Source organism: Malania oleifera, chromosome 13 (assembly GCF_029873635.1).
Source record: "Malania oleifera isolate guangnan ecotype guangnan chromosome 13, ASM2987363v1, whole genome shotgun sequence".
Classification (NCBI taxonomy): Eukaryota; Viridiplantae; Streptophyta; class Magnoliopsida; order Santalales; family Ximeniaceae; genus Malania; species Malania oleifera.
In genome coordinates, this window is record NC_080429.1 from 27,295,977 (window position 1) to 27,368,065 (window position 72,089).

Consider the following 72,089-nt stretch of genomic DNA (forward strand, 5'->3'; position numbering starts at 1 on the left):
GATTAGTAAGGTAACGGTGAAGAACAAGTATCAATTACCCCGAATTGACGACCTATTTGATCAGCTTCAAGGTACGTAGATTTTCTCTAAAATCGATTTGCGATCTGGATATCATCAGGTGAAGGGTAGATCAAATGATGTATCGAAGACTACTTTTCGGACTCGATATGACCATTATGAGTTCTTGGTTATGTTATTCGGGTTGACGAATGCTCCAATAGTATTCATGGATCTGATAAATGAGGTATTCAACGAGTACTTAAACCAGTTTGTTGTTGTGTTCATAGATGATATTTTGGTCTATTCGAGGAGCCCTGAGGAGTATGAAGCTCATCTGAGACTAGTACTTCAGGTGTTTAGGGAAAAGAAGTTATTTGCTAAACTTAAGAAATGTGAATTATGGCTGGAGCAGGTTACATTTCTGGGTCATGTGGCATCCAAGGAAGGGATTTTAGTGGATCCGAGCAAAGTAGAGGTTGCAGTTGACTAGACAAGGTCAAAGAACGTGCAGGAAGTTAGAAGTTTTCTAGGTCTTGTCGGATACTATCGCCGATTTGTCGAGGGATTCTCTAGATTATCAGGGTCTTTGACACGACTCACGAGGAAGAATGTGAAGTTTGACTGGACTGACGAATGTGAGCAGAGCTTTTAGGAATTGAAGCAGCGTTTAGTCACTATCCCAATGTTGGTCCTTCCATCATGTGAGGGTGAATTTGTAATTTACAATGATGCATCGTAGAAGGGATTTGGTTGTGTTCTAATGCAGCAGGGGAAAGTCATTGCGTATGCATCTTGCTAGCTGAAAGAGTATGAAAAAACTATCCTACACATGACTTGGAGCTGGCAGCAGTTGTGTTTGCATTGAAGATCTGGCGATACTACCTTTATGTGTAAGGTGCGAGATCTTTACTGACCATAGGAGTGTCAAGTACTTCTTCACCCAGAAGGATTTGAATATCAGGCAGCGCAGATGGCTCGAGTTGATAAAGGATTATGACTGCACCATTAGCTATCATCTAGGAAAGGCGAATGTGGTAGCCAATGCATTGAGCCGAAAATCTAGGGGTACGTCAACCTCAGCAGTTATGAATTCTTACCATATCGTGATGGAGCTAGAGAGGTTGGGTATAGAATTTGTAGAAGGGAATCATCAAGCGTTCATTTCTAGTCTGGTGGTTCAACCAATTTTACGGGAGAGAATCAAAACAGCTTAGTTAAAAGATGCAGAGTTGATGGAGATTGTAAAGAAGTTACAGGATGAGCAACACAGAGACTTTAATGTTGCTGAGGATGGAATTCTTAGATTTCACACTCGATTGTGTGTGCCATATGACGTAGAGATAAAGAGGATGATTCTAGGGGAAGCTTACCATTCTCTCTATACTGTTCACCTAGGTAGTACGAAGATGTATAGAGACTTGGAAGAAACATTCTGGTGGAGTAACATGAAGAGGGAAATTGCTAAATTTGTGGGTTAGTGCTTGACATGTTAGCAGGTGAAGGCAGAACACCAGAGGCCAGTGGGACCACTTCAACCACTGGACAACCCTATGTGAAAGTGGGAGCATATCTCGATGGACTTTGTATCGGGATTGCCTTCAGCGTTGCATGGGCAGAATGCCATATGGGTAATGGTTGACAGATTGACAAAGATTGACCATTTTATTCTGGTTAGAACCAGTTATTCGCTGGATAAGCTGGCAGAACTCTATGTTTAGGAGATAGTCAGAATACATGGCATGCTCATGTCCATCGTTTCATATCGGGATCCATGATTCACTTCCCGTTTTTAGAAGAGTTTGCAGGAAACATTGGGTTCTCAACTCACTTTTAGTACTACATTTCACCCTCAGACAGATGGACAGTCTGAACGAACCATTCAGATTCTTGAGGATATGCTATGGGCATGTGTGTTAGATTTTGGGGGTAGTTGGATCCGATATCTGTCGTTGGTTGAGTTTGCATATAATAACAGTTATCAGGCCAGCATTGGAATGGCACCAATGAGACTTTGTATGGTCATCGGTGCCGATCTCCGTTATACTGGGATAAAGTAGGCGAGCTATAGATTTTGGGACCAAAACTTGTTCAGCAGGCCTCTGCAAAGGTCAAACTTATCAAGGAAAAGATCAAGGCAGCCCAGAGTTGACAGAAGAGTTATGCGGATACTTGTCGATGGGAGTTAGAATTCGAAGTAGGTGATATGATATTCCTGAAGATTGCTCCGATGAAGGGGGTGATGAGGTATAGAAAGAAGGGCAAACTGAGCCCTAGATACATTGGGCCGTTCGAGATCCTAGAGAAGATTGGTTTGGTGGCGTACAGGATAGCACTACCCCCAGCACTGTCTAGGATATACAACGTGTTCCACATGTCCATGTTGAGGAGGTACATTCTAGACCCCTCACATGTGATTAGTTATGAATCATTGGAGATTGGGGATACTCTGGCATACGAGGAGGTCCTAGTTCAAATTTTGGATCGAAAAATACAGGAACTGCGTACTAAGGATATACCATTAGTGAAGGTGTTATGACGAAATCATGCTATTGAGAAGGTTTCTTGGGAGTTAGAAATGGAAATACGCCAGAATTACCCGCAACTGTTCAGCGAGGGCTAGTGCCAAATAGGTAAGGGTATGGTTGTATAAAGAGGGATTAGAGTAGGTTGTGTGGTTAGTTGTGTATAGTTTTAATTATGGATAGTCTTTGGGAAATTTTGTTATGATTATTGTATTTTTCCAAAGGCAGTATTGTAACCACAATATTCCTCCAGCATAAGTGAGGGTAGTTAATAAACGTGGGACGGGACCGCTATGTAGGTGGCTACCGACTTTTCTGTAGACAGGGATCGCGAATTAAGGAGATAATTGGTAATCGTTAACAAATTTCGAAGGCGAAATTTTTTTAAGGAGAGGAGAATGTAGTAATCCTAAAAAAAAAATTATTATTATTATTATTAAAAAAATAAATTAAATTAAATTTAAAATTTTTTAAAAAAAATTTAATTAATTAATTAATGATTATTAATTCAATAATATAATATAATAATAATAATATAATATAATAATGATATATATATATAAATAGGATATACATCCTGAAGGATTTAAGAATCCTTCAGGTGGAAGTAACTGCAGAGAGCCCCCCTCTTCTCCTCGTCTCCTCTTTCCCACTCTCCTCCATTTCGTCTCCGTTATTCGATCGATTAAAAATATGAAAATATCGTTGGGCTCTGCTCGCCACCACCGACATTTCTACTGGAGCGAATTTGTCATTGGAGCAACATAGGCATATATCCTGGGGTAAGGTCAAATCTCAAACTTACCTCAGTAGACTCGTGGGGAGATTCTCTACAATCTAACCGAAACGGGTTTTCGAATTGGAACTCCAGGGTACCAATCCTAAATCAGCGGTAAGTTTAATAATTTAAACTTTTATTGGGCTATTTAAGGTATTCAGAACTTAGGAAAATTTTAGGGAAAGTTACTCTAAGAATTGTGATGAATAATGTTGTGAAGTTTGAATTTCAGGGCTCAGGGGTTTTGAATGCCGTGGGGTTTTTTCAGGAATCAGGTAAGGGGATTAAGTTAAGTCTTTAATTTTATGAAATTTGAATCAATTTAATTGTTATGTTTATATGAATATATTTATTTATTTATTCATTTGGGAATTTAAAGGCTATTTTGAAAACCAACCGTTCGAAATGAATTTTACAAGCTTAGGATATATGGTATGATATTTTTTAATAAAATGAACAGTGGAAAGCTTGGTTGTTTATATAGATATATTAAAATGTGGAAAATCGTGTGGTGCAGATGATTTAATTTGTATGAATTATTGTATATCTGGATTTGGGATTTTGGAATAGTGGACTGTTTTTGGAATACTGAATTGTTTGAGAAATATTGGAAATGCTTGTGAAAATATTGGAACTATTTATGAAATGCACGAGTTTGAACTAATGGCCAGTGGCCAGGTATTGTTTGATTGGCCAAGGGTCAGGATTATTCTTTGACAGCTGAGGGCTGAGTTTTAATTGATGGCTATATGTCGGATTGTATTTTGTGGCCGGGGGCCAGGCTTTTGGAATAATAGGAAATATATGTGAATTAATGTTTTAAATGGTGATTTCTATTATCTAAATTGCATGATATGCTTTAGAAACCCTAGGGACCAGTGTATTGTGAGCACGATACCGTTTCTAGTTAGACCATGTGCACCCACACTGTCTAGATAGAAGTGTAGGGAGTCCAGCCGTCTACCTGCGTGAGGTTGAAGTAAGGGCGTCGGACCTGCAGCTTTATTGTGGATGCCTGCAGATGTGTTTGCAGAGGATGTTGTTTTTGACTTTGTTTGGGCCGATCACCCAAGCTTAGTCTAGCCTTCGAGCTGCACAACCCGTGTCATGGGGAAGTAAATAGCGTGTTTGTCACAGGGAGTGTCTTATATGCATATATGTTAATTTATGTGAATACGGTTAATTAATAAGATAACTTTGAGGGCTTACTGAGAAAGGTGAGTGCCCTGGTAGCAGTAATGGTACTAGAGCAGAGGGGAGGTACTTGTATGAGCGAGTAATCTTCCCTATCCTCGGCTAATTGTGTGTGTGAGTGTAAAATAAAAAGGTTTTCATAAATGTGTTTATCTGCTTAGGGAATTGGTTATTTTCTGTACACTAAATGCATGCTGGCCACACACTGAAATTAACTTAGTCTTTTCTTTACTGAGCTGTGTCTCACCCCTACTTTACAAACTATTTTCTCAGGAAATCCTAGAGATCGGGTCTAGCGGGCTAGAGAAGTCGAGCTAGAGGTGTAAATTCATGTAGGTAGGGTGTAGATAGAGATTTTATTTTTATTTAGTTTTTTGGGATGTAGTTATGTGGAAATGGATATATTTGTGTATAAAGATAGTTAGAACTCTTGTAATGTAATTTAAGGATTTAATATTTTATTTTCGCTGCGTATGTGTGTTTTATATTTGATGAATAAGGTATCAGGTACACTGACGTCACTAAAGTAGCACTCCAAGCCCACGTGGTGGGTCGGGGTCGTTACAAATTCAATTACATAACTTAATCTTGGTTCTCACTGAACAGCTATGGGTATCTCTGACATATCTGTGCCTCTAATTCCTGAGAAGCTTCCTCTATTGCGTGGTTGTGCTACAAAACTTTTACCAGTGGTATACTTTTTGTATATATTTCTTGCTCTTTCCAATCTAAAATCTGCCCTGGTGCTTCTTCATAAGAAAACGCATCACTAAGCTCTAGTGCCTCATATCTGATTACATGGGAGGGATTTGAGACGTATTTCCTCAACATAGAAACCTAAAATACGTCATGAATTCTAGTTAAAACTGGCAGTAACACCAACCTGTAGGCAATTAGACCCACTCTTTCAAGAATCTGGAATGGTCTAATATACTTAGGGCTCAATTTACCCTTCCTCCCAAATCTCATACCTCCTTTTAACAGTGCCACCCTAAAAATTACGTGATCTCCAACATCAAACTCTAACTCTCATAAACGAGTATTTGCATAACTCTTATGCCGACTCTGTGCTGTTCTGATCCTATCCCTGATGAGTCTGACTTTATCTTGAGTTTGCTGTATCAGCTCTAACCCTAATATCTATCTCTCCCCAAACTCATCCCAATATAATGAGGATCAGCATCTCCTACCATGCAATGCCTCAAATGGTGCCATCCCAATGTTGACCTGATAGTTGTTATTATACACAAACTCTACTACTGGTATAAACCGTAACCAACTGCCTCCAAAGTCCAACATGCAACCACGTAGCATATCCTCCAATATCTGTATCATCCTCTCCATCTGTCCGTCTGTCTGAAGATGGAATGTTGTGCTGAACGACAACTAAGAACCTATAGCCTCCTGCAAACTCCTCTAGAAATAGGATGTGAACCATGTGTTTTGGTCTGAAACTATGGACACAGGCACACCATGCATCCTCACTATCTCCTGAATGTACAATTATGCCAATCTGTTTAAGAAGTAGTTAACTCTGATAGGTAGGAAGTGGGCAGTCTTCGTAAGTCGATCTACTACTACCAAAATGGCATCCTATCCATGTAGTGCCACCGGTAACCTAGTGACAAAATCCATCGCTATATGCTCCCACTTCCACTCAGGAATATACAATGGCTGCAATGACCCTGTCCGTCTCTGATGCTCAGCCTCTACCTGTTGACATGTCAAACACTGTGCTACAAACTTAGCAATCTCTCTTTTCATTCCACTCTACCAAAAAGATTCCCAAAGATCCCTATACATTTTAGTGCTATCAGGATGTACCGTATACAAGGATCAGTGCGTTTCTTCCAGAATCACTTTTTTAATCTTAGGATCGGCAGGTACACATAACTTGGTATAAAACACCAAGGACCCATCATCTAAGATACTAAAATACTCCTCCAGACCATTCTGTACTTTCTCTATAAGCTCTACCAGCTCTACATCACTCCTATGAGCCATTTTAATTTTTTCTTGTAAAGTTGGTTGCAACACTAGATTGGCAATAAATGTCTGATGATCACCCTCCATGAGTTCTATCCTCAGTCTCTCCAGATCCATTTGAACCGGATGCTGTGTCGGCACTGCAGATACCGATGCACCCACTAACTTTCGGCTTAAGGCATCAGCCCCCACATTAGCCTTTCCCGGTGGTAACTGATGGTGCATTCGTAATCTTTAATCAACTCCAACCATCTTCTCTGCCTCATATTCAATTATTTCTACGTGAAAAAGTATTTCAGGCTCTTATGATCAGTAAAGATTTCACACCTACCCCCAAAAAGATAATCTCTCCAAATCTTTAGTGCATATACCACTGCTGCTAACTCCAAATCATGGGTAGGGTAATTCTTCTCATATTCTTTCAACTGTCGATAGGCATATGCTATAACTTTCCCCTACTGCATCAGAACACAGCTAAGCCCTTTATGCGATGCATCACTGTAAATCACGAAACCTTCTTCCCCTGAAGGAACCGTCAACACCGGTGCAGTGAAGGTAACCTGCTCTAGCTAGAATTCACACTTCTTGAATTTTGAAAACAGTTTCCTTTGCCTCAGTATCTGAAGTACTATCCTTAGATGTTCCTCGTGCTCCTCTGGGCTCTTTGAATACACCAGTATGTCACCGATAAACACTACCACAAATTGATCTAAATATTGGTGGAATACCTAATTCATCAAATCCCTAAACACTGTAGGAGCATTTGTCAATCCAAACGGCATAACCAAAAATTCGCAATGGTCATACCGAGTCCTAAATGTCGTCTTTGAAACATCCTCTACTCTAACCATTACCTGATGATACCTAGACCATAAATCTATCTTCGAGAAAACCTGTGTCCCCTATAACTGATAAAAAAAATCATCAATATGGGGAAACATGTATTTATTCTTGATAGTCACTTTGATAATATCTTGGTAGTCGATGCACATTCTTATCGACCCATCTTTCCTTTTAACAAATAACACTGGTGCTCCCTAGGGTGACACACTGAGCCGAATAAATCCACTGTCTAATAATTCCTACAACTGGTCTATTAATTCCTTTAATTACGTCGTTGCCATTCTGTACGACGCTTTCGAAATCGGCTCTATCCCCAGTACTAGATCAAGAGAAAACTCTAACTTACAATTAGAAGGTAGTCATGAAAAATCCTTAGGGAAAACATTAGGAAAATCCCACACTATCAGGATATCATCTAATCTTAACTCTTCTTTTGATACCACCTTCACACAAGTCATATAACCTTGACAACCCTCTAAAAGCAATTGCCTCGCCTGAATGGCGAATAATAATTGTGGAGGGGGTACACACACGAGACCCCACAAACTTGTACTCCTGCTCCCCTCGAGGTATGAACACTACCTCTCTCTTATGACAATCTATACTGGCATAGTGAGCAACTAGCCAGTCCATCCCCAATATCACCTCAAACCTATGCATATTCAAAACCATCAGATCAACGAATAAAATCTTCCCCTAAATGCATACCGGACAGTTACTAAGTACCCTATCATATATCTCCACATCCCTTGTCGGCGTAGTCATTGACAAAATGACACCCAACTGCTGTGTTTCTAACCCATAAAATTTAACAAACTCTCAAGAGATTAAAGAATGAGTTGCCCTTAAATCAAATAAAGCAGTAGCTGTAAATGACAGAATTGAAACTGTACCTATCACAACATCTCCTACTACCTTTGCATCCTCTAGTGTCAGTGAGTAGACTCGAGTTGGGGCAATATTCCTTTGCTGTCCACCTCGAGGTGCCCAATGACCTCCTTGGTATGGTCTATAAATAGGCAAAGAAACTGGCGATGCACGACAATCCCTTGCCATATGCCCAGGCTGATAGCACCGATAACACACAATCTCCCTAACTCGGCACTCTCTTGAGTGTCTCCTGTAGCATATGGGACAAGAAGGAAGCATCTAAGTGCCCTGTATAGCCCGATCTTTCTCTATCTGTTTCTGTATTCCCCTGCTATCCTGCCTCCTCCAAGGCCCTCGGCTGGACCCTGCCTAAACATCTAAAGGCGTGGGCCTCTTCCCTGACTCTATGTTGTAGTGCCTCTTTGAAGACCACCTTCAATCACTGCAGCTCTGTTTACTACCTCCACAAATGTTTGAGCCCGAAAGCATATAACCTGCTCAAATAGAATCTGCCTCAGACCCTCCTTAAATTTCCTCGTCTTCCTCTCCTCATCAAGTACTAAATACGGAGCAAACTGAGACAGATCAATAAATCTCTCTGTATACTACTGTACTGTCAACGGTCCCTGCATCAGATGTAGAAACTCAGCCACCTTTGCACTCCTGAAAGTAGTAGGAAAGTACCTTTCGAAAAAGATAGGGTCCACTCTCTACTCCTCCAACAATCTCGCTGATCTCCACCAGCGCTTTGCCTCCCCTGTTAGTTTAAATGTCACAAATAAAACTTTCTGCTCATCTATACATGAAAGAACTGCCAGCATGTCCTCCATATCTTGAACCCAATTCTTAGCCACAAGTGGGTCAGTTCCTCTAGAAAACGATGAAGGTCTCATTCGCGTGAACTACTCAATCATGCAGCTTCGCCCTCCCGAACTCCGAGCCATCTCTGACATCACTTGCTGGGTGACACTACATAATACAGCATCAGGGTCTCCTCCACCCATATCAGAAGGACCTGCCTCATCACCCCCAACATGAGCACTACTACTCCTTGGATCCATCTTATAAAGGATATAAAACCATTTTAGAACTCTGATATATATATGCGCTACACATCACCCAGCATACTCCAAACTCACAAAAGATTCTGACTACAAACATTTCTTCTTAACATTCTCAATCCCCATGAAGATTCAATCCCGACTACCACTCAAAAACAACGATCCAACGATAGGAGTATCTATGAGCTTTTATAGAAGTTGTCACCCCCAGGAAAAAACACAGAAAGAAAAACCACAGAACCTGCTTCCACACCAGGTGGCTCCAACAAGATAGAACCCTAACTCTAATCTCATCCTTCAATACAAAACATCATTGAGTCATATCTCTTCAATATCCATTCCGATACTCTGGTATTGTATTCCACTGTTTACTTAAGTTTGCAGAACCTAGCAAACTTGGCTCTGATACCAAATTGTGACGCCTCAATTTTCATACCATTTAAAAAAAAAAAAAACACATATAACCATATATCGGCCATGTCAACCACTGATACCATAACACATAACCCGACTCGAAAGTGGGTACCTAGTATAAAATCATACTCATACATAACCCTAACAATGGAAGTCATTCATATATATATATATATACACATACATACCACAACAAATAGACATACTAGAGTATTAACCATTCATAATTAGAAGTCCAACACAAAAACTCTAGGGGAATCAAACCTCCCTAGCTCAAAATACTCACTGAACTATAGGGTACTCTATTCTCGGATGCCTAGCTATATCACGTAGTCTATCTTGATTTTAGAAACATTTAAATGATTGGGTGAGTACATCTCAGTAAGACAAAAAATATCATATGGCTGTGGTAAATGAGATCCTGATATACTAACATATATTCGTTAGGTAATAACATCTTTTGAGAAAAATATACCAATTTCAACAATCATTAATCATACAAACGTATATATACAAGCGTTAATAAGCTTTTACTTCCACTTTTCCAAAACATTCGTTTGTAATCCAAGTTTATCGGCGAAGCATCCTGAGAATAGGAAGCGTACCCGCTATACAAGTATAGTTATCTCCCTCTTCCCTAATATCATTTGCCAGCCTAGCTCCTGACTTAACTCGGGTTTTCACTACAACTGATATATCAAAGAACTTACCTTACATAGTAAGCCCTAGGCGGTTGTATTTTACTTTTGCTTTAATTATTATTAACTCACTCTATATCATTCTCATTTTACGTGCTAAGTGCCATTCTTATTCATTTCATGTCCATTCATTTCCAGTTCCGGTTCAGTTTCCATTTCCATATCGAGCTCATAAGTGTTCATTAGTTATAATACATCTGTGTCCTTACATGGCTATGGGCTAACAACTAGTTAGGTCACAATTCATCATATATCTCGCTGGCTGTGTACGATAGTCCAACCAAAAGCCCTGATCTAGATATAGGGAGCCACAACAACTCTACTAGACAGATTAGTCTACTGTCAGCCACCTCAAACTCAACGAGCCTTGTGTGGCTGTTGCAGAAACTACTACTACAACGGTACCATGATAAACCATAACACCCTTCATTAGGGTTACCATGTCCATCCATAGGGTTAGCACTACCAAATACCAGTAATCACTATGTGGAACTAGGCAGTTACCATTATATCACAGTCTTGTATTCCGATTTTGGAATTTGCCTCATTTGCAAGGATCTCACAATGTAATAATCATATGCAGAATTATCGGTTGCATATGCACAGTTAATAGTCATATGTTCAATTTGTAATGGTAGTAGTCAAAATTTCAATACATACATTCACATATTTTCAAGTTCATATTTCATATTACGTGTTCAAAATCTCATTATGGTGATTTGCAGTATTATCATTGCAATGTTACATTTTTCAATATACTCATATCACATTCGGATGGCCGCATTTATGTTGCCAATATTTTATTTTCTTTTTCACATTTCAAAAGTCTGCATTGCAATATTAGCATTGGAAATATTCATCATGAATCAGTATTCTCAAAGTCAGTTCTGTCAAGTGTCAGTATGTCACCAACGATTTCACTCATATAAGATCTCACTTTCATACATTCTTAGAAAAAGATACATCTTTCAGTTGCATTTCACTTTCATCATTTTTCCCACATTTTCAAATTCTATATCTCATTTCACATTCAGAGCAAATCAATCAAAACCCAATTACAACATTTCCTAAAATATAAATCATATGCCAACACAATGTCATCTCTAATATATTTCATAATAAATTTCAGGTAAAATAACATAATTCCATTTATCATATTTCTCAACTCATAATTTTTAAATATAGACTGCTATAATTTATTCCCCTTACCTGGCAACTGAGAAGTCCACTAACACCCTAAATCTGACGCTTCTCGGCGTTCACAGTTCAAATGCCTAAAAATCACATTTTTACCAAATTAAACAACCTAACTCCCATAACATTTATTGTTCATAAATCTCCAAACATAATTATACTCCAAGTTAACTTTAAAACCCTTCAAGTATCTCACTTACCTTGGTTTTGGGATGGTGCCCTAAAACCCCAAGATCATCCTTTTTGAACTTTTCTAACAAAAGTTATGCCCAAAATACCAAAGGGTGTTCAGGAAATTTGATAGGTTCATAACTGAGGTTTTAAACCCAACCAAAACCAAGTTTGTAAAAGATTATAACACTAATATAATTTAAAACTTTTCCTTATGAAATTTATTTTGAATATAAGATATCTTATTTATGAAAAGACATTTGAAAGCACATTTTGATCTTATATGCTAGTATGTAATATATATATATAGAAATATACTTGTTTTTCTTTAGTCTTTAGGACATAACTTGTTTTTTCTAAACCAAGACTAAGTATGTAAATGTTTATAATACTAGGATGTTAAAAAATTGTCCCTTATGCAAACATATTTTGAGTTTAGGATTCTTTTGACAAACTTTTTGTGTTATCTTGAAAACTATGAAAGTTGAGTTTGTGACTTAGTGAAATCATATAAACTCATGTGTCCTAGTATGCATGTGCAAATTGCTCAAATCTTGATCATAAATCATGCATAAATCAAAACCACAAGAGTTACAACATATATTACGTCAAACACTCCCCATTACAAATAATTCTACATTTAAGCATCCTTGGATGTGCTTGAGTCCTTTCCGAGTGAGTGCTCTTTTTATCTTTCCTACGTGACGTCTACTCGATTCGATCTTTGCCTTTGATCCAAAACCATGAGTATATGTCACTTGTGCATGTTGTAGAGACCCAAAAAATAAAATAATAATAGAAATTGGTAAAAGGGGGATTTTTGGCCAAGGAAGAAGAAAATCGGTGACAGTTTTCTGAAGAAGACAAAAAACCGATGACGGTTTATTGTTGGCTGGGAGAAGGGAGAAAAATCGGCGAAAGTTTTATGAAGGGCATAGAAAACCGTCAATTGTTATGGGTTTTACTATGGGTCAATAAAGGGTAAACGGTAATTACTGGGCCGGTTAAAAAGAAAACCGGCGACGATTTTCTAAGAGTTGGAGAAAATTGGCGACTGTTTTTTCTACAGTGAGTGTAATAAGGAGATCTCGTGAGACAAAATTCTTAAACATAAAATTCATTCTCTTTCTCTATTAAGCAAACCCTATGAAGCTCCCTCCTTCCCTTCTCAATTCCGACTTCATTTTAGCCCAGATTGACGATCAGGAACCACCATAGGGTTTCTGGGAAGATTCTCTGCAACGTATGTGGAGCAGATTTTCAAGTTGGAGTTCCGGGAACCATCCTAAAACCAGGGTAAGTGGTGTATTTTGGGGTTTTAAAGTTAATTTGGAGTATATGAAATGTAGGAAGTGTTAAATGGAAGTATTTAGGAGTGTGTTGATAATTTAGGAAAAATGTGAATTGCTAGTTTTTGAGCTGGTGAACGCCGACACGGGAAGGAAATTGGATGTGTTAGTGGATCTCGTAAGTTACGGTAAGGGGATACATTTAGCCCAGTCTTTTTATGGGAAATTATGGGTTGAGAAATATGTGAAAATGGTTGTATATATTTTACATGAATTTTTATGATATAAATATCAGATGAAATTTGTGTGGATATGATTTTATATTGAAAATGTGTATACATGGAAATTGTGATTATTGAATGATAAATGAATTGTGGAACTTTGCAATAAGATTATTGAAATTATTGAGATTGCGATCTGAGATTGAAATGGGGGAAAATGTTGAAAATGAAATGTATTGAAATTGAATATTTCTGAGACACGAAAGATGAATATGTGATATAGAAAAGTTTTATTGAGAAATGTGAATTTCATAAAATAAAATATGTATATGTATTTATGAGATGAGATGAGTTGTGAATACTGAAAATGTGAACATTGTAATGTTAATACTACAATAAGATTTGAAATGTGAATATGAGAAATGTGAATATTGTAATGTAAAATTCTGCAATACTAAAAATGAGAAATGTGAATATGTGAAATGAAAACATTGCAATGTTAATTATGCAATATGAAAATGTGAAGTATGATTATGAGAAATGTGAATATGTGAAATTTGAATACTGCACTGTTAATTATGCAATATGAATATTAAATTGTGAGAAATGAAATGTGAAATTCCAAAAGGGGAATACAGACATGTGATTGATGAAATGCCAATACCACATAATGATTGCTAGTATGTGACAGTGTTAACCCTGATGAATGGATATGGAAACCCTAATGAGGGGTTATGATATTGAGAGTACGATACCGTTGCTAGTGGAGTTAGTGCAACCATACGGACTCGTAAAACGTGTGGCGTGACAGTCGACTGAGCTATATAGTAGAGTTGTTGTGCCCCCTAAGTCTGGATCAGGGCTTTTGGCCGACCAATCATACTACAGATATGAGATATGTGATGATATTTGACTTAACCGGGTCGCCTAACAGCGGTTAGGTTCCGCCTTCGAGCTGCACAACCTTGACCATGGGGGGAAGCATGGCATAGCGAATATCCTCAGGGTAGCCATGAGTACAAACACGGATGTATCGGTTATGGTGACACTCATAAGTTTGATATGAAAAGGAAATGGAAATTGAAATGGTAAGGAAATGAAAATGGAAATGGAAATGAAATGAGAATGGAAACAAGAAAGAAAATGAGAAATGTATTTGTGTGAGTTAATGAATAATTAAAGCGAAGTAAAATATATAACTTAGTAAGGTGAGTGCTCTGATAAGTATCAATTGTAGCCGAACTCAAGTTAATCGAGTTAGGCTGCAAATGATATCGGGGCAAAGGGAAGCAGCTTGTATGTGCGGGCAAGCTTCCCTATTCTTAGGAACTTCTCCAGTAACTTGGGATACGAATGAATGATTTTGGAAATGGAAGTAAAAGCTTATGAAAGCTTGTGTTTTATATCTATATGATTATGATTATGGGAATGGTATATTTTCTCAAAAGATATTATTATTGAAATGAATATGTGTTATTATATAATGAATCTCATATTGCCACATATTGTAGATAATTTATTCGGTCTTACTGAGATGTGTCTGACCTAATCATTTAAATATTTCAGGAAATTGAGTTAGACCTGTTGATAGAGCTCCTAGGTAGAGGGGAGCAGATACCGTGAATGGTCAGGGTGAGTATTTTTTACTAGGGAGGTTTGATTCCCCTAGAGTTATGTGGTTGACTTGTATTTATGAATGGAAGTACTCTGGTATGTGTATTCGTTGTGGTATGTATATGTTTTTGAAATGACTTCCGCTGTTAAGATTATGTATATGAGTATGAATGTATGCTCGATACCCACTTTCAGGTTGGGTTATGTATCAAGGCATTAGTAGATGACGTGGCCGATATGTGGTGTATGTATTATTTGTATAGAAAAAAAATGGTATGAAAAATCGGGATGTCACACATGTACTAAACATGATCTGTAAAGATAGGATACACTAGGAACAACATATAGGTTAATATCATCAAAACAATCATGATTATGTAGCCACCAACTCTAACAGTATGTATTTTTGTGTTTTAGTATTTTCATTTGCAAGTTTTGGAGTATACAAAATTTTTCAAAAAGTACTATAGCATGGTTTTTTTTAAAAAAATTGTAGTCTAATTTGATTCAAACTCAAACTTGTATGCTTTAATTTTTTTTAATGCATTTGTATTAAAATTTGTGTGTGGTTTCTACTAGTTGTAGGTGTGATTTAGAAAATTTCTATGTGAAAAATAAAAAATCACAAACGTGTACTTGACATGTGTAACACAAATTTTTTGTACGCACAGTCAGTCTTAAGCTCGAATAAAGGAGTAGGGTTGTGTTAAGTAGCTGTCAGTTAACATAAAACTTTGTTAGATCATATATTATGAATTCTTACCAAATTCAATTAGGCCAAGGGAATAAACTAGTTAGTATAAAAGGGAGAGGATAAATGAGCTAGCACAAGAAATTAAGATTAGATTAGTAACTTAGAATATAAGAACTCTTATGGGAAAAAGTATGGAAATAGTGGAAATAATGTTTAGGTGGAAAATTAACTTAATCTGACTTCAAGAGATGAAATGAGTAGGAGAGAAAGATAGAGAACTTGAAAAATTAGGATTTAAACTTTAGTACACTGGTATAGAGAAACATAAAAATGGGGTGACTATTATTGTAGATAAAGACTTAAAAAGATAATGTAGTAGATGTTAAAAGAATGGGCATAAGATCATTAAAATTGGGATAGCTTTAGGCTTGGAGATAGTGAACATTATTAGTGTGTATAGAGCCAAATAGGATTAGCAGAAAATCTTAAAATATATATAATTTTGGGAAGATACGGATGATATTCTATTAGGGATACCTATGTCTGAAAAGACATTCGTAGGAGCTAATTTAAATGGTCACAATGGAAAGGTTAATACATAATTTGAAAGAATACATGGATGTCATGAATATGGAAATAAAAATGAGGCCAGTGGTACAGTATTAGACTTTGTCATGTCTTGCGATTTGGTTATATTGAATACTTGCTCTATAAAAAGAGAAGAACACTTAATAAACTTCAAGAGTATAGTAAAAGCCAAATAGATTTTTTTCTTAGCTAAGAATGAGGGTTGTATATCTTGTAAGGATTGTAAAGTTCTTTTAAGTGAAAGTTTGACTAAGTTTTAGTATTAGATATAGATATTAAAAAATGGATGAGAAAAGTAGCATAAATAAACACAAGAGAACTAGATGGTGGAACTTGAAAGGAGATATATAGTAAAATTTAAAGATAAAATGAATAAAGAATCTGATTGGATAGTAGGAGATAAGGTTGATGCAAATACTATTTGGAATAGAATGACAAATTATATCTTAAGGACAGCAAAAGAGATTTTAAATGAGTCCAAAGGAAGATACGCAGGTAGTAAATAAAGTTAGTAGTAGGATCAAGAAGTCCAAAAAGTCGTTAAAACAAAAAGAAATTGGTATAAAATATGAAAAAATTGTAGAAATATAGAAAACCTTGAAAAAAATAAAGAAGCAAGAAAAAAAATGCAAAAACAACTATTAGTGAAGCTAAACATAGAGCTTATGATATTTCATATACTAAACTAGATACAAACAAAGGAGAAAAAGATACTTACAAACTTGTTAAAATTGGAGAAAGAAAATGTAAAGATTTAGGAGACGTAAAACGTATAAAGGACGAAAATGATAATGTATTAATTAGAAAAAGACGTAAAAGAGAGTTGGTAGATATATTTTGATAAGTTGTTGATGAAAAATAAAATGAAAGATTGAACTCAAAAGTGACAAATGAGGAGAAAACTAAAAGTAGAAGATTTATTCGCAAAATTAGAATCCTTAAAGTTGAGATGACATTAAAAAAGATGAAAAGTAAAAAATCTATGGGATCAAATAAAATACCAATTGAAGTTTGGAAATGTTTAGAAAATAAAGAAATTGTTTAGTTAACTAATCTATTCAATGTCATTATAAAAACAAAATAAAATGTCATAAGAATAGAGGAAAAGTATATTAGTACCTGTGTACAAAAATAAAATGGCAATATTAATAACTATTGTGGAATTAAGATTATGAGTCATACGATGAAATTATGGGAAAGGATAATCAAACATAAAATAAGATTAGAAATAAAGATTTCAGAAAATCAATTTGGTTTTATGTTTGAGTGACCAACAACAAAAGTTATTTATTTTTTAAGAGTTTAATGGAAAAGTTTAGGAAAAAGAAAAGGTATTTGCATATGATTTTTATTGATTTAGAGAAAGCTTATGATAGAGTATCTAGGGAACTTCTTTAGTGGGTCTTAGAAAAGAAGGGAGTTTGTAGCAAGTATATAAAGGTCATTAAGGATATGTATGATAGAATAGTGGCTAGTGTTAGGATTGTAGAAAGGTGAATTTAGAGATTTTCCATTCACAATAAGTGTATATCAAGGTTCTACTTTGAATCCTTATTTTTTTACTTTAATAATTGATGAACTAACTAAGAATATTCAGAATGAGATCCCTTGGTTCATATTGTTTGCGGATGATATCTTATTGATTGATGATAGTAGGAGCGGAGTCAAATCTAAGTTAAAACTTTGGAAAGCCACATTAAAGTTTAAAAGGTTCAGTAAAAGTAGAAATAAGACAGAATATATGAATTATAATTTTAACAATGTAAGGAGTAACAATAGAGAGAAAATTAAACGTAATAATCAAGATATTAACAACACTGATAGATTTAGATATTTTCGATCTATTATGCAACCTGAAGGGGAAACTGAAGAAGATGTAGTATATAGAACTAAAATAGGTTAGGTAAAATAGAGGAGTGTGCTAGGTGTGTTGTGTGATTGAAGAATATCCTTAAAATTAAAATAACAGTTTTATAAAACGACTTTAAGGCCAGCTATGCTTTATGGTTCAAAACGTTGGCCAACTAAGAAGCAAAATATACTAAAAATAAAAGCTACTAAGATGCGAATCTTAAGGTGGATGAGCAATTTAACATTAAAGTATAAAGAAAGAATATATACGTAATAATTTATACATAATATTGGCTGAAAACAAAATAAGGGAGGGGCGATTAGATGGTTTAGGCATTTGAAACGTAGTCCTAGTAGAGCACCTATAAGGAGGAGTGAGTTAGTTATTGTGTCTGGCATGAAAAAGAGCCGGGGGAGACCCAAAATAACTTCGAATGAGGTAGTGAGAAAAGATTTAACAGCCCTTAATCTAATAGAGGAAAATACTCTTGATCATGTGAATTAGCAAAAGAGGATTAATGTGTCAACCCCACTTAGTGAGACTAAAGGCTTGTTGTTGTTGTTGTTTTTATAAATTTTAATTTAAATCTTAAAATTATATGGTTAAACACAACCTAAATTTAGGGTGAAAACTTGTTTAGTACTTTACCAATTTTTGCTCTTAAAGAAGGAATTCCTTTTTTCTTGATCTAATTTTTAAGATCCGAAATTATCCTTCTCACTACCCACTAACTATTCCAAAAATAATCCATTGCCAGTTTACTACCCATAAAATACTATTTTTTGACAAACAATTGATTTATTAATTTTTTTTGTTACATCATATTTATAAGTATTAAATAATTATTATTTAAAAGTTGTGTAGTGTGCTTGCTTAGAAAGAATGACCAATTATCTTCGACTTCATAAATGTGTTAAAAGGTGTATTCGGATTTAGTCCTTCTGCCATTTGAGAAAAAAAAAAATTTAAATTAAATTTGACACTGTGTTTGTGAGCATGAAATTAGACTATAAATTTAAATTTGTGTATGAATTTTGATAAAATATAATGCAAAATAATATATTGACTTCTTTAAATTCACATAAATTTTAATTTTAATTTTAAAAGTCATACTCCAAAACATTAATGAAGACTTTTTAGCTTTTAAATACTTTCACAATGGCCAAATTACCATACTTCTTTTGAAAGGACATGCGATGATTTTGAGTTTATGAATTTGCTAAAAATTTGTGAAATGGAAGATTAATTTTTTCACATTTAATTTAGAATAAATGTGGAGTATAAACAAAATGCGATGAAATTTTGAATTAAGTTTTTACAATAAAATAAGTAGCAGAGTTAATTTTTATGAATCCATAATAAATGATGTACAAGTAATAATTATTTTTAAATTTTACCATAAAAATGTATATTCCTGTTTTATTTTACATATTGAATGAAATAATAATATACAACATTACGTTGGTATCTTTTGTTTCTATGTTTTTTTTTTTTTCTTTTAGATATTTGAGATACGGTATCAATACTAAGGAAATCTTGGTTTGCATAAGTGTATTTTCTTTGACTCTTGTTCTTTCTTTATCGAGAAATGCTGCCAAATAAAAAAGGCATGGAAATTATAATTGAAAATCACGACCGAATTTATGGAAGCATTGGATTATATATTTCTTTTAGTCTTGACTTTAGATAAGCTTTTCTCACTATCTTTCTTCAAGAGCCGCCTAAAGTTCCAACTATAAAAAATAAAATAATTTTTCATTATCAAAATATATACAAAAAATAATTATTAATTCTATTTTCAAATATCTCTATTATAATTATCATATTTCAAAGAATAACTATTTCATAACTTAAATAATAAATTGAATTTTATTCAATTTGAGTTTATTTTGTTTCTTACAAAGTATAGTTAAAGTATTTATCAATAATTAAAAAAAAAATCCTTAGAAAGCACACATCTTATGCTCAAGTCCAATCAATAATTATTGCTTTTAGGTTAACATGATATAGTTTCTTCTTCTTATTATTATTATTATTATTATTATTATTATACAACAATTATTAGATCAAATTTAAGGCTCCATTTAGTTGTGAAAAATGGACATTTATTCAATTAGGTCTAATTTTACAAATATTAATTAAATAGGTAGCCAGTTTTCGATTTTCAATTTTCGTTTATAATTTTTTTTTTTTTTGTTTTCATTATTTTTTTTTATGGTAATACCAAACGAACCCCTCAATTAATAGAGTTTAGTCTCCAATGGATTGAAATAAGCAAATTAAATTAGAAAGAGTTTTTCTAAAAAACCTAAGGATATGAATACTATATGAATACCATATCACAATTAAGTATAGGGTGAAACCTTGAACTCTATCACATCATTGAATGCATTGGTGTGGAAGAGATTTCAAAACGACCAAAGCAACTAAGGGGTGGTTCATTGTTAACAATTAGACAAAAGAAAATCAGAAACCAAAACCAAAAATCAAAAACAAAAAACTTTAGTTAACATTTATAAAATTAATACAAATTAAACAAAGTTCATTTCATCTTTAAATCAAAATATTATAAAAATATGATTAAAATAATAAATATTAAAAATTATTAAAATAAAAAAATTATTATAATTTTTTTACTTAATTGGTCTATTTTTCAAAATTCACTTTATAATAAAAATTTTATTAAACATGACAATTAAAAATTAGTAAAAGCATTTTGTAATTAACTTTATTATTATTTTAAAAAATTTATGTATATTTTTCTTGTAATTATTTAAATTAATATGATCATTTAATTTTGATTTTAATTTAAAAGTGTATAAATGAATAATTTAATCTAAAGATACTATTTCAGTATATTAAATTTCTAACAATAGGTTGTCAAAACAATTAAAAATTATAAAATTTAATTTTTAATTTTTTAACAAATAGCTTAAAACTAACAACAGAAACAGACGTATTTTTATAATTTATTTTTCCATTATAAAGAAAAAGAAACAGAAATATACCAAACAAACCCTAACCCTAACGGAATAGTTATGCTTAATGACTTGAACAGGTTGCGGATGGAAGTAAGAGAGCAAGTCAGGGAGGGGAAGATTTGGGATTCAGGTCGAACAGTTGGTAAGTCGTGGAAGCCAGGGGAGGAAGGACTTAGTTTATGGCTTCAAGGAGACATTGCAAAAGGGAATTATGTGCTTTGAGCGGAGACTTAGCAAAGTATGGTGATGGTGATGGTGATGGTGAAGCTGTGGTTCAGGGCGAGCTGCTTGGCTAAAGTGAGAGGAAAGAGGTGGCCCATGCTTGAAAAAGGGAGAGCAACGACGTGGAGTCTTTGCTCCATTGATGGGTAGCTGTACCCAAAGTTGAACTAATTTTGTTTTTTCTTTTGAAGGAGGTGAAGGTAAAGCAGGGCATAAAACAGGGGATTGCTTTTAGTTTATATAAACGTTTTAATTGGCTTTGTGGAGTTCCTGTTTGATTAATTTATGGGAGTTTATAAACCCAATCAAGAAAACAAACATGTATAGAAGAAGAACATAACAGAACAAACATGTCATCACGTGTGCTTTTTGGTGCTGGTGCAAGGAATGTTCTACCATTATATCTCAAACTGTTTATCACTGAACTTCACACGGAACAACAGCACATTTGCTTTGTAAAATGAAGTATCTTACAAATGAAGTAATTATTTCATTTCTTATTGGATTCCATCTTCCTGGGTTTATGAGAACTAAATGTGACGCCATGTTTGGTTCATGGAATACTTATTCTTAGAAATAGAATAGTTATAATGAAATAAATTTTTAATATACACACAAAAAAAAAAAAAAAAAGTGTTAATCACCATCTACAATGAAAATAGTCCGGTGCACAAAGCTCCACAAACCAAATGTAACCAAAGTCTTTGAAACTAAACCCAAAAGAAAAAATGATAGCAATTGTCATCAAGTTGAACAGTTACCTCTACACAATGGAGGTAACACATCTATTTTGTGTTGTGTATCTAATTCTAAATGATTCTCTGTTATGTCATCAGACAGTGAAAAAAACAGATGAACCGAAAGGATGAGATTTCTCATTTTCATTTTCGTTTTCTTTCAATTTACTTGACAATTTGTTACAAGCTTTCTCCAATAACCCCATCAAGAGGATCTATGATCTTCTGCATATACCATGGGCCTGGAATAATAAGCTCATAGCTACAAGATAGAACTCATGACTGGACTCACAGACAAGGAATCCACTAGGCCTCAAATAATAAGATCATAGCTACAATCCTACAAGGAAGAAGTCATGGATGGACTCACGGAGAAGGAACTCCATCAGTGTAAAGTAGGCGGACGCTCTTCTGCTATTTTCCCTTTAATTTCATAGGTAGTATCCCTGTAATAAAAAACCATAAAACATGACCTCATGATTAGAAACAGTGCAGAAGCAGCAAATCACTTTTATAATTTATCAACATCACTATTAGAAAGGCCTTTCGCAATATGCAATCAATCTCCACCACTCTTTCTAAAAAATATAACAATGCCACTGTTCACTTGTGGAAAATATAACACCGAACCTCTTCTCAATGTAAACATGAGGTGGGAGTACCATTACATCTGGGTCAGGGAGAAGCAAATTGTGAAACAAAACAGAACAATCAAACCCCTCATTATCTGGTCCTAGTAAGAAGGGAAAACAGTTGGGGAGCATTTAATTCGCATGTCTTTGACGATTCCTGAGAATGTTATGCTCATGGCATTTCATTTCCACGTTTATTTGAGCATGAAAATCTAACATGTCAGGAATATTCACATTCCTAGTTATGTAAAGATTCCACAAAACATGGAAACCCATTCCCAGCCACAGGTAAGTTTCTGTGGGAGAATCCTACTTTTCTTGGATCAAATTGCCCTCACTTATCAGACAATGCCCCTAAAATATAGTATTATCACACTACTATTATATTTAAAATAATAAATTATTAATAAAATGAAAGTACTATTACTATTGTGTTAAAATAATATGGTATAATGGTTAATATTCAGACACCATATTACCCTCAATTATTTCAGTTAATTAATTATTTAATTGTTGAACTTTTTAATCCACGATTCTTAAAAGTTTAAGACATGAATTTAATTATGTAATTTTAGTATGTTTTTGTGTTGAAAATAGAATCACTCTTTCATATATTGGTCACACAACTGTCAAGGGTATAATGGCGCCATTTTTTTTTAAATAGTGGCCAAGATTCCCTTGTTGAACCAAACATGGAAATGGGAATCATGAATACATTCCTGAACCAAACATGGACATGGGAATCATGAATGCATTCCTGAGAATCTTATAATGCCAAACAAAATATTTTCATGAGACAGACATCCAATTCCCAAGAATGAGATTCTCAGGAATGTCATTCCATGGTAATAGTTTTGATACCATGAACCAAACACTCCCTTATGGTGAAGGTCAATGGAAAAGGCGATTCGGTTAATTCATTTAGAGATATAATTCTACCCTGCACTGGTGTATGAAATGCAGTCATTTTCTGGACAGGGGACATTCTAAAACATAAGTTAGTTCTAAACCTTTTCAATCTGCATTACATTTGATGTCCAATACAGAGGCATGACTGCAGAGTCTCCAACCAGTGCAGGATACTTCTCAGACACAAGTTTACATTTCCGCCAGACGCTAAATCACATTGCACATGAAATGAAACATAAAGGATTACCTCTTGCCATCGTCTTCCATAGGCTGACAATCAGTGTTAGACCTTTGACGTCGAGGCTTCTCATCTTCATCAGGATCAGACTCGTAATCCTCACCATTCCAAATACGAGGTCTAGGCCTTTGATCCATATTCTCTTCTGCCTATATCCAACAGTCATCCAATAAGTCAAAAACAGAAATAAAAAGGGTGAAGAGAGAACAAAAAATAATAATAATTCAAAGTACTTTTGTAAATCGGAAACCAACCTCTTCTGGAGCTTGACTAATGGGTGGAGTTGTCTGAAAAGGCACACTGGGTGCATGTGGTAGTCTTGAAAGTTGTTCAAGCAGCATATTCCTGCAAATTTTTCAATTGCAGAATTTTCATCCATACTGTGCAAGGTATATATGACAACTAGATATATTTTTTGTAGTGTCAAATATATTGGTAAAGAACAGTGGATGAAAACAAAAAAAAGGAACCCAAAAGCCATAAAAACTTTAGAAGTGAACAAGATACCACATGTTGAACTGGAAGGTTGCCAGCTGCTAAGGCGCCGTTTGGAACTTGGAAAATTTTTGGAGGAAAATTTGACGGAATCCGCTTTTTTATGTTTGGTTATGAGGGAAAATGAGAAAGAAAATAAAAAAATATATCAAATTAATAAACAAAAATTAAATTTTACACATCATTAACATTGGACCATAGTTAGCACTCATAGCCACAGCTCTAACTTGACTATTACCTAATAATTGCTGTACCTCACAAGTCATGTTAATTAGTTGAGAGACATATCTCGACCCTTAACGACTAGAGTGTCGTAAACTTCACAGATGCTGAGACTTTTTTGAAACTTCACAGACATGTATTGGATGCGTGGACACTCTCTAGATGCATCAACAATTTTATAAAAATTCCTACAATTTTGGATACTTCTCTGGAACTCTTCTGACACTTTTCCTGTCACAATTACCATATATTTTCTATATTTATTTAACCACAAAAGACTATTTTAAATGAGACTACGACCATGATAAGGGTCCATCTAAAACTTATAATGAGCTTGGCTATGAACATACAATTTTACATAAGACCTAATCTTTATCAATTTATATATAAAAGTACAGGGTAAATCATTTTATGTACAAAAATATCCTAATTTTTAAAAGTAAGACAACATTCAAAAAAGAATGTAAATTCAACCAAAAGTATATAAAACTACATCTAGAAAATCCATTTTAGATGAGATAATGTTTGAACCTAAAGGAAGAAACTCCATTTGGTTATAAAATGAAATCAAGTAGCAATGTGTGTGTGTGTGTGTGTGTCTCACATATAAAAGAATAACTAGTGTACATCATTTTGGAGGCAAAAATATTATTATGATTAAAAGTAAGACAAAACATTTCGAAAACAAAACTAATTCAATGAAACTTAGATAAAATTACATGTAGAAATTTATTTTAAATAGTTTAAAATTCGAACCTAATAAAAAAAATATGTTTTGACTCTAAATTATGATGCAAGAGTGGAAACCACTCACATATTGAATAAAATTTGATTCTTTGATTGTAAATTAGAATATAGGTGTTAAATCCAATCAGAAGTTCAACAAAATCAAAATCTTTGACTCTAAATTAAATCATGTGGATTAATCTTGATCCAAATTAACTTAAACAAAGAGTCGTTAAATCTAATTGATCCAAATTAACTTAAACAAAGAGTCGTTAAATCTAAATCCTACCGTGATCTGTGGGTGTTGAACTCAACTAAAAATAAAAACCTCAACTCTAAATGAAAATGCAGGTGTTCACTCTAATTATAGTCAAGCTTAATTAGTTTTTGACTCAATTAAAAAAGTGGATGCTGAACCCAATCGCATATGAAGTTAAAATTGAGTCTTGACTGAATCCAAATGCATATGTTACCAAGCATATAAATCATTAATGCAATGAAAATATTGCAATTAAAATTGTTCACTAAGTGTGAATGTGTCTTTAACTGCATAAATCTTGAATTTAATTTTTCAAAATTTAAAGGCAAGAACTTTCACTCATTTAAATTCCTCAAATCAAAATCCCAATGGCTTCATTTAATAAATTGAGAAGAACACAAAACTAAACTAAATAAATTAAGTGATAAAAACACAAAATTAAACTAACTTCAACTTGATCTCATTAAGGGCACGAAGTCAACTCATTTTCCAAATGGGTGAAGTAAATAAATCTGCCAATAAAAGCAATTTCAAATTTGAAAAATTTCCCCAAGGTCAAGCAATAAAAAATTTACAAGACAAAGGATGCAAATCACTGAAATAGTTAAATCTCTATTTCTAGTTAAAAGGGCTAGCCACCAAAAAATTATACGCAATTACCCAATTATTGGACATGAAATCCATCAAATGGCTAAATTTTCATTCTGAATTAAATGGGCAAATCTCCTATTACCCATATAAATTTATAGAAAGTCTTTGAATAACCAAAATAATTAAAACAAGACAAAATGAAATATACTAGGCGTAATGCCTATCAAAGGGTCTATAGACCAGCCGAGTTTAAAAGCATAGATGCAACCCTAATTAAAAATAAATGAATATCCCCTCAATTACAAATTGCTTGCATGATAGGAGGAGCTTGGATAAATCACCTATTGGAATCACAATTGTTCCCTCGTGCCAAGCATTGTAATGAGATTAATGAAGGAGATATGTTGAGCAAGTAATAGTAATAAATCATGTTTTTTACTAAATCAAATTTTTTAGGGAGCCTATGTGCAATGGTAAAGTTGTCGCCGTGTGACCTAGAGGTCACGGATTTGAGGTGTGGAAACAGCCACTTGCAAAAATGCAAGGTAAGACTACGAATTATAGACCCATCATGGTCCACCACTTCTCCCAACCAGGCATTCACAGAAGCTTTGTGCACCAGGCTGCCCTTTTTTTTTTTTTACCAAATCAAATTGTTTTCTTAACAAAATTAGCAAGATTTCTATTTGACATTTTACATATATGAATGCTTTGGACAAGATAATAATTTCAGACCTAATACAAAATCGAAATACTATATGACTCAATCAAACAGTATTAAACTCGTGAGAAGTAGCCTAAGGAGGAAGAACTAGCATGTACTGCAGCTAAAAAACACAGCAGTAATGAAAAGCTTAAAATCACCTTATTCTCTCCAAATCTCTTGGTGAGTTTTGGTTCTCCATGTTACATGGCTCAATGTGAAGAGTGTAATCAGGACCAAAGTACTCGAAATATTCATTGTAAGGCAATTTGTTATCAGGTTCCACCCCAACTGCAACTGCTGTCTGTGACAGTGTAACAGATCAACATCAAAAAAGCAGAGAGAGAGAGAGAGAGAGAGAGAGAGAGAGAGAGAGAGACCAACCTCATAGCACCAGCAACGAGCAACATTTCGTATTGTATAACCTCCTCCACCCAAGACCATCAATGGTACATTGAAAGATCTGAGGAAACGAAGGCAATCTGCATGTCCCTTAACGGACAAATTAAAGCACCCCAACCTGTCACCAGACAATGAATCTGCTCCACATTGGAGAACTGCAGCATCAGGCTGATAAACCTCCATGACTTTTTGTATGATGGGTCGAAATAGACCACGGAAACTCTCATCATCCATTCCATCATTTAGGGGGACATTTAGTGCATAGTACTTTCCTTGAGCTGCCCCAATGTCTTTGATGTGCCCAGTCCCAGGAAAGAAATCCCCAAATTTGTGGAAAGACACAGTCATAACTCTGTCTGTGGTATAAAAGGCCTCCTCAACACCATCTCCATGATGGACATCAATATCTACATACAGTACACGCTGTCCAGTGACAATAAGCACATTAGATATGCGGGCGTGGAGAGGCCAAAAAAATGGTAGAATATAATGAATTTGTTGGCAAACTTCAGAATTCATCAGAAAATTCAAATACTCCATAGCCAAGTGAAGTGACACCATACTAAGGCAGTCCATAAAAACATTCACTGTATTTGTTTGTAGTAAAGCCATTCCTAGCCAATGCATGAGCTACAATTACCTATTTCACGAAGCAAACAGTTTCATTTTCATGTAAAATCCACCAGTGTCATGTCCAGAGCCTTAATAACTATAGCACAAACAATCTCAAGGATAGAGAAGGTTCTCAATCCCTTATGATTAGGAGTGTGCACAATTCGGTTCAAACTGGAAAAACTGACCGAACCGAGCTAGTTCTATTCAAACGGTTTGGTTGTCAAACCTCTTCAGTTCTGTTTGGCTCCGGTTAAGCAAACCGAAAAAAGTTCAGTTTGGTTTTCAGTGTTAATAGTGAAAATTCGGTTGGAATCGAAATAGTACATGCGTGCTTTAGATTAATCTTTTGATATATGATGTTATATTTGTTTGCTTTAAAATTTGAATTCCCATCTAAAATTAGCCTACTGATGCTGAATCCTTGTGGGATCTTTTAAATATATAATTTTATTAAGTGATAATACAATTCTAAATTTTCTTTGTTTCTTTCTTCAAATATTTGGTTTGGTTTTTTTTGCCTTGCACATTTCTTGTCTGCTTGGGTTCTTTTGCTTCATGCAGAATTTTGGTTACGCCGGTTCAATTCAGTTCCTAGAATAGTAAACCGAACTGAATCAGTTGGTTCAGTTTGCCATCTCACAAAACCAAAACACTCAAACTGACCAATTGCACAGCCATACTTATGATTTTAATCCCATGCAATGGTGGTTCACAACTTTTCACTAATCAGAAAATGTAACCTCCTTTCATATCATTTTTTTATTTTTTGGTTGGCTGTACCATTTTTCCTAATGGGAAGAGAAACACGCGCATTAGCATAATCATTCCCTTACTGATGATTTTGGCCAATTTTCATTTTTTTCTGACTTCTCAACAAATGATTTGCAGAAAGAAGCTAGGCCAAGTGCTTGATTTTAATAACTAGCCAGAAAAAAGTGGAAGTATACCATAACTCAAATCATATATGGTTACTCCAATCCGACATGCAATATGATTGCATGATTGCTTTTCCTTTTTTTTTTTTCTTAAAATAGAAAAAGAAATTCATTTGATAGAACAAGAATGTACAATCAGGAGAAGAGACATCTCCTTAACAAAAGTCTAGGGAACCCCAGGCAAAAGAGAAGAAGAAAACCAAGGAGTGTAAAAAACAGCCCACGGAATCAGCACAGCCTAAGAAGTCAAACAGAAAATGCTAATCCAACATTGGTTTTCCTACAACCAGGAACTTCAATAACGAAAGCTTCACTCAAAATGCAAGTCAAGGAATCATTAGAAACAGGGACAAAAATTTGAAAAAAAAAAAAGTAGCCGGAAGCACAAAATCAAAACCATATAGCCAAATAATTCAAACAAGTTAAAAGTCAAATTCATTCAATAATTGTTTTGTTAAAGCTTGATATACATTGTTGGCCCATAACCTAATAGCTTAAGCTTTTAGGTGAAGTGGTAATCTAACATGGTGTCAAAGTTGGTTACCAGGAGGCCCTAGGTTCTAGTCTTGTTGCCCACATTTATTGCGTGGTGTTTAAAAAAATTATTGCATTCCCTGCAATGGGTGTTATCTACCATGTGTTTATCTCTCCATGTGCTATCAAGCTGCACATGCGGGGGAGTGTTAAAGCTTGATATACATAGTTAGCCCACAACCTAATAGCTTGAACTTTTAGGTAAAGTGGTAATCTAACATGTTTGAAGCACTAAAAATTAAATATGTTCACTGGTTCCTCTACACTCTGTTTATTAAGGTGCACTGGACGATTAAAAAGCAATTGGAATATTAAAGTTCAAGATTTAAGTACACTGACTGCCAGCATCTTCGATGGCTCCCATCACTTGGAATATTAAAGAACAAAAGCACTTCGATATTAAAGGACAAAATTAAGGACACTGACTGCCAGCATATCCAAGGGCACCCATCAGTTGAAATAGAGCAAGAAACGCACCAAGAAAAACACACTGAGGGATATTTCATTAAACAAACAAGACACATGAGGGAATACATGAGACCTCTTACAAGAGATCCTTAGTTCTCACTTGCTCTGCTCCTATTTCAACTAGAACTCTCCTCATATAGAGGGGAGTAATGGAATATGCTGTGGCATATTCTTTATTCTTACTCCTTACAAAGCCTGCTTTTACAAATTGAAAATGGCATAAAGCTAAAGACCCTTTATTTAAAGTGACTTTTCTAAAACAGCTTTGGATAAAGCTTACAATGATAGTGACATAAAGCTTACAACGACTACGACATAAAGCATCATAGTAAAAGCTAATTGTTGGCCTTACAAGGCTTAACATCCTGTTTTGATGCTAACAAACAAGTGGAACTTAACATATTTGGTTAAGTGATATCATTTCAGGATTCAATGATGAATGCAAGGTCAAGTGTTCAAAAGGATTCATGAAAGCTTATATTTCAAAGAAGGACGATCAATATGAAACTTAAAACATGGATTCAAAAATGGATTCAAAGATAAAGCTTGAAGATCATGAGAGCATGAAGATTAAAGAGAACTTGATGAAAGCTCAAAGAAAAATGAAGCAAGTATAAAGACCTCAAGGAATTCAAGAATTGAAAATTTGAAAGAGTTTATAGGAAATTTCATGTAAGTACTTCAAATAATTTCAATATGGATTCAAGAAGCTCTTAGGTTAATTTCTTGGACCTAGATATCTTTTAACATACTTGGAAAATATTTTTATAAGGTCAAAAATTATTTCAAAAAGGTTAAAATCATTTTTGGAATGAAAAGCATCAAAAAGAGGACTTTCCGAATGCTGTTAATTTTTCTACATCCGCATTGAGGTGCATTTTTCTCTATCAAAAACTCTTTATTTTGAAAAGTGTTCAACATGAAAGTTGTAGGATTTTCTCTTAGCTTTCTTTTGACACCAAGCACGTCAAATTTGGAGTTACATAGAAATGTTTATGACAAAAAAACCTAAGGGTACTCGAAGCTGACAACAACCTGACTGTGTTCCACCAGTAGACTGACTGTGTCCCACCAGTAGACTGCCAATGTTCCACCAAGTGATTGTCACCCTACTGCCCCTTTAAAATAATTGGACAGGCGCCTGACCAAAACTACTACCACGAGGCAGATTTTAAATTTGTATAATAGAAAAAAATTTTAAATGAGATTGTTTGGGACTCAAACTTTATGAAAACTTGAGGAATATTCCAAGTCACTTGGGGATCAAGTTACATACTTTTTCAAGTTTATAAATAAGCCTCAAGATCATTGAATTAATTACCAAAAATCAAATTCAACACTCAAAACTCACTCAACTGTTCTCATCATTCAAAGGCTCTCAAGCTCACATATTGTGCACGAATTTCTAACTGAGTTTTTGCTGATCTTCTTCCACCGGAATTGAGCAATCAAATTCTAAATCTTTCAATCATTGAAAGAATTAATCGGTGATATACTCCTTTAAGCTTCAAGTTAAAACTCCATATTGTTATTTATTTTGAAGTATATTGTGCTGAAAGTGTACTAATCTACTCTGTTTTGAGAGTGCTATTGTACGCAGCTTGTATCTTGTGTTTTCTTGTAGTTCTTGGACGTTCCAAGGTGTTTGGATCGTTGGCTAAGTGAGGGGTATCACTTAGACAGGCAGACTCTAGCCTAATTGAAGGAGTGACTGAGTGAGGGGATATCACTTGGAAAGGCCGGCTCTAGCCTATTGAAGGAGTGTGTAACGGTGTTATTCCGCCCGGCAAAGGAACTGTTTTAGTGAATCATTTGGTGGTTTTTCAAAGGTGAGGATGTAGGCTGGGTATAAGCCGAACCTTGTAAAAATCTCAATCTCACTCTCTCTTTCCCTTATTCTCTTTATTTTCAGCACATATAAAACTGCGTGGATGTTTTAAATATCTAAATCATATGTACTACGTGGATTAGATATTAAATAAACTTAAGCTTAATTTGTTTTTGGGATTGCGGAAACCAAAAGGGAGTACGTTGGTTGATCAATCTTTTGCGAAAACTGTAAAGTAGTACTTTGATTGATTCAACACCCCAAGACTCTTTAACTTAAAGTTTATTTAAGGTCTAAGTATTTGGACAAAGTGATTGGATGTTGTATTGGATATTAAATTGAGAGACAAATTTCATATATACAGGGCTTGATTCAAATTTATATAAACAGGGCTGCACACAAGTTGAAAAAGCTGAGAATTTCCATTAAGTTGCAAAGTATATCTTGATTGAATGTTTTATGATTGATTGGCTTGGTTAATTGGTTTGATTGAATGTTTGTGTGGTTGTGGATTAAATAAAAAGAATTAAGTTGTTGTACATTATCAACAAAAGGTTAAGATTTTATTAAAGGAATTAAAGAAAATTTTAAAACCCAATTCACCCCCCCCCCTCTCTTGGGACTACATCCATTTTTCACTAATATTGATAAAGTTGGTGTTGACATGACATATCAGAGATTATATCTTGCCCTCTACTCCTCTTCTTCTTTAGTAGGATAACATGCCATTACTTCCAGGTCATCAATGGTTCCATTGCTGCTCGTCTGGCCCACATGATATAGAGTCAGCTTGTTTGTTAGGTAAGTCTTGTATAAATGGGGGAACAAGACTGAGTAATTACTATTTTTGGCCCTTCCATCGTCCTGGTAATGCACCGGGTTGAACAAGTCTTGTGGCAATTTTTCTAGATTAACATTATTGAGATAGCACATCCTTTTTTCTTATTTCAAGCCAATGGGGCACTACTAGGCGTGGATCTACAAATGGGTTTTCCTTGAAGTTGCGTATCCTTTCACATATGGGAAAAATATTGACATATCTATCTCCCCCTTGTGTTTGGACTTTATCTCTGAGATGAAAGGCCAATAGGTACAGGAACCCAGTTATGAAATCAAGCCAATCAACCCATTGTTCTTTAGTTTTGAAGAATAGAAACCAATCTTTGAGATAACTATATTGCTAAAGCCTTTGCCTTCGTGGCTTGTGTAGAATCATATCGATGTGATATGTTCTGACCAAATACAAGAGGAAAAGGAAAGCCTCTTTTGGGAAAATTAGGAAAGACAGTGTAGGGACCCAGAGGCCATTAATGTAGGGACAGAGTGGATGCTAGTCTAGATATTTTAATGGTGCGTCAAATAATCCATAATTGGAAAGGAGAATGGACTGGAGACCTTAAATCATTTTGTTGTTTCCCTTTTCGATGGTGTGGCAAAGGATGTTGTCTTGAATTTCACTAGGAAGGCTCTGGACTCATTTTGTGAAACTAAGTGAACTTGGAGAGGATGAGTATGCCATAGTAAAAAGGACTTGGAGATTGGTTGGCCTTGAGAGAAAGTCACCGAGGATGTTGTGCTTTCCATTGATATGTTTCACTCCAAATTTATACTGTGAGAACTAGTTTGCCCATCTGAGAAGTTGTCCCTACAATAAAATCTTTTACTTGAATTGTATCATCTTTGGAAAAAGATGACATGTCCATCTTGACTGCAAAAGTATGTCCAATCAGATGGAATTCAAATTTTTCAATTCCTCTTTTCACCACCAAAATTTCTTTGAACTTGGAGTGATAATGTAATTCAGATTCTTTGAATGTTTCACTCTTGTAACCACAGATACGTCTAGTCCCATCATCATTTTCTTCAATTAAGGCTGCACCACCGTAATTATCACTTGGGTCAATCAACAAGATTCTTCAGCCTTTGTCACAAATCTGGAGTGGTGACAATCGCATAGCCATTGCTTTCAAGCGACCTTAATGCTTCTGTGTGTCTGGATTCCTAGGGGAGCATATCTTTCTTTTCAATAGTTGATGCAGTGGTACTGTGCAAACTGCCAACTTTGGGACAAAGTCTATACCAACAAATTGTTGCAATTGCTTTGTCGCCATCTGGCTGTCCGAGAAGGTGCTAAGCTGTGTCGGAATGTGTGGATGCAATTCATATTTTCCTTGGCTAATATTCATCCCAAAGAAATCAATAGCTTTTGCCCCAATTATCATCTTATTTTCTAACAACACGATACTGTAATGTATAATTATCTCATTAAACTGATTTAGGAGTTTCGTATAGGATGTCATATCTTTTAAGAAAAGGAGAATATCATCAATGTAGATCAAGGCATGGTGAAGGATAGGCTAGAATATCTTGATCATTGCCTTTTGGAAAATGGATGGGGCCACCTTAAGCCCAAATGGCATGAAAGTCCATTAATAATGGAAGTGGGGAATGCACAAAGCCGTCTTGGGCCGATCTTCTGGATGGATACCCAATTTCCAGAAGTCTGCTTTTAAGTCAAACATTGAGAAGATTTAGGCCTCTGATAATTGTGAAAATAGACTGGCCTAATTTGGTAATGAAAACTTATAATTTGCAAGGAAGTGGTTAAGAGACTAGTAATTAATGACAAGTTTGAGCTTACTTCTTGTCTACTCAACTCTCTTATTGACATAGAAGGCCTCACAAACCCATTGTGACTTAATGGGCTCAATTAGTCCTTCTTGCAATTGGGACAGTTCATTATGCATCAATGAATAGTACTCTAGATTCATTCCTTAATGGCTTGCCTTCATAGAGTTGATATCCTCATTCTTCTTGAATGGAAGGCTAACAAAGAACTTTGGGTTCTTCCATAGCAGGATTGAGCATTTCTTCAGGAATTCGTTGTGGTTGTCAGCACAGCTTGTCGAGACCCATTACGCTCTTACTTCTTCCAAGGTCTGGGTGATGTGGAAGAGATTAGGAGTTTTGGTCCACTACAAAAGATACAACATAAACTTTAGCCCTTGTTTTGTCCACTGGACTATGTTTAAGTGCTAGATTATATCGAATCCAATAAGGAGGTCTTTGTTAGGAAGGTTTGATCCAAAGAATGTGGCTCTAATTAAGCATTTTGGATAAAGATTAACGTACATTGAGACACTCTTTACTTTGACCTCAAAATGTTCTCCATTTGCTGCTTTGAAACCTTGATTGCATGGCTACCATTTATCGTCTGGAAGAATGCTTGGTTTCAAGAAACTACACGCTACTCTTGTGTCAAAAAATGGCTTCGAGTACTTATCAGCTAGTGCCCATACTAGAGCAAAGGGTGATACACAGTCTCCTTTCTTGAATTGTGCTAACAATGATTCCTGTATGGAACAGAGATTTTGAACCTCCTCTTCTGTTGATGCTACTGGGTATCATTCATTGTTGGTAGGTTGGATATGGGAACATCCAATACTTGGATCAACCTTAGTTCTCGAAATCTTCATCTTCTTCGTCCGAAGAATCTAATAGGTCTGTTTGCTCGCTTTGCTAGAAGGCAAGGATGGATTCTTCATTTTGATGATCACCTAAAGAGAAAACGGATTCAATGTCATCATTTGAATCCCAATCTAAGACTTTATGCAACGTCTATATTAGTCTGACTCTCTTTCGCCTTTGAGGACATTTCTTTGCATAACGTCCCTTTTTGGTTACAGATGTAACATTGGTGATCTTTCGGGTCCTTCATGTGCTTCTTCTTTCTTAGACATTTACATTTTTTTCTTTTTATGCTTGGATCTTCTGGAGAATCAAAGTGCATCCAAATTCATGAGAGTACTTTGGTAGAGTTTACCTAAAGAAGTACTTTCAAGTCTTTTTCCACTCATTTGAAGTTCTCGGAGAACTTCTCCTCCTAATGGATTTGGCAGGTTGTTGAGATACACTTGATTAAGATTGATATCAATTGGTCAACAAAGAGTGTAATATCTTTCAAAGATGAGAATATAATTCTTCTCACGATCTCTTCTTTTAAGCAAATAACATTTGATTTTCATATATTCTTCCCTGGCTTGGGTAACATGGTCCTGCCATGTTCCACAAAATTCCTCATTGTGGATACGAAAACACTGAGATTTACAACTTGTGATATCTGCAATTGTCGATAGTCTCCAAGATTTATCCAAAAGATTCTGAGTCTGCCAACAAACTTGGAGATAACCCTTCCGATGATGACTTCTAATCATGAGTTTGTAGGCCAGAAAGCCATCTCCCTTAAAGTACAGGATTGAGACTTAAGATCCCAGAGATGTTGGATCAACCAAGTTGATGGCACTAGTGGATGGTTTGATCATCACCTTTTGTTCTCTTGGAGGTGTTGATGACTTCTGATGAGTTTGAATCATCATGGTAGGAAACGTATGTTGGAAAGTTGAATCTAACGGGTATTCTTGGGCTTTTGGGAAGGAGGTATAAACATCGCTATTCTGCATGGTCTTATAGATGGGGTCATAAAGTATGATTGCCTTGGGGATGTGATGTAGCTATTCATACTTAGTGATCCAAGACTCTAGATGGAGCTTGAGTAGCTCTTCCCCGGGTAACTATCTTGGGATATGGATGTAGCTTGGAACAAGGGTGGTATCATAATTAACAAAGAGAGTGTCCAAATTTTCTTAGGGGGTTGCCAAATCAAGAGAATGATTTTGGACTCTGTAAACCATCTGGTGATGAAGAGTGGCTGCAATAGAATTAGAGATATGCAGTGCTCCGACAATATGGACTTGGACCTTGGAGTAGTTCTCATATTCGGGTCTGATAAGCGCATGCAGAAGTTAAGGAAGACTGCGAAGCTAACAATTCCTGCACTCAATGTTGTTTGCATAGTGGTAATGCAAGCATGCTCGTACTTATAGAACTTCAAGTCAAGGAGCTTAATTCTAGAGCAGACAAGGAGACCTTTCCTCCCATTGAAGGTAAGGTATAGCTTGACCACACCTAAGTGAATATGGGTGTATTGAGACACCTTCATGGAAGATCCAAAGAAAACACCAGGGTCACGACTTGTTCTACTTCAGTTGCCAAGAGTTGGTGAGAATCAAAAGGTGAAGCTTCGATAATCTCCTTAACGCCCCTTGGCACAATTGTCTTGCTAGTGATCTTCTTCAAAAGGTTTAAGGGATACTTGGTCTTGCCATAAACAGAGTATGAATTTGTGATCTAGGGATTTTTAGTTTAAGGAACTAGACCATCTTCTGGGACATAATCAAGACGAACTAGGCTGAACATAGATGACAATCTAGGAGAAGAGTTGAAGGATTGAGACGTAGTGATCATGGCTCTGAAAGACATGGTTACTCAATTGACACATTCAGAATCTCTTCTCACTACCTATGAATGATTGGATCTCTTGCCCATCTTATGAAATTATAAAGCACTAAATCAATCTCAATATTCCTATTTCATCTATCACTAGAGAAGCTAGCTTTGCTCGACCAAAACACAGCCTTCTCACAGCCTCTCAACAAGTTAAAGGCACCTTAGGTCTTATTCTCTAATAATTTCAATCGAAAGGAGTGCTTAGAAAGAAGCATTGAGTCTAGCTTTGTTCATTATTGTTCTGATATGGAGGATCCACATGAGGTGTGGCAACCATAGAGCATACTGGGTTAGAACAAGAATCTCTATTGTGAGCAAAGACATGAGTGATGGAGGCTCCGAAGAAGTCTTTAAGCTGCCATGACTTCGATACCAATTGAGCACTTAGTGTACAAATGAAGGTGAGAAGATAGAAGAATAGAGCAAGAAACACACTAAGAGAAACACATTGAGAGATATTTCATTAAACAAACAAGATACAAGAACAATGGGGAATACAAGAGAACTCTTACAAGAGACCCTTAGTTCTCACTTGCTCTGCCCCTCTTTCAACTAGAACTCTCCTTTATAGAGGAGAGTCAGGGAATATGTTGTGGCATATTCTCTATATCAAAGAACAAAAGCACTTGGAATTTTTTTTTATCAGTAAAAAAATTATATATTAAAAGGGCATCAAGGGGATGCCAAATTGAAATGCAAGAAAATCAAGCACCCTGTAGGGTGTCACAAAAAATGAAAAATTGCATTAAAACCATTGCTACGAGTCCACCATGCCAACTAGTAATTGTGTAAACCATTGCTATTTGTTAAAATGAAGTGTCAAGATTGAATTTTGGAAAACACATATGTTCCTCTCTTTCCATGCACACCAAAAAATTGCGAGAGGAAAGAGAGACAAAGCCTTCCTCTTTTCCTTTGATGCCCAAATCCCTCTCCAAGCCTAGAGCTCCCCTCCCACAGATCTAGCGGTAACCCACCTTTGTCTGATAAGAGTCAAAGCCACATTCCAAAGATCTTCAATGGAGAAGGGTATGGTCTACTAATTCAGCCTCAACCATACAAAGGGCGCATCTGTTGGCAATGGAGAACCCCCTTCTCTGCAAGTTGTCTAGGGCCAAGATCTTACCATGAGCTGCTTCCTAGGTTAAAAAAGCAACCTCATGTGGGGCAGATGTCTTCCATGTCTAGGGCCAAGATCTTACCATGAGCTGCTTCCCAAGTTAAAAAAGCAACCTTATTTGGGGCAGATGTCTTCCATAATTGATAAATGTTGATTGACTCTCGGTTAAAAAGTTTCTTGTGAAAAGATCTAACAGTGAAGACCCACTTCTTTTCCATGGACCAAATAGGAAGGTCATGAGTGTTTTGAGGTTGGATCTTGTAAAGATGACTGTAGAAATCAAGGAACTAGTGAAGTTCCCAATCTTCTACATTTCTATGAAAACGGATATTCCAAAAAAAAAAAAAAAAACCCCATATTGATGCTTGAAGGTGCTAACTAATGCAAACATCTTTATCACAAGCTATGTTGTAGATGGCTGGAAATGAGACACTAAGAGCCTCCAGATAAATCCACACATCATGCCAAAAATAAATGTTGTCACCATCCTCCACCTAAAATCTAATAAAGGATAAAAAATAATTCCAACCTTTCTTAATGTATTTCCACACCCCTACGCCATATGGTCCTCTGCCAGCATGAGAGGTCCACCCATTGTGCTCAAGCCCATATTTCATTGCAACAATTTTCCATCAAAGGTGATCCTTCTCGGTCATGAATCTCCAAAATCATTTCCCAAGGAGGGCTTTATTGAAGATGTGAAGAGACTTTAAACCCAAGCTTCCTGAACTAATTGGCAGTTTCACCAAGTCCGATTTGACTAGGTGGAATTTGAATTCTACCCCCAAGTTCCCCCAAAGGAACCTCCTTTGAATCCCACCCAATCTTTTGGCAACAGAAATCGAAAGTGGGGGAGAGACATTAAGTAAATCGAAAGGTTTGTCAAAAAGCTTTTAATAAGAGCGAGTCTCCCTCCTTTTGTCAAGAAGTTCCTTCTCCATCCTGCTAGCCTTTTCTCAAACTTCTTGATGATGGGGTCGCCGACTTTTTTATCTTTAAATCTGGCCCCAAGAGGTAACCTGAGGTAGTTGATAGGAAAGGATCCTAATTTGCACCCCATGAGATCCACAAGGAGAACCAATTGGAATGATTTTGTTTTTTCCAAGATTGACTTTCAAACCTAAAGTGGCCTCAAATGCTCCTAAAATGCAACACGGGTTTAGAATATATAAAGGGTCATCCTCACAGAATATGATGGTGTCATCTACAAATAAAAGGTGAGAGACCTCCAAAGATCTTCCATTACTACCGACTCTAAGGCCTTTAAGAAGTCCTTTGTTAACGGCTTTTTCCAACATGAGGCTCAACACCTCCATCACCACAATGAATAAGAAGGGATACAAAGGATTCCTTTGTCTCAAACCTCTAAAGGAACCAAAGAAGTCAGAAGGGAACCCATCTATGAGCACTAAGAAGCTAGGAGTACTTATACAAAGGCAATCCAACTACACCATCGCTCCCCAAAACCTATTTTCCTAGGAAGATAAAGAAGAAAGTTCCAATTGACATGATCAAAAGCTTTCTCCATATCTAGCATACACACCACACTACTTCTCCTTAGTCCTTCCTCTCTGATAGGTATCCACCACCTCATTAGCAATGAGGGCTGCATCCATGATCTGTCCTCCGACAACAAAGGCATGTTGGTAATGCCTAAAAACTTCTAAAATGACGCTTTTGATCCTTTCAACAAGGACTAGCAAAATTCCTATACATACTTCCCACCACGCTGTTTGGACGAAAGTCCTTGATGTTAAAAGCCCTAGATTACTTCGAAATCGAAGTAAGAAAGATGGCATTAATGTTGCGCACAAATCTGCCTAATCCAAAGAAGTCTTCAAAAGTGTCAACAAGGTCTTGTTCAGTGTCTTGATTAGAGTGAAAAAAGAATAAGAAGAAACCATCAAGGTTAGCTGCTTTAACACCATTGCAATCTCTAATAGCTCGGAAGATTTCAGCTTCTTTGAAGGGTTTCTCTAGCTACTCCATAGTAGGGGGGCTAAGCGATTTAAAATTAATTTCATCCACAAAAGGTCTCCAGTTTCCCTTTTTGGAATAAAAGGCTTTGTAAAACTCACAAATGCCTCTTTTGATTTCCCCTTCCTCAACCAAGATATTCTCTCCAATTTCAATGCTCAAAATGGTGTTCAACCTGCAAGTGAGCATTTGTAGTCCAATGGAAAATTTTAGTGTTCCGATCTCCCCTCCTTGAGCCATAAGGGTCTAGATTTCTGCCTCGAGGTGTCTCTTCAAGGCGAATGATCTCTAACAATTCCTTCTTCAACAAAATCGTTTTTGTCATTCAATACAGAGCCCTTCACCATTTCCTGCTCATCGAGATCCTTGATGTCATTAAGAATGTTGCTCTTTTGTGCTTGAATACTTCCAAAGGTGCTCTTATTCCTTACCTTGAGGTTTTCTTTCTACCCCTTCAATTTTGATGTTAGCACAAAGTTAGCATTCCTTCAACCTAAAACAAGGACCATCAATTCTTAATGAAGTCTTTGAAACTGTTGAAAAGCACTTGGAATATTAAAGGACAAAATTAAATACACTAACTGCCAGCATCTCTAACAGAGCCCATCTTCATCCCCTCTCCTTTTCCAAGCAACGCTTGAATGTAAAATATATTAATATCCTTTGGAATGAGCCTAGATATGGCCTAAATCTAATCTGCTTCTTCGTTTTTGCCATGGTTATGTCAAGTTAGGGATTGTTCTAATATAGGGCCAAAAATTTTAGGGGAAAAAAGGATTTTAACTATTAGATAACCACTTTATCTAAAAGCACAAGCCATTAGGTTGTGGGCCAACAATGTATCCCAAATTTTAACAGTCCCCTGTGTGAGCAACTCAATAGCATGCAGACAGATAAACAAACAATAAATAACACCCAATAACGCAGCACCAAGACTACAACCCAGGACCTCCCAGTAACCAGCTCCGATACCATGTTGATAACCACATTACCTAAAAGCTTAAGCTAATAGGTGCGGACCCACAATGTATATTAAGCTTTGACATTGACATTTAAAGGTTCAATAAGGCTTTGTGGTTGGAGAGGCCTTTTGAAGAAGTTAAAGAGGCGGTCTCCAGTATGGATGGGGAGAAATGCGAATCTAAAGGTTTAATTTGGAGTTCTTTAGGGTGTGATTAAAGACAATTTATTGAGAGTTCTTCACAAATTTTATGCCAATGATGTGATTCCTAAGAAGTTTGTTCCACTTGTGTCACCCTAGTTCCTAGCAAGGATCATTCTATTAAGGTGAATGATTTTCTGACCTATTACTTAAACCACTATGTTTTGAGAGGTTGTCTTTCTTTTACTTCTTCAAAATGATTATCAGAGGTGAACCTAAAAGTTGGTTTTCAGCTTCTAAGGTGAGGCAAGGAGATTCTTCCCTTTTCCTTTACCATGGTTGCTAATGTATTGAGTAGGATGATTGATAGAATTTTGGAAAGGAGACCTGTACAAGGTCTTTCTGGGGGAGGGATGAGGTTGCTATTTTGCATTTGTAGTTGTCTAACAATACTCTTAACAACAATATCTTTTCCTTGCAGGATAATAGGTCTCCTTTCTGCAATATTCTAGACCTTTTGATTCACTGTCCAGGTTAAAAGTTACTTTGGGCAAGTGTGGCCTAGGTACTCTACTAATATTGGATCCCAATGAGGTTTCTCATTTTTCTACTCTTGCAGGCCGTGAGATTTTGTAATAGCCTAACTTATCAAGGTGTTTCATTAGGTGATAATATTTGGAGGAGTTAGATAACTCTGCTAAGTTGTGATGAATTATGCAGAATTTTCTTTGATCGAGTAGGGGTGAGGGATCATCTTGTGAGTTGGGAGGTTCACTGTAGGTTTAAAGGCTGCAGGAGAGCTGAGCCTTGGTAATTCAGTGTCAAAGAAAATTGCCCTTTTAGAAAGTTGTTATGGCATTTCTTCCTAGAAATTAATTCTCTTTGACATAAAGTAATCAAAAATAAATTCAGATAACAAGTGAATGAAGGTGGGACGCTAATGCTGGAATTAGAGTTCCTCACAAAAGCTCATGGAAATTTATCTTGCAAATTCATCATTTTTTTCTTTCCTTATATTAAATATAAAGTGGGCGATAGCTCATATTTATTTTTTAGAGGATTTTTTGGTAGAGAAGTACTATTTTTTTTCTATTGCTTTTACTCTCTTCTTTGTCTTACCATCTGACATAATGCACCTACTTCATCCCTCCATAGTTCTCAATGAGGATTGTGTTTTTGGGATTTTGACTTTTGTAGGAATTGAATAGGCAGGCTGAGGAGCTTTCTTTACAGCTATTGGATTGTTCCCAACCTTCTTTTCGAAGGGGATGTTAGGATTTGAATTGCCATTTTGGGAAGTGGCCATAACCACTTCCCCTTAGAAACTAGTTATCTTTGGCATAAAGTAATCAAAAATAAATTTAGCTCGCAAGTGAATGGGAGTGGAATGCTAATGTTGGAATTAGAGTTTCTCAAAAAAGCCCATGGAAATTTATCTTGCAAATTTCATCATTTTTCCTTTCCTTTATTAGATCTAAAGTAAGCGATGGTTCTCAAATTTTTATTTTTTTATTTTTTTCCCGGGAGGACCTTTGATTAGAGAAGCACTATTTTTTTCTATTGCTTTTACTCTCTTTTTTGTCTTATCATGAGTCATAATGCACCTATTTCATCCTTCTTAGTTCTTGATAAGAACTGTGTTTTTGGGATTGTCACTTTTGTAAGAACCAAATAGGGACACTGAGGAGCTTTCTTTAACTTCTGTTGGATTTTCTCCAGCCTGCTTTTCAAGGGGATGTCAGTATTTGGATTGTAGACATTTCTTGTGTGTTCTCCCGTAAATATTATTATTAACAGGTTCTTCTAATCCTTTCCCCCTTGCTAATCATTTGTGGAAGGCTAAGGCTCCCCTCTAAGGTAAAGGCTTCTAAATGAATTGCCATCCTTAATAGAATTAATACCAGCTATATGTCTCGAATTTGAAGACCTTATGAGGCTTGTGTCCTAACATGTGTGTGGTGTAATATGCTAGCAATGAGTCTCATGACTCTTATATCTCTTATTTTGTGTTGCTATATGGTTTGAATCTTTTATAAAATCCTTTCAGTTTGATTAGTAAGCGTTGGGTGTGCCCTAGTTCCTGGAAAGCCTTCTTATTGACATCTTATAGAGATTTTGGAAGGCTTAAGGATGTGAGCTTATAGTGGTTTGCTATATCACTATTTTCTTGGTGGGCTCATGTCTTTCAAGATCATATTTTCTTCATTTGATTTGGTGAGCTTATAGTGGTTTGCTATATCACTATTTTCTTGGTGGTGTGTTTGAAAAGAAATGCTCATGTCTTTCAAGATCATATTTTCTTCATTTGATTTGGTGATAATTGTTCTTTTATTTTTTTCAAAGCACTGTGGGCCATTTTCTTCTGGTTGTTTTAGCAGAAGTTGTTTCTCTGAGTTTAGTGTAATTGGATGACTATATTAGCCTTTTCTGATTATTTTGTTTTGTCATGAAGGAATCCTCTTTCTCGTACATCCTTTTTTTATTTTCAGTAAAGTTTTTTTATCAATAATAATAATAATAATAAAAGAACTATAGGGACCAAAATAGGTTTCACTTAGAAGTACAAGGACTAAGTTATGATTTGACTTGTATTCTAGAAATTAAAATTAATTAATCAAATACAAAACCCAAGCTTGCTTCATACCATAGGTGAAGTCATTAATGCAAATTAGAAAATAATCAGTCCACTGAATGGTAATCTTACATTATAATTTTTCTCAAATGGAAAAAGAAGATTTTTTAAGAGAGAGAATAAGAAAACAAGAAAGGGGCAATTCAAAATCATCCTCAAAAACAAAACTTAAAACATAAAGTAAAAAACTAAACAATAGAGAGTATCAACTTAGAAGAGAGAATTGAATTTGTTTTCATCAATCCACTCCAACATTCACCACATGCAAGATTACCCTTAAAAATTTTAAATGATAAAAACAAGCAAATACCAGTAGCGGAAATCAGCAGGAGACTATGGCTTATACTGTCTCCCATGCCTTCACTCTTCCTCCTAACCTTTTGTAGATACTTGTGTTCTAGCCTTTTACTTAATTGTATGTTAAATAACCCATTTCAAAAAGACATCCAACATGACACTCCTTTAGTTTCATTACGCATAAAACATATTTTCAAATCCCACATGACAACCACTTCAATTTTCACCTATGAACAATAAACTTAGTATTAGTATGCACACATGTGTATGCGTGCATGCTGTTGTTCAAAGACAAGAAGGCAGGGATCAATATTTGTTTTAGATGGTTGAAATAGGAATGGATATTAGAAGATAATGAATCTTTAAAATGAAAGATAAAACCAAACATATCATTTCCTTGTTTTTGCCACACTAGAGTAAAAATAAGAAAAGAGTTAAAATAAAAAAGTTATAATTACAAGGCAACATCCTGTGCAATAGCATTACAAAAGAATTTCCACTATGTGGATCAATATTACATCATCAAAAACTGATGTTGTGTTTGGGAGCATGGATTTCAGACCTTGAATCTGGATTTGGGTGGATTTAAAAATTTTTCAATACAATTTAATATTATATTTTTTTTTTTTTGATAAAGTTAATATTACATCTTATTCAAATCTAATACAACTCCAAATCCAAGAGCTATCCAAACATAGGGTAAGAGTAGAACTTAGAGAATAAAATTCATTTGGTTTCGTAGTATGAAAATAATTTTAAAAAGAATAAATTTTAAATTTATGAAATTTTGGGAAAAATGATTATAAATTTAGAGAGGGAGGAAGACAAAGGGGCTGTCTGAATTAAAATAGAAATTTAGAAGAATAAAAAAAGAAGAGAGGATGCATTTAGAGAGAGAGAGAGAGAGAGAGAGAGACAGGAAGATTGATTTGAAAATTAGAGAGGGGAGGAGCATTATTGAATGTACAGTAATTAATAAGGGACTAGAATATGACTTTATTATTAGAATATAAATGTAAACAAAAAGGGTGTAGGCAGCATAGAATCTATAAATAGAGGAGGATGAAAAGCAGGGACAAAAAGGTAAGATCACTTTTCTCCATATTATAATTTTCTCACTAGAAAAATACTTTTTCCTCAAAATTAAATTTTGAGACAATGGTGATAACTCTTACCTTGTGTTTGTGACCTTGGATTTCAGACCTTGGTTTGGATTTGTGTGGATTTGGATGAAATGCAATACAAAATTGTATTGAATTTTATCCCAATCCAAGGTTAGAATCAGCGCTCCCAAATGCTACCTTAAAATGCAAAAAAAATTCCATGGAAAAATAAATATAATAAAGCATGCATGATGCATTAACCCATGATGTAACTTATGCCAACCACGTTCAATTGCAAAAACAAGAAAGAGAAAATAGGAGAATACCAACCTTTTGGATTCCATGAAGTTTTTATGGTTCTCTTTCAATAGTCACACAAAAGCCCGAATTCTAAGCATATCCACACAAGACAAACACAATCAAGAAGCTCCCAAGCGCACATACTTCACACTCTCATGAATAAAGAGAAGAGAGAGTATGCGTGCTGCCCCTCTCTTTGGCCTTACATAGGAAAAGAATAGAGAGAGAGAGATTGACTAACCCCCTTGGCTCCATAATCCTCATCTTAATTAGTGCTTTATACTTCCTCTCTTTATTTCTAATTTTTTCTCTCTTTATGCATCTCATGCAATTAACCATTCTTTTTTTTTTTTTCCTTAATTGCACTTTGCCCCCTGTTTCCCTTAGGTTCATTCTGGTATAATGATACTCTGGTATATATTTGCATTTATGTGTTCAGAATTGGGTGAAATAAGCATGCACCCTTCTCTCCATTGTTGCGTGACTAAGGAGCTTGGGGAATCTTTTTTTCGGTTTTCAAAGAGGCAATGGTTTTGCCACATTCAGAAGCATTCCTGATGGTGAGGTTTTGGGGTTTGGGGAGGAATCAGAAAGGAATGGTTTTATGAAATGCACTGTGTTTGCTCTTATAGAAAAATAATAATATTAATAAACAGAGGGTAAGCATCGTCCTAAAAACAAACAGAAAACGATTACAGTAAAGCCCTACTCCAATCCCTCTCCAGATCAGACAAACAAAACTTCCCAAATGAACCCCAAAGAGTGAACCCATAAAGAAGCAAGGAAAACAATTCTATCCCATATTAATGGGAAGGAGTTGTTTTCCATTAGAAATCCCCACATTCCTTTTGATCCAAAAAGTGAAAAAAAAGAGCAAAATAGTGCATTTCCACAAAACCAACACACTACCAAAATTCCAATGTTGTACAAACAAAAAAGTGTCAACAACTCGTGGCATTACCATTGCCTCATCAAAAACTGAGAACAAATTACCTAAAGCTGCTTAGACACCCAACAACAGAGAAACAGATGTTGACTAGTGTCACTTGACTCTAAACACATAATGCATATGTCTGGACTAGTAGCCTTATAGAGTCTCCTTACCTGCAACAAGTCATCAATATTAAACCAACTCATTCTTACTCCTCCCAAAACCCCAGCACCACACCAAAAAAAAAAGCAACAGTTTAAGGCAGTACCATCACGTCATCAAACTGAGAATAGATTGGTCCAAAGCTTCTTAGCCACTCAACAATGGAGAAACAGATGCTGACTAGTTTCACTAGATTCTTAACACATAATGCGTATATCCAAATGCTTTTCTTGGACTCTCTGGATTCAGAGGAATGCTAGAATTTTTTTTTTATAGCAAAAAAATATTTCACTAATAGGAAAAGAATTCACAAGAAGGAGAAGAATGCATCTCCCAAGAAAATTCTGGAACAAACCAGATGGAAAAAATTAAAAACAACAAATGAAAAAGTAAGCATCAAGCCAGCAAAATCCTCCAATCTCAATGTAAATCTGGAAAGCTAAAACCCATAATCAACACAGCACAAAGAGGCCAAATAATGGATTTTTTTTTCCCAAACCGGCAGCCAATTCAATTTTTTTTCCCGAAACAATTCGTGCATTATGCCCCAACCATAACCCCCACAAATGCGAAGATACCACATTTCCACAATGCCGGCCTATCCTTCCTCCTTCCAAAACCTCCAAATGAAGTAGCTAACTACTCCACTGAAATAGAACAAACCCAACTCTTGCCCAAAACACCAAATTGTTCAAAATCCTCTAAGCAAATTCACAATGCAAAAAAAAAAAAAAATGAGAAGCTGTTCGAAGTTCTTGTAACAGAGCACACAAACATCTAGAGAAAAAGCCTTCAAAGGTCTCTTGATCTGCAACAAATTATTGGCGAGGAATGCTAGAATCTTTCACAAAAAATTCAACTTCTCCCCATTTATAATGGGGTAGGGTTGTTTTTCTTGCTTTTTTTTTTTGGCACACTCTTTGGGATTCTTTTGGGGAATGATTGCATGGAAGGCCTTATTGCAACTAATCATCTTGTTCCTTTAGAAGGATGTCTCATTTTCTGCCATTTATAATTTCTTCTCTATTATACTAACAATATTCTCTTTCTATCAAGAAAATCTCCACTAATTCTCAATAAGAATTTCTTCTAATTAATTTGAATTAGAACACTGTCTAATTCTCCTTATGAATCAGGACCTCCATTGCCATGAGTGACACCTAACGGCAAGCCTTGATTCATCATTAAGAGTGTACATCCAAACCTAATGGTCACAGGTTTGTGATTCAAATCACGAAACTGCTTCTCCAAACATGGAGGTAAGGTTGCTTATATCTTGCCCTTCCAAGACCCCAATAGTGTGTGCCATGTGCACTAGGTTTTACTTTTTATTGTCAAGAGTGACACATAATGCTAATCATAGAAATCCAAATAAGAGTAAATGTGAAAGAATCTGTTCTGCCAAACTAACCATGTGATAAATCCCTTAATCAACTGCTGTCCCTAAATTAAACTATTAGGATGTGGAATTATTGTCAATCTCCTAACACATTCACATGCCCCACTATATAAATGTGATTCCATAAAAGAGACCAAAACCCGTTTCTAATCCTCATTTCTGCTTGGCCAAGAATTTCCTTGAATCGCATCACAATCAACGACATAAAACATTTTCTGTCTTTAGTTCGAGTGTTCAATCCCATATCGTCATCCCTTTTGCCTCAATACTCATATTACCAAATATAATCCTTATGTGCTTAGTTTCTTAGTGAGAATATAAAATATTGCATGGTCGAAGCTCAAAAGCTCAAATGCAAGGCAACCATGAAGCCTCGGTCTGTGGATAGTTAACTAAGAACATCTAGTTGACAAGTAGTAAAATTTCAGAATTAAGTGCAAAGAAGTACTAAGTTTCATGTTCTTAACCTCCTTAAGAATTTGTCTCCTCAACTTAGATTCTATTGACTTATTCATATAACAAGCATAATCAACGAAAGACACAAATAATAACCTGCCTTCCATAAATTTCGAACAAAAAATACAAAATATCCTAATCAATGCCTTTTAGGGCATACAACTAGTAGGCCACCAGCTTCAATGGTGTTTCATGAGCTCCCCTTGAACTTCAAGATGTCTAAAACTACAATTATTAATCAATTAGAAAACTATAGCATATAAAAATGATGAACCAAAAAAATAAGAGAATAATGCCCATTGCTTTACTAGGGTTTATGGATCTATCTAGTTGTCATCAAGGTCTTTCCTTTCATATGTCATGTATTATATGGTTTATACCAATGGAGAAATCATGGTTTACTTTGTTAAGACATCATCATTTTCTTTATTTTGTTCCATTCAGACTTGCGGGTCATTTTTTCTTCTGTCACCCAATGTTTGGTATGTTGGAGTGGAATGGATTAGGAGTGGAATAGAATGAAAAATTATACGGAAAATATATTTAAAAAATTAAAAACAAAACAATTCCATTGCATTCCATTAAATTCTTATGTATTAAACAAACCATCAATTTCTTCTACAAAAAGGGTGTTTTGTTCTTCTACAAACAGGGTTTTTACATTTTCTTGTGAATGACAGATTGAAGGCAAAAAACAAAATTTGCCGCTTTTCATATAATAGTAAGAATAATACAAGTGAACACTTAAACAGAATCTAGCAGTTTAATCTAGAGGGGGTGCTCAATTAGACTAATGACTAACTTTTCTGTGTTCAGTGACACCAAATATTTTCACTATTGGAAATTAGACTTATCAAACATCAAATTATAACAATAAAGAAAAGGATATTATATAGAACATAAAACAACCAGCATCACCCAAACAATAACCAGACAGCAGTAAAGCCAAGATTCAGAAAAGAGATTTTAAAACAACAAGAACCCACAAAGTGGAAAACAAATAACTCAAACAGGCAGCTTAAAAGTAAATCTAAAATAGTTAAGAGATATTGTGTAATTGGATATGAACCCATCTTTATTACCAACACAGCTGTTTAGCTGAGCTGGGTAAGTTGTTTATTGGGTTGTAAGCAAACCAACAATCATAATTATAATCTTATGAATTTTGCTATTTGTCGTAAGAAAACTATTGCAGGAGTTTTTCATAAGTGACATAAAATCCCAGGAACTTATTACTCATGGATTTTTCACTGGTAAAAAATTTCTTGTCACAGTTTTTTATGATGAACAGAGTTTCCTAACGGTAATAATAATAACCTAGATTCAAAGCTGTATCTTCTTCTTTTCCCTTTTCCTTATTTTGCCTACACTTTCTAGGCAATCAAACAGGGGATGAATCTAAATATAAACGGGGGAGGAGAGAGAGAGAGAGAGAGAGAGAGAGAGAGAGCAATACCCTGTGGACTTTGAGGAGCTCAAGAATACCCAGAACAATGTCATTGACATAACAGAATCCAGAGGCCTCAGATTTCTTGGCATGGTGCAAGCCACCGGCCCAATTAAGGGCAATGTCAGCGTCGCGGCGGTTGAGCTTGACGGCGGCGCCGATGGAGCCCCCGGCGGAGGCCTGGCAGAAGGGGAAGAGGCCGTCGAAGACGGGGCAGTCCTCGCCGACGTTGAAGCGCTTGAGGTGGCGGGCGTGGGTGTGGTCGTGGAGGGTGTCGGGGGTGACGGAGGAGAGGAAGTCGACGTAGTCGTCGGAGTGGAAGCGGCGGATGTCGGCGGGGGCGGCGGGGAAGGGGCGGTTGATCTCCATGCGGCGGTGGAGGGAGTAGTGGACGATGAGGTTGTGAGCCATTCGGATGCGGTGGGGCTTCATGGGATGGCCTTGCCCGTAGTAGCAGTCGCCGATCGACGGATCGTAGAAGTATGTGACCCGCCGCTTCTTGGCGTCCGGCCCCGACGGCAGCGACGCCCCCCCGAAACTCTCCTCCATGACCTTCCCCGGAGACGCACCTCACTGTCCTCCTGTAAAATGAAAAATAGTGGAAGAGTCCAAATGGCTTCACGGGATCCTCTTTGGAACAAAAACAATGGAAATTTTAAAAAAGGGGGGCAGAATCAGAAACAAGGGGAAGTAAACTCCTAGATTTACAATTTTTAACGTTCGTCAGTGTTCTACTAATTGTTTTATTTTGTTTGACATATGAAAAGTAAATTTATTTTTTATTTCTGAATTTGCACAAAAATTGAAAAATTTTACTCTATTTTTTTAATTATTTGAATTTTTTATAATAAAAAAAAGTTATTGCTTTTTTAAAAACTAAAAATACAAAAAAAAAAAAAAAAAATTCCACATGTAATGAACTCTTAAATTATCATCTACAAAATAAAGAGTAATCAATCAAAAGATTAAAATATCAAAGACTTAAGTAATAAAAGAAAAATCAAAGAGCATAATAGACTTTTTTTTATTTTTTTATTATTATTCTTAAATGATATTTGTCATATTGGATTGGGCAAAATAGCAATAATAGACTTGATTCTAATAATTATCGTACCCCATATTTAGGTTATCATTCTTAAACAATAAAATAATCATTTAAAAAAAAAACCCTACTGACTATTTAGTAGCATGGAATGGAAATTTTATATTTAAATTTATGTGAATTTAAATAAAATATAATATAAAATTATATTAATTTTTTTTTTTTTAAATTCATACAAGCCTAAATTCAAGCCTTCCTAAACATACCTTAATAGAAAAACTGAGGGCAAAAAACAAAACAAAAAAAACAACAAACAGTCTCTTTAGATTTAATTAGCAAAAAATCAAAATCATTTATCAAACAAAAAAAAATAAGCCATAAATTATTAAGTATTTGGACTTAGATGTTTGTGTCAACTCTTATACATAACGTTTTGATCTTCAATAGGGGTGGCAAAATGGGTTAATGGGTCGAGTTTGGACAGGCCATAAACGGGTAGGGATTAAACTGGTTCGGGTTGACCTGTTTATTAACAGGTGACTAATATATAAATCTCAAACCCCCCTTCGTTTAATAAACGGGTCATAAACATGTAACTGCTTAAAATTAAATTTTAATTATTTTAATATGTTTAAACATTTCATATAAAAATGACATAATTTTTTGGGTTTGAGAGAAATGGGAAATGAGGGTTTACCGATTTGCATAGTGGCTGCCGACTACCTACTGGATAGGGCTTTCTGGCTAGTGGACGCCGACTACCGAGTGGAGAGTAGAGTGGCCAGAGTGGGTAATGTCGAAAAGGCGAAAACGTGCAAACTCGCCAAACTACAACTACGATTCTGTGAAGACTACAACTACCTCTTCTTGAGAGGCTTCGAACAAAGGAAGCTAGAGCTCCAGGTGTCGATGGCGTCGAACAAAGCAAGCGAGAGCTTCTAGCCTGCAACTACCTCCCTGCAAATGTCGTGAAAACCTCCCTTCCTTAGATTTGTGAAGGCAAAACCCTAGCTTGTTGAAGATAACCCAAGATTATGAAATGCCGATTGGAATGGAAATGGGTGTGTAGGGTTAGGTTGTATTATATTATATTATATTATATATATAGGTCCCCAGCACACAGTACCCAACCCAAACCCGCCCAACTCATTTATTAAATGGGTCGGGTTTGAGTTTATCCATTTATAAATGAGTCATCTTGTATTAAACCTAAACCCAATTTAAACAGGCTGGTCACAAGTTACCCGTTGGATTCTGACCCGTTTTGTCACCCTAATCTTAAACATCTTATCCAACAAGATTTTTTTCATATATAAACCAAATCATTCAAAAATTTTGAAATGACTTAAAAAAAAGTTATTTATGTGATTTTGCAATCAAATAAATTAAATTTATTTGGCCCATTATAAAATGCCAATTATTTAAGTTATAAATTGCATAAATATTTTAATTCAATGTCAATTTAATTGAATTCAAAAATTGTTGAAACCTGAAAAATTATAATTATTAAAATTGTTAGATTTGGTGTATTCCCAAGAGGGGGGTGAATTGGGTGTTTAAAAATTTCTCTCCTAGGTTCAACTAGTTCAGCAACAGTATATTCGCAACCTAGGGTCAGTCTACTCAAATGCGCCGATAAGTATAATATGTGGAATTTAAATCATGCGCATCATTCACACAATAACATACACATGCGGTAAATATAAAGTGCAAAAATATAAATAGACACACTATATGTTATCGGGGTTCGACCAACTATGCCTACATCCCCGCCTCTAGCTCGTAAGTCCGAGGATTCCACTAATGCTCACCTAACGGGTGGAGCGACACCGATTACAACCAGGTCAATTAGCACAGGGCTGACCTCAACCTTTGCAAATTCTCCTTGCGGGGCAGAGAAGGCCCTAAGTCAAATTCACAAGGCTGACCCCAACCTGATCTTTTCGGGCTAGATCAAGCCCCCTCAGGCCACACTTGGAAATACAATAATATGTTCACTCAAATGGTACAGTGATTATGTTTTCATGTAAAGCAGATATATACCCAATACGCGCAATCACATACACATCAACAATGTAGGTAAATGTAAGTTCAGTGATGTGAATATATGTGCAAATAACACTCAACAAGATATGATCATAGTAATGTTCAAGAGTGTTCTAAAAAAATTGTATCTTTGAAACAAGTTTATATCAAATCTCAATGTTCAATCAGAGTTTCAAAGATGCTAGTCAAATATTCAAATTAATTCAAAGGATTTTCCTTCAATGTAATAAGTTTAAGAGTAGTTTGAAAAATATTATAGTTTGCAGAAAATATTTTTACATTACAAAATCAAAGCTAAGAGAATCTTGCAATGACAATGCAAAGACCCCTAAGCTTGTTAGTTTATCCAACACAAGATTTATAATATAGAAATATGTGGGACAAACTAAGCCAAACTCCTCAAAATAATATCAACAATCACACAAGCAAATGGGAGTTTTAGCACTCACTAGCAATCACAAGCACACTCTATAAGCTCTCATAATCTCATAATGTATCAAAGAAATGGAAATTTGAGAGTATTTGGACAATAAGAGTGTTTGCAAAAGAGAGGATTTTTCGGCTAATGAAATTGCTAATTCATTCTCTAATTTTTGCAAATGAACCTATATTTATAGGCATGGGTAAAATTTTAATCGTTTGGGATATGTTGGGAATAATTAAAAAAGTCTCAAATAGTTAAAACATCATTAGCCCAATTTAACCCAGTTTTACCATGGTTAAAATTGTTTTAACCTGTCGAGATTCGGGTGGCTGAACTGAGGTTTGGTCACTCGAAGAGACACAGTAATAAAAGTAATTTAAATGAGTTCAGTCACCCGTGTCATGGTTTGACAGCTCAAATCAAAGTCAGTAGCATTGCTTCGTAACTTCAGGTGCCCGGTCCTATATTCGATGGCCCGAACTCATGTGTTCAGTCGCTCGGGGCTCTTTTTGAACTAAACTACTCGGTAACCCGAGTTGGTGGAATGTCCCTTTCAAAAGGTTCAGGCGCTCGTGGAAGATATGCACATTATTGGTTAGTCGCCCGAGAGCCCAAGTCAACTGTTGACTCTTCAACAGTTTGGGCGCCCGAGGAGTTTTGAACTCCTGGGGTTCGGTTGCCTGAGTTCTCTCAAATTCCTTAGAAATATTCAATTTTAGTTCATTTTTAACACTCATATATTTTGTATGATATGTGTGTGAGTGTTGGGACCTAGAGTCATTCGGTCCCTATGATCATTCTACGGTCATTTTGAGCTTACAAAACCTACATGCATGACATGCAGAGATTATTTCAGACCAATATCCCAATTACTATTACAAACCCAATAACATTACAACAAATTATAAATGTGTCAGGGTCTTCACTTCTCTTCAGGTTGCCACATGCCATTATATAAACTTGTTAATGAAAACCTGCACACAAACTTGGCAACCATAAAATATCAAAGTATTTGTCATTATCAATATTAGGTGTGACCTATAAGGTCAACAAAAATAATTAGGAAATATAATAAATAAAATAGATAAATAAATAATAAAGGAGAAAAAGGAAATTTTAAAGGAAAAAACAGTAGACCTCGTCGACGAATTTCTTGTCTTCGTCGACGAGTGATCTTCTAGGGAACGTCGATGAAATTAAGTCCCTCGTTGACGAAGATATCCAGAGAGAATGAATTTTAAATTTTAGGTTTCATCAACGAATGAATCCTCTAGTCAACAAATTCCCTTCTGTGGTTTGCCGACGAATCCTGTCTTCTCGTCGATGAAGCCACGTGGCAACATCGTGTATAAATAGATTGAGGAAGTTTCTCTATGAAGAAATCATTTTTTCTTCGTTCCTCTCTCTAAAACAGTTTTCTATGCCTTCTCTCTAAGATTACGGTCCGGATTCAGCCCAAATCAACAAACGGGAACCACTACGGTGTTCTAGGGGAGATTCTTTACACATCTAGCGGAGCAGATTTCTGAACTGAGCTTTCTAGGAATCGCGCCAAAGTTGAGCTTTCCAGACTAGTGGTCGTTGTACCAGATGCACAAATGGCACGAGGGTGAGTGCCGATAATTTGGGGGTAACTATTACAACTGTGGCCAGCCAGGTCACATATTTCGTGATTGTCGTGCATCAAAGCGAGATGTGCCTGCATCTAGCGTGAATCGAGGGAGCAACCAGATACCTGGGGGAACCATTCGGACGAATACAACTTCGGCCAAAGTATACTCTCTTACTCTAGTGGACGCTGAGCATGCAGGGAACGTAGTGATAGGTACCTTATTATTGCTTTCAAATAAAGCTTTTGTTTTGTTTGATTCGAGTGCAACCCATTCTTTTATATCTGTGAATTTTGTTGGACGGTGTGAGGTTGAGACCCAAGTCATAAATGAGGTGTTATCTATTACTATGCCATCTGGGGGTGTATCTTTCTATAAGAAGATGTTGGTAGATTGTCCAGTGGTAGTTCAGCGGAAGTTGCTACCGGCAAATTTGGTTGTATACGACATGTCGGGGTTTGATGTCATTCTAGGGATGGATTGGTTATTCTCCAGTTATGTTGTGATCGACTATCGTAGGAAGGTAGTAGTTTTCAGACCTCTTGGGGAGTAGGAGTACAAATTCGTAGGATCGTGTGTGCGTCCAGCGCCACAGATTCTATCGGCACTACAAGCGAGGAGGTTACTCTTGGACGGATGTAAGGGGTATCTAACTTGTGTGAAGGAACCACTGCGGGATGGGTTGAGAGTCGAGGATATTCGGGTAGTCAACAAGTTTTCGGATGTGTTTCCAGATGATTTACCTAGTTTACCTCCAGATCGAGAGGTGGAGTTTGTGATAGAGTTGCCGCCTAGCAAGGCACCGATCTCTAAAGCTCCGTACCGAATGGCTCCAGCAGAACTTCAGGAATTGAAGGAGCAGTTGCAGGAATTACTGGACAGGGGTTTCATTTGAGCTAGTGTTTCACCTAGGGGAGCTCCAGTATTGTTTGTGAAGAAGAAGGACGGGGCCAATGCGGATGTGAATTGATTACTGTGAGATTAATAAGGTAACTATGAAGAATCGCTATCCTTTACCTCGTATAGATGATTTCTTTGACCAATTGCAAGGGGCGCAGGTCTTTTCGAAGATCGATTTACGGTCAAGATATCATCAGGTGAGAGTTAGAGCTGAAGATGTAGCGAAGACTACTTTCCGAACCAGATATGGCCACAATGAGTTCTTGGTTATGCTGTTTGGGTTGACGAATGCTCCGGCGGTGTTCATGGATCTGATGAACAAGGTTTTCCATGAGTACCTAGATCGGTTCGTGGTGGTGTTCATTGAAGACATTCTGATATACTCGAGGAGTTCAGAAGAGCATGAGGACCATTTGAGGTTAGTATAACAGACTCTGCGGGAGAAGAAGCTATATGCTAAACTGAAGAAGGTTGAATTCTAGTTGAGTCAGATAGCATTCTTAGGCCATGTGGTGACTGGTGATGGTATATCAGTTAATCCTAGCAAGATTGAAGTTGTGGTCGATTGGATGAGGCCGAAGAATGTGTAGGAGGTTCGGAGTTTTTTAGGACCGGCAGGTTATTATTGTCGATTTGTAGAGAGGTTCTCCAAACTGTCTGGTCCTCTAACTCAATTGACTAGGAAGGGGGTGCAGTTTGAGTGGACCAGTGATTGCGAGCATTGCTTTCAAGAGTTGAAGCACTGGCTGATTACTGTTCCAGTGTTGATCATTCCTTCGGGGGATGGTGGGTTTGTGATTTATAGCAACACGTCTTTGAAGGGTTTGGGATGTGTGCTTATACAGCAGGGTAAGGTAGTAGCTTATGCTTCTAGGCAACTAAAGGAGTATGAGAAGAATTACCCTACACATGATTTAGAATTGGCTGCTGTTGTATATGCACTGAAGATCTGGTGGCACTATTTGTATGGTGTGCAGTGTGAGATCTTTACTGACCACAAGAGTTTCGGGCATTTCTTCACGTAGAAGGAGTTGAACATGAGGCAGAGGCGGTGGCTATAATTGATAAAGGACTACGATTGCACGATCAGTTATCACCCGGGAAAAGCTAATGTGGTGGTTGATGCGTTAAGTTGGAAGTTAGAACCTGTGGCTATATCTGTAGTTGTAGTTAGCATCACATCAGACAGAATCTAAAGAGTTCATATATAGAGTTTGTTGACCTTATAGGTCACGCCCTGGTTTTGATAATGATAAATACGATTGTATTTAATAAATATCTAGTTCATGTGCAGGTCCATTTTAGCAAATCATTAATAGCACGTGAAAGATCAAAGCATGAAGACAAATTCATGCTCTTAATTGTCCATTTTAGCAGATCATTAATGGCACGTGAAAGCTCAAAGCTTGAAGACAAATTCATGCTCTTAATTGTAATATTTTTATTATGAAATTTATCTATAATAGTAATTAGGGTATTTGGTTTGTAATAAGCACACACATCACATGCATGGTTTATTTTGTAAGCTCAAACCAGATACAAACCAAAAATGACCATAGAAAGACCTTAGGGTATTCCCTTCGGTCGACCGAACTAGACTTTTTCAGTGTCTTCAAATTGGACCCCAAGTGACCCTAGGACACACACATTTACACATTTATTTGTTAGGCACTTGAATAGGGCTTGTATGTTTTGAAACGGGACCGAAATGCACACATGGTGCACTTTCGGTTGACCAACCAAGTTAATCCAAAAAGCCCTAGTCGACCGAAACCTCCTTGGGTCAAAAGTTTGACCACCTGGTCGACAGAACCAAGTTGTTCAAAGAGACCTGGTCGATCGAAACCCTCCTTGGTTAACATTTGACCATCTAGTCGACCGAAAACTTTTGTTCTCCAACTACCTGGTCGACCGGAGGGTCCTCGGGGGAATTCCCAGCCGTCTGGTCGACCGAACCAGCTAGTTCAAAATGACCTGGTCGACTGAACCTCAGAAAATTAGGAAATCTCCTTCTCCTGGTCAACTGAGACCTCAGTTCAAAAGTCCCCTGGTCGACCGAACCATATGAGACTTGGTCAACCGAACCTATTCTGGTCGACTGGACCTCTCGAGTTGACCTGATTTTTTACCGCAGTTAATATTTTTTAAACAGGGTTAAAATGTCTTAAACATCATTAAACTTTTCTAACAATCCCTAATAGGTCTTCAATGGTAAAAATTTTCAGTATGTCTATATATACTCCTTCATTTGGGAGAATTAAGCATTGATTAGAAAAAACCAAAAATCAAATTTCTCTCTCAAGCTAAATACTTCCTATTGCTCATACTATCTCTAAATCCACTCAAACTTACCTACTTCATCTCAGTATCATTTGTAAGTGTATTTGAGTGTTATTGGTTTGACGTTTTGCTCTCCTATTCTTTGATTGTTTGAATCGATTTTCTAGAGAGCATTACCTAAGTATTCTTAGGGGGCTTTTCTCATAAGCCTATCCTAAGAAGACTTTACTGAACTGCTAAGTGTTACATTCTCATTACAATATCTTAGGAAGTTTGTATTTGTTTTTGGCTTGCTAAAATATTTTCAAACGTACTCAAATATCTTGTGGTATTCATATCGATATATTTGTGAAAAAATATTTGTGTGTGTTATATTAATCTTTGTGGCAATATCCATTCAAGCCTACACCATTTGCTGAAATACATTACATATATCTTGCAAACAAAGCATATACACTATTCACGTGATTGACATATTCTGCTATTTGGGATATTTGAATATTGCATGATATCTTTATTTGAGCTTCGTGATTGAGAACATCTAGAAACACAAAGATTGCTTGTTGACACTCTCACGTACGTATAACACTGATAGAAAATATATTTGAGAGTTGAACTACTTAGACCACATTGAGCTTACATTATTAAATCATCTGTGGTGTTTGTGATTGTGCGCATTTGTGGTACAAATCTGCTTTACGTGAAAGCACCCATATACTGTACCTTTTGCTTGTATATCTGAGAGATTCCAGGCGTGGCTTGAGGGGGCGGTAATCCAGTCTGGTAAGGATTGGTGTAAAGGTTGAGGTCAGCCCTGTGATAATTTGACCTGATTTGTATAGGTGCCGCTCCACCCGTTTAAGTGAGCAAGTTATTGTAATAGTCCTTGTGCTGGTTAGCCAAGGCACGGACATAGGCAGTTGGCTGAACCTCGATAACATATCTGTGTGTCACCCTTCTCTTTACTGCTTTCTGGTGCTTGTATAATTGATTAAACTGCTTTATTTAATTTCTGATATTACCTGCACTAGATTGACCATAGGATTGTGAACATACTGCTGTTAGGAGGAATACCTAAGGGATAAATTTTAAAAATACCAATTCACCCCCACTCTTGGGATCACGGTAAAGTTAACAGAGTTGGTGCATGGTGATCATCAGGATTTCTTTGCTAGTTTGGAGGTCCAGCTGACCTTGTTTGAGCATATAAAAGCTGCATAGGCTAGTGATGCAGAGTTGGCAGAGGTCATGGAAAAGGTACAGCAGGGACTGGCTACAGGGTTTAACTTCTCTAACGGGGGTGTGTTGAGGTTTGGGACTAGGTTATGTGTTCTGAACGACGATGAGATTAGAAGGACGATTCTGGAGGAAGCGCATTGTTCTTTATTTACGGTACATCCTGGTAGTACAAAGATGTATCGAGACTTGCGCAAGACCTTCTGGTGGTCTGGTATAAAGAAGCAGATTGTTCAGTTCGTGGAGCAGTGCCTGACGTGTCAACAGGTAAAAGTTGAACATCAGAAGCCGGCAGGGCTGTTGCAGCCTTTGCCTATTCCGGTGTGGAAATGGGAGCATATTTCCATGGATTTTGTGACCGAATTGCCACTAGCACTTCACAGGGCAGAATGCTATTTGGCTGATCATGGATAGATTGATAAAATCTGCTCATTTCATACCGATGAAAATTGGCCATCCCTTAGTAGGTTAGCAGATATGTATGTGCATAAGATTGTGAGAATGCACGGAGTACCAGTGTCCATTGTGTCAGATCGAGAATCAAGGTTTACGTCTCAACTCTGGATGAGCTTGTAGGAGGCACTTGGGAAGAAGCTTACTTTCAGTACAACGTTCCACCCCCAGAATGATGGATAGTCGGAGAGGACGATACAGATCTTGGAAGATATGTTGCGAGCTTGTGTGTTAGACTTCGGTGATAGCTGGATGCAGTTTATGCCACTAGTAGAGTTCGCTTATAACAACAGCTACCAAACTAGTATTGGGATGGCACCGTTCGAGGCTTTGTATTGTCGGAGGTGTCGATCCCCTATGTGTTGGGATGAGGTTGGTGAACATCAGGTATTAGGGCATGAACTTGTGCAGCAGGCATCTGAGAAGGCGGGTTTGATTTAGTAGAGGATTAGATCAGCTCAGAGTCAGCAGAAGAGTTACGTAGATGTTCACCACTGTGAGTTAGAGTTCAAGGTGGGGGATAAGGTATTTCTACATATCTCTCCAATGAAGGGGGTGATGAGATTTGGGAGGAAGGGTAAGCTGAGCTTAAGGTATAACGGACCATTCGAGATACTTGAGCGAGTGGGTCTAGTAGCCTACAAGATTGCATTACCCCAGCACTCTCGAGAGTCCACAATGTGTTTCACGTGTCCATGTTGGGGTGATACGTGTTGGATCCGTCACATGTTATCAGCTATGATGAGTTGGAAATTAGGGATACTTTAGCGTATGAGGAGATACCTATTCAACTTCTGGACCATAAAGTTCAAAAGCTTTGTACTAAAGATATACCATTAGTGAAGGTATTGTGGCGGAACCATGAGGTTAAGGAAGCTTCTTGGGAACTAGAAATAGATATACGCCGGGAGTATCCACAGTTGTTTTGAGCACTTGTATATTATCCTACTTTGGGTTGGGATAGGTGGTTAGTCATCGGGAGTGTGTGTATTGTGAACTCCTGAGACGGTTGTATATGAACCACGACATTCCTCCACCATAAGTGAGGGTGTGTATGTGAATGTGTATAATGGGACTACGCTGCAGTGGTCACCAATTTTTCTCTAGAGTTGTGTATATGTACTTGATTGTATGAATGAGTTTGTGAATGAGAGATGGCAAATTTCGAGGACGATTTTTGTAAGGAGGGGAGATTGTTAGAATTTGAATTGTGATATATGGGTTTAAATAAATAAGAGAGGGGCAAATTGGGAATTCAGCAGGATTCTTCGACGAAGACAGAGTTCGTCGACGAAGTTCATGTAAGTCTTGTCGACGAAGTTCAAAGGCTCGTTGACGAGGAGAAGTCGAGGGATTTCGAGAAAACGAGGAATTCAGGCTCGTCGACGAGGTCACCGCTTCGTCGACTAAGGCAATGACAGACTCGTCGACGAGTACACCATTTCGTCGATGAAGACGCCCGAGTCAAGAGGCTATAAATAGAATTCTCTTTACATCCAAGCTAAGAAAACTCAAATATCTTCTCTCTCTCTCTCTCTCTCTCTCAAACTCTCTCTACTCTCTATCTTTCTAGATTTCTTTGCCGCTCGTCGCGAGAATCGTAAATCTAAATTTACCATGAGGATCGTGAAAGGATTCTCTACAAGTTCTACGGATCGGAATCCCGTTTCAGAGTTTTTGGGTTTTGGCAAAAAATCGAGGTAAGGCTTGGTTTTCAATTTTGATCCGGTAGTTTTGTAGAGAATAATGTTGTGAGTATATTCTATACTATTTATTGTAGGTTTTAGAACTTGGTTCCCTGTTTAGGGACCTTAGAGTTTGGGATTTGCTATTTGAGGAAAAGGTAAGGGGAATTGTGTTTGTATCGGTTATTTTTGAAATCGGACTCGGAAGAACTATGGTTCAAGGTCCTATGTGTGTTTTGGCTACTCATTTGGGGGGATCTAATAGGGAAAACTATGGATTTTTCATGATTACAGTTTTGGGAAAAGGGGGTGACGGACTGCATCCCTGGTTTTGTTGAAAACCGAGCGTATATGTTGATTTATACTATGTTATGGGGATGGTCGTGCCTTGACTTGTTTAAACTGTATATGTTTGGAAAACCATGATTTTAGATTACCAAATGGGTGTGGTTTGTTTGGTTATATGAGCATGCATGTGTGTGTGTGTGACTGGTTTAAATGCTAGTAGGAACGCGGTTCCGAATTTGTTCTAGGTACTGAGAGTGTCCGACTCTATATCCGAGGGCGTATGAAATCGTTGGCCATAGATTGGTAGAGTGTCTGGCTCTATATTCTAGGGCGTGAGCCTATCCCGACAGATCAGGTCAAAGGGTGTGGATCCACCAGTTAGCACCGCTACGATGCCATAGGAGTCGAGGACTAGTCATGTGCCGGTGGCGCCGTGTTATGCGGGTTGGCTATGAGCCAACGCCGTATGTCGTGGGCTGGCTTCGGGCCGATGGCTGTCATGACACCAAGATTGTTGATCATGTGTATGTGTGCGTGTATGCGCTGTGTAGAATTAGTACTGGAACTGCATTTAATTGCGTGTATGTTGCGTTATGATAACACTCAAATGTCACACACCAATATAACCTATGTTCTTCCTTACTGAGAAGTGTCTCACCCCTATTGTACATACATTTTTACAAGTCATTCGAGCAACCGGAACTAGCGTCCTGGTGTAGGGAGCGTAGTGGCCGGTGTACTGCGGTTAGCGCTTGGGTAAGTGCTAGGATTGTATATTAGTGGGTTGTCATTTTAGATGTATTTGGGCACTCGTTTGTACGTTTTGATAGAGTCTGTTTCTGCTCTCATATAGACTCTGGTATGGTACTATATATATATAGAATGACTTTTTCCGCTACATATATTCTGTTGTGTTTGGATGTGTTTAGGGTGCCTGGGAACCCCACAGGGTCGGACCCTCATCCTTTGTACTGTATCTTTGGATGTTTTATAGGATATAGGGACAGGTTAGATTACATTTTCACCCTTAGGTCCCATTTCCGAGTTCAGGGCGTGATAGCTTGGTATTAGAGCTGACCAGGTTGTTAGGTCTTGTAGACTTGGTTTGGCTTAGCTGTGAGTACATACCAGAGTATCGGATGTTGGATACGGGTAGAGTTGGTTGGCGGTTGTTAGGTTGCTACAATGGAATTTTTTAACGACATTCCGTGTTTTTCCTGGGATGACGATTCCAGTGAAAGTAGGGCAGATCATTGATGACTTTCGTGTTGGTGCGATAGGACAGGCCTAGACCTAGCAGGAATAGTTAACATGATTGAGGATAGATAATTGTGTTAACTGTATGTCGGTACGTGTTGTAGAGGTACTAATAGATTCCTATTGTGCTGCAAAATGGAGCCTAAGGATAATGACTTGGGAAGTGGCTCCGAGGAGACTGCAAGTGATAAGTCTCCTTCTGTGCCTCGAGGCTGACGAGGTAGGTGTTACGGAAGATCGGGCGGAGTGTGAGGAGACGCGAGAGCTCTCCTACTGCTGCTGGGTGCACCATTGAAAGGTTCACACGCATGCATCCTCCGACATTCTCTGGAGGACTTGACCCAATGATAGCAAAGGATTAGGTGGAGAAGACTGAGAGGATCTTGGAGGTCCTGCACTGCACGGATAGGCAGCGAGTCCTTTATGCCACCTTCCAGTTATCTAGGGAGGCGGGTCAATGGTGGACTACGGTGAGTCTACTGGAGAAGCGGAGAGCCGGCCCTGAGGAGATGAAGTGGAGTCATTTTAGGGAGGCGTTCTTTGATAGATACTTCCTGACTTCAGTACGTGATGCGAAGGCGGATGAGTATTCTGCTTTGACTCAGGGGAGTATGACGGTGCAGGGATATGCAGCTCGATATGTAGAGTTATCCCGGTTTGCGCCGTGTTTGATCTCGAGCGAGTATGAGAAGACTCAAAGGTTTGAGAAGGGCCTGGGGAAGGATATTTGCAGATTGGTGGGTATGCTTCAGATCCGCGCTTTCTCAGTGTTGGTGGATAAAGCCACGGTGATTGAGATCAGTATCCAAGAGGATGAGGTGGATCAGGAATCAAGGAAGAGGATAGTACCATCTGGTTCTCAGACAGGATCTTGTCAGGGATCATGGAAGAAGAGGAACAAGGGCTCGGGCTACCGTCAGAATATCGAGCGCCAAGGTTCTCAGGGGACCCAGACTAGTGGTTGTTGTACTAGATGCCACAAATGGCACGAGGGTGAGTGTCGATCATTTGGGGGTAATTGCTACAACTGTGGCCAGCCAGGTCACATGTTTCGTGATTGTCATGCGCTGAAGCAAGATGTGCCTACATCTAGTGTGAACCGAGGGAGCAACCAGATACCTCGTGGAACCGTTCAGATGAATACAGCTCTGGCCAGAGTATACTCTCTTACTCCAGTGGACGCTGAGCATGCAAGAAACGTAGTGACAGGTACCATATTATTGCTTTCAAATAAAGCTTCTATTTTGTTTGATTCGGGTGCAACCCATTCTTTTACATCTGTGAATTTTGTTGGCTAGTGTGGGGTTGAGACCCAAGTCATGAATGAGGTGTTATCTATTACTACGCCATCTAGGGGTGTATCTTTCTATAGGAAGATGTTGGTAGACTATCCAGTGGTAGTTCAGGGGAAGCTGCTACCTGCAAATCTGGTTGTATACGACATGTCGGGGTTCGATGTCATTCTGGGGATGGATTGGTTGTTCTCTAGTTATGCTATAATCAACTGTCATAGGAAGGTAGTAGTTTTTAGACCTCTTAGGGAGCAGGAGTACAAATTTGTGGGATCGTGTGTGCGTCCAGCGCCACAGATTCTGTCGGCACTACAGGCGAGGAGGTTACTCTTGGACGGATGTAAGGGGTACCTAGCTTGTGTGATGGAACCACTGCGGGATGGTTTGAGACTCGAGGATATTCGGGTAGTCAATGAGTTTCCGAATGTGTTTCCAAATGATTTACCTGGTTTAGCTCAGGATCGAGAGGTGAAGTTTGTGATAAAGTTGTTGCCTGGTAAGGCACCGATCTTTAAAGCTCCGTACCAGATGCCTCTAGTAGAACTTTGGGAATTGAAGGAGTAGTTGCAGGAATTACTGGATAAGGGTTTCATTCGACCTAGTGTTTTGCCCTGGGGAGCTCCACTATTGTTTGTGAAGAAAAAGGACGAGTCAATGCGGATGTGCATTGATTACTGTGAGATTAATAGGGTAACTGTGAAGAATCGCTATCCTTTACCTCGTATAAATGATCTCTTTGACCAGTTGTAGGGTACGCAGGTCTTTTCAAAGATCGATTTACGGTCAGGATATCATCAAGTGAGAATTAGAGCTGAGGATGTAGCGAAGACTACTTTTCGAACCAGATATGGCCACTGTGAGTTCTTGATTATGCCGTTTGGGTTGACGAATGCTCCGGCGGTATTCATGGATTTAATGAATAGGGTTTTCCATGAGTACCTAGATCAGTTCTTGGTGGTGCTCATTGACGACATTTTGATATACTTGAGGAGTTCAGAAGAGCATGAGGACCATTTGAGGTTAGTATTACAAACTCTGCGGGAGAAAAAGTTGTATGCTGAAGAAGTGTGAATTTTGGTTGAGTCAGATAGCATTCTTAGGCCATGTGGTGACTTGTGATGGTATATCAGTTGATCCTAGCAAGATTGAAGTTGTGGTCGATTGGGTGAGGCCGAAGAATGTGCAGGAGGTTCGGAGTTTTCTAGGACTGAGGGGTTATTATTGTCGGTTCGTTCTCTAAACTGTCTAGTCCTCTGACTTGATTGACTAGGAAGGAGGTGCAGTTTAAGTGGACCAATGATTGCGAGCAGTGCTTTTAGGAGTTGAAGCACCAGCTGGTTACTACTCTAGTGTTGACCCTTCCGTCGGGGGATGGTGGGTTTGTGATTTATAGCTATGTGTCTCTAAAGGGTTTGGGATGTGTGCTTATATAGCAGTGTAAGGTAGTAGCTTATGCTTCTCGGTAACTAAAGGAGTATGAGAAGACTTACCCTACGCATGATTTAGAACGGGCTGCTATTGTATATGCACTGAAGATTCGGTGACACTATTTGTATGGTGTGCAGTGTGAGATCTTTACTGACCATAAGAGCCTCAGGCATTTCTTCACACAGAAGAAGTTGAATATGAGGCAGAGGCGGTCGCTAAAATTGATTAAGGACTATGATTGCATGATTAGTTACCACCCGGGAAAAGTTAATGTGGTGGCTGATGCGTTGAGTCGGAAGTTAGAACCCGCGACTCTATCTGTAGTTGTAGTTCAGCATCACATTAGACAGGATCTGGAGAGTTCAGATATAGAGTTGGTGCATGGTGATCATCAGGCTTTCTTTGCTAGTTTGGATGTCCAACCGACCTTATTTGAGTGTATAAAAGCCACGCATGCTAGTGATGCAGAGTTGGTAGAGATCATGGAAAAGGTACAGCAGGGACTAGCTACAGGGTTTTACATTTCTAATGGAGGTGTGTTGAGGTTTGGGACTAGGTTATGTGTTCCGAACGACGACGAGATCAGAAGAACAATTTTGGAGGAAGCACATTGTTCTTTGTTTATGATACATCCTGGTAGTACAAGGATGTATCAGGACTTGTGCGAGACCTTCTGGTGGTCTAGTATGGAAAGACAGATTGCTCAGTTCGTGGAGCAGTATCTGACGTGTCAACGGGTGAAAGTTGAACATCAGAGATCTGCGGGGCCGTTGCGGCCTTTTCCTATTTCAGTGTAGAAATGGGAGCATATTTCCATGAATTTTGTGACCGAATTGCCACCAACACTTCACGGGCAGAATGCTATTTGGGTGATCGTGGATAGATTGACGAAATCTGCTCATTTCATACCGATGAAGGTTGACTATCCTCTTAGTAGGTTAGAAGATATGTATGTGCATGAGATTGTGAGAATGCACGAAGTACCGGTGTCCATTGTGTCAGATTAAGATTCGAGGTTTGCGTCTCGATTCTGATAATGACAAATCACTTGGTATTTGATCTGTGTATTGAGTTTGTGAATAGGACCTATATTAAGCATGCATGGAAAGGTAACGAGTCATGGAAGCCATAAAGTAAAGCTGATACATTTTGACAAGCTCCGTGGAAATCAAAGAGTACAACATTCAAAATGCAAGCGGCAATGTTCAAGAACATCTTGGGAATGGGTATTTAGAACTTATGTATTTACATTCTCATATGATTTAATTTGAGGCTCAACATAACTTAGAATGATTTTAGGATTCATGCATTTCATGTATATCATTAGGAGACTTTCATGGACTTAGAAATATTCTTAAAACCTTGGAAAGTACCTTTATAAAAGAGTCAAGAAAGAAAGTAAAATAGATTTTAATTAAAAAAAAAAGGAAAATTGAGAAAAAGGGGACTTTAGTAGCCTGAACTCACCCTCAATAGCTTGAAGAATATCTTTAGGAGCCTGAAGATTAAGTTCGGTAGCCTAAAGAATTAAAGGGAAAACACAGCAAGAAGGCCGAGGTACTTTGGTTGCTTGACCCTCGAACTTCAGTCGCCTGAAGTCACTTTAGGAGCATAAACTTCAACATTAGTAGTTTGAAGTCGCGAAAAAGTCTAAAAATCATATTTTTATTAAACGAACTCGTGAGCTTTTTCTTTGATCCAATGGTTGAGATCAGTCATAAGGGTAAGACACTATAAATACTAAATATCTAAACCCTAAAACCAAGCTAAGACACACAAGAAGAGAAGAATACGTATTATTGAAAATTATTGAGAAACTTGCTCTCATTGCAATACGATTGCCTACACTTCAACTTCTACTCATCGAGCTTGGGCAAATCAATTTAAAATCTCAAAGGGATCTCTTTTATACATCTTGATTGTCAACTTGGTATTGAGGTTTGATCATTCAAGTTATTATTTTCAAGAACTTCTCATATCATTACTTGTTATTGAACATCATTAGAAAAGTTTGATCTTGAGTGTGCACATACATATAAAAATTGCTTTTGAAAAGATCATTACTTGAGAAAGTTGTTTAGCTTTTGGTTGATTGGTTTTTGATTCTAGAGTATATATACATATATACATATAGTGTTCATAGAGCTTATTATTGAAAAATCTATTTTTGATTAAGTATTAAAAGGTTGATCTTGGATGTGCATATACATATACATATTTATTTTTTAAACAAGATCATTACTTGATTAAGGTTGTGTGATTGATTGAATGGTTTGATTCAAGTGTGTATTAAGTTAAAAGATTCATATTTTAGATATATTAAAACACTTGAATATATATCCTTGGTATTCATAAATATTTATCTTATCGAAGGATACTTTGTTTGGAAAACCTTATACTCAGTATTTTGATCTTTGAATTACATATCATGCACATATACATATTACAAAGATCGAGTTGTGATTAAATATTTGATAAAAAGCTTTTTGATATAGATTGATAAAATATTCAAGATAAGGCTTTTATCAAGTTCACATTAGACATATTTGTGCATCTTTACAAAGTGAACTAGAACCCTAATGTACTCCAAAGCATTTCAAATATTTCTTTACTTGGGAGTTTTGGTTAAAAAGGGATTTGTGTGTTGAAGCATATCATACATAAAAGATTGTATTGTTTACATACATTCATGAGGTTCAAGTTTAATCTTATGTTAATGTGTTAGGAATTTGAATTGTACTCACTAGCTTTTGTTTGAAGCAACATTGAGTGTTTGTAGATTTGAGCCTAAATTGTAAACACGGTTCGGGTTGTGAACCGGGGGTGAGGAGGAAGTTGTACCTCTTGTAAGCAGCGGATTAGGAGGAAGTTGTACCTCTTATAAGCAGCGGATTAGGAGGGAGTTGTACCTCTTGTAAGTAGCAGATTGTAAGGGAAGTTCCGTCCCAATTTAAGTAGCAGGGATTTTAGTGGAATCCTTGAGTGGGTTGCTCAAGGCGAGGACGTAGGCCAGGTTGGCTGAACCTCGTAAAATCGCAGTTGCATTCTCTCTTCCCTTATCCTTTTTATTTTCCGCATCGTATTTCAATTTCCAGCTTGCTTGTGTTTTTGAATAACTTTACACGCACTTAATTGGGTAAAAAGGAATTCATTGATTTAATAATTCAAATCAACATCAAATTCTAGCCATTAATTAGTTAAACATAGAAATAGGGATTGATTGGTAAATAAGTTTCAAAGAATTTTTTAAAATACCCAATTCACCCCCCTCTTGGGATTACACCTTAATTAACAGAGCCGATTGGTGTGACGACACCGGGATTGCTAATCATGTATATGTGTGCATGTATGCACTGTGTAGAATTAGTACTGGAACTGCATTTAATTGCATGTTTGTTGCGTCATGATAACATTCAAATGTCACACACCAATATAACCTATGTTCTTCCTTACTGAGAGATGTCTCACCCCTCCTGTACATACATTTTTATAGGTCTTTCGAGTAACTGGAACTAGCGTCCTAGTGAAGGGAGCGTAGTGGCCGGTGTACTTCGGTTAGCACTTGGATAAGTGCTAGGATTGTATTTTGGTGGGTTTCCATTTTGAGATGTATTTGGGCACCCGTTTGTATGTTTTGATAGAGTCTGTTTCTACTCTCGTATAGACTTTGGTATGGTACTGTATATATATAGAATGACCTTTTTCACTGCATATATTATATTGTGTTTGGATGTGTTTAGGGTGCCTGGGAATCCCACGGGGTCAGACCCTCATCCTTGATACTGTATCTTTGGATGTTTTATCGGATACAGGGACATGGTAGATTACATTTTCACCCTTGGGTCCCATTTCCAGGTTTGGGGCGTGACATTCGGGGCGTTACAAAATAAAATTTTGACTGCCTTTTCTATTTTTTCCACAATTTCTATTTTATTATTATTACTTTTTTATCTTTTACTTGTGGATGTTCATTCCCCTGTTTTTAGTTTTATTTTCTACTAGTTAGTGTGCATGCGTTGCATGTGAATAAATTATTTGAAACAAAATTTATTTAAATATTAATTTTCTATTCACATCGAATGCAACTATATTCTAAAATATAATGATTTCTTTTTATAAAAAAATCTCATTGATTTAAAAAAATAAATTCAATAAGACCTTTGTATTAAAAAGAAGAAGGATAGAGAAGCAACTTTTATCTTGATAAATAAGTTGAAAGTGCCCATAAATTTAAAAAATAAATTTGATAAGAGGCTTTCATGTTACAAGGAAAGAAGAATAAATAGGCAATTTTCCATCTCCAAAAATAAGTTGGAAGTGCTCTTAAACTTATATATATATATATATATATATATTGAGAGAGAGAGAGAGAGAGAGAGAGAGAGAGAGAGAGAGAGAGAGAGAGAGAGAGAGAGTTTAAATATCTTAAAAATCAACATTATCGTCTAATCATAAACATTTACACTTTTTAGCACCATGACCATTTAATTGAGATTCAAGCATCAACATTACTGTTAGATTCTTATAGGTATTCAAATTAGGATCCTACATGTCAAGGGCTCTCCTCTTAAACTCTTGCTTGACTTGGTATGGTTGTTAAATTAAGTGAAATTATTGTCATGACCTTTTTTTTTTTTCAACAATCCATCCATAGTTATGTACGATTTTTTGTCTCTTAAAAAATTTGAGTTCTACTTCTCAATATAACCTTTAGACACTTTTCTTGAACTATTATTCGTTCTTTTTTCTTCACGAAGGATATATATAAGTGGAGTGAGAAGGTAAAAAATGAGGTATAAGAAGATGAAAGGGTTGGAAGATGAATCTTTTAGAGAAGAAGAAAATGGTAGGAAATGAAAAGTTTAGGAAAAGGAATTATTTGGAGAAAAGAAAAGGACTATAGAGGGGTGCATTTTTAATTAAAATTGAAAAGTTCTTAAATAGTTAGGGCAAAATGGACTAGTAAAAAAAGTGCTTTCTACTTTTAGAGGTATTAGAGATAGTATAATAGTTAATTCCTATTTTTACAATAGAAATTAAGAGTCAAGGCTTAACAATTGACAATTGGGCACTCTAAAAGAGTAAGAGCATGCTTGATATCATTGTTGTTTTGTAACGCCCTGAACCCAAGAGTGGGGCCCGGAGTGTTAGTTAAAATAAAAACTCTTTGATATCATAATTATTGCAACCCGCCCTAACTAGGGAATCCTAGGTGTACTTGTCATTACTGATAATAAAACCATACAGAGGAAGAAAAACACCTCCATCACATTACCAGAGTTTTAAATGTCCTCAAATACATATACAAAACTACCTGTCAATATAATACAATCCAAAAATAACAAAACACAGCAGTCGGTGGCTCACCAGCTCTGTCTACCACCCCCAAAAGTCTAGTTCCAACCCCATAGTAAGCTAGGCACAGTTCCCTATAGGACCTAAAAAAATGAGATGGATAATGGGGTAAGACACTTCTCAAAAAGATGGATTAAGTTATTATCAGTGTGTGGCTAGCATGAGTTTTCATGTGAACATAGTATTTTCATTATTTAACTGCATCTGAAATGGCATTTTAAAACTGTAGAGACCCAGAAAATTATCGTAATTTAATAATAGGAGGAGGAAAGAAAAGGAAATTAAATTTGAAATATAACAGGGGTCTCGTTGACGAACACAACACGTTCGTCGACGAAGAGGCCTATTGTGATCGTCAATGGGTACGTGTCTCATAGACGAGAAGATACCAAGAGGCTATTTCTCAACTTTGAATTTCATCGACGAGGAATAAGTGCTCATCGACGAACTTCCTTCGTGGCCTCGTCGATGAGTGCAGGTGTATAAATAGCCTAAAGTTGATTTTTCTCTACAAAAATCATGTGCAAACCCTCCTCTCTCTCTCTCTCTCTCTCTCTCTCTCTCTCTCTCTCTCTCTCTCTCTCTCTCTCTCTCTCCTATTCGTCCCCTTCCCCTTCTCTCTAAGATTTCAGGTCGAATTCTTGCTAGTTTGACGATCCGAGGCTACCACGACACTCCTGGGAAAGTTCTCTTCAAGTCTGTTAGAGTGGATCGTTGGTGGGGCTGACTTGAACTCCATCCCAACTTCAAGGTAAGACTTTTAATTTAATATTTGACTTTCTTATAGTTGTAAGAATTTCTTACAGTTGTAAGAAATGTAGTACTCGAAGGAATACTGAAGTTTTATTTAGGGAGATATTGTTTTCAGGGTGTTGAGCAGGGAACCCTGCGAGTGTAGGACTAAACACTGTAGGGGCTTTTTAGTAGTCAGGTAAGGGAATAAACTAAAGCAGTAATTTTCTATGAAAATTATTATTATTTATTACCAAATTTATGTTCATAATGCATGTATTATATATGAGTATTATTGAGAAA

The 72,089-nt window shown here is 36.8% G+C and overlaps 1 protein-coding gene across 1 annotated transcript; it reads right to left on the reverse strand.

Moving 5' to 3' along the window:
- Positions 1–22,045: 22,045 nt before the first annotated feature.
- LOC131146268 (histone deacetylase 6-like) lies at positions 22,046–50,476 on the reverse strand. The gene is made up of 6 exons (XM_058095741.1): positions 49,768–50,476; positions 27,089–27,529; positions 26,866–27,008; positions 23,963–24,053; positions 23,718–23,857; positions 22,046–22,375 (listed from the first exon to the last, which is right to left on the reverse strand). The coding sequence occupies exons 1-6, from the start codon at positions 50,305–50,307 to the stop codon at positions 22,315–22,317; spliced, it is 1,416 nt and encodes a 471-aa protein (XP_057951724.1). The 5' UTR covers positions 50,308–50,476; the 3' UTR covers positions 22,046–22,314.
- Between the last annotated feature and the right edge of the window lie 21,613 nt (positions 50,477–72,089).

Excerpts from the sequence above, each read along its gene's own strand:
- LOC131146268 (XM_058095741.1), bottom strand. The coding sequence starts at position 50,307 with ATGGAGGAGAGTTTCGGGGGGGCGTCGCTGCCGTCGGGGCCGGACGCC. Across the intron at positions 27,009-27,088 it reads CTCGTTGCTGGTGCTATGAG|ACAGCAGTTGCAGTTGGGGT; the intron begins GTTGGTCTCTCT and ends ACACTGTCACAG. Across the intron at positions 24,054-26,865 it reads AGAGATTTGGAGAGAATAAG|GAATATGCTGCTTGAACAAC; the intron begins GTGATTTTAAGC and ends AAAAATTTGCAG.